Genomic DNA, 62,661 nt, shown 5'->3' with positions numbered 1-62,661 from the left:
GTCAGCATGCCGAATGTGTTGTTGCTTACCCTCACCACCTGGGGGCGGCCCGTCAGGAAGTCCAGGATCCAGTTTCAGAGGGAGGTGTTCAGTCCCAGGGTCGTTCGTTTAGTGATGAGCTTGGAGTTACTATGGTGTTGAATGCTGCTCTGTAGTACAGCATTCTCACTTAGGTGTTCCTCTTGTCCAGGTGGGAAAGGGCAGTGTGGAATGCAATAGAGATTGCTACATATGTGGATCTGTTGCGGCGGTATGTGATTTGGAGTGGGTCTAGGGTGACTGGGATGATGGTGTTGATGTGAACCATTTCAAGGCTTACAGATGTGAGTGCTACGGGGAGATAGTCATTTAGACAGGTTACCTTGGCGTTCTTGGGCACAGGGACTATAGTGGTCTGCTTGAAACATGTACAGTACCAGGCAAAAGTGTGGACATGCCTACTCATTCAAGGGTTTTTCTTTATTTTTACTATTTTCTACATGGTAGAATAATAGTGAAGACATCAACACTATTAAATAACAAATATGGAATCATGTAGTAGCCAAAAAGTGTTAAACAAATCAAAATATATTTTATATTTGAGATTCTTCAAAGTAGCCACCTTTGCCATGATGACAGCGTTGCACACTCTTGGCATTCTCTCAACCAGCTTCATGAGGTAGTAATTTTAAAGTTTCTTCAAGTGCAGTCGCAAAAACCATCAAGCGCTATGATGAAACTGGCTGTCATTAGGACCACCACAGGAAAGGAAGACCCTGAGATACCTCTGCTGCAGAGGATAAGTTCATTAGAGTTAACTGCACCTCAGATTGCAGCCCAAATAAATGATTCACAGAGTTCAAGTAACAGGCACATTTCAACATCAACTGTTCAGAGGAGACTGCATGAATCAGGCCTTCATGGTCGAATTGTTGCAAAGAAACCACTACTAAAGGACACCAATAATAAGAAGAGACTTGCTTGGGCCAAGAAACAGGAGCATTGGACATTAGACTGGTGGAAATCTGCCCTTTGGTCTGATGAGTCCAAATTTGAAATTTTTGGTTTCAACCTCCATGTCTTTGTGAGACGCAGAGTAGGTGAACGTATGATCTCTGCATGTGTGGTTCCCACCGTGAAGCATGGAGGAGGAGGTGTGGTGGAGTGGGGGTGCTTTGCTGGTGACACTGTCAGTGATTTATTTAGAATTCAAGGCACACTTAAGGCTACCACAGTATTCGATACACCATCCCATCTGGTTTGCGCTTAATGGGATTATCATTTGTTTTTCAACAGGACAATGACCCAAAACACACCTCCAGGCTGTGTAAGGACTATTTGACCAAGAAGGAGAGTGCTGGAGTGCTGCATCAGATGACCTGGCCTCCACAATCACCTGACCTCAACCCAATTGAGATGGTTTGGGATGAGTTGGACCACAGAGTGAAGGAAAAGCATCAAACAAGTGCTTAGCATATCTGGGAACTCCTTCAAGACTGTTGGAAAAGCATTCCTCATGAAGCTGGTTGAGAGAATGCCAAGAGTGTGCAAAGCTGTCATCAAGGCAAAAGGTGGGTACTTTGAAGAATCTAAAATCTAAAATATATTTTAATTTGTTTAACACTGTTGTGGTTACTATATAATTCCATATGTGTTATTTGATAGTTTTGATGTCTTCACTATTATTCCGCAATGTAGAAAATAGTAAAAATAAAGAAAAACCCTTGAATGAGTAGGCATGTCCAACATTTGACTGAAACTGTAGGTATTACAGACTGGGTAAGGGAGAGGTTGAAAATGTCAGTGAAGACACTTTCCAGCTGGTCATCGCAAGCTCTGAGTACGCATCCTGCTAATCTGTCTGGCCCTGCGGCCTTGTGAATGTTAACCTGTTTAAAGGTCTTACTCACATTGGCTGCGGAGAGCGAGATCACGCAGTCATCCGGAACAGCTGGTGCTCTCATGCTTGATTCAGTGTTGCTTGCCTCAAAGGAGCACAGAAGGCATTTAGCTCGTCTGGTAGGCTCACGTCACAGGGCAGCTCGCTGCTAGGTTTCCCTTTGTAATCCGTGATAGTTTGCAAGCCTTGTCACATCCAAAGAGCGTCAAAGATGGTGTAGTAGGATTTGATCCTGTCAGGATTAGTGTCCCGTTCCCTGAAAGTGGAAACTCTAGCTTTTAGCTCATTATGGATGTTGCCTGTAATCCATGGCTTCTGGTTGGGGCATGTACATTGATCCCTATTATCTATCCTGTTTCCCAGTCACTTTACCCCTACCTACATGTAAAGTACCTACCTCGTACCTCTGCAGATCAACTCAGTACTGGTACTCCCTACAGTGTATTTAGCCAGTTGGTTTCTACTCCCTGTATATAGCCATGTTAGTTTCTACTCCCTGTATATAGCCATGTTAGTTTCTACTCCCTGTATATAGCCATGTTATTTTCTACTTAATGTATATAGCCATGTTAGTTTCTACTCCCTGTATATAGCCATGTTAGTTTCTACTCCCTGTATATAGCCATGTTATTTTCTACTTAATGTATATAGCCATGTTAGTTTCTACTCCCTGTATATAGCCATGTTATTTTCTACTTAATGTATATAGCCATGTTAGTTTCTACTCCCTGTATATAGCCATGTTAGTTTCTACTCCCTGTATATAGCCATGTTAGTTTCTACTCCCTGTATATAGCCATGTTAGTTTCTACTCCCTATATATAGCCATGTCATTTTCTACTCCCTGTATATAGCCATGTTATTTTCTACTTAATGTATATAGCCATGTTAGTTTCTACTCCCTGTATATAGCCATGTTATTTTCTACTTAATGTATATAGCCATGTTAGTTTCTACTCCCTGTATATAGCCATGTTAGTTTCTACTCCCTGTATATAGCCTTGTTATTTTCTACTCCCTGTATATAGCCATGTTAGTTTCTACTCCCTGTATATAGCCATGTCATTTTCTACTCCCTGTATATAGCCATGTTATTTTCTACTTCCTGTATATAGCCATGTTAGTTTCTACTCCCTATATATAGCCATGTCATTTTCTACTTCCTGTATATAGCCATGTTATTTTCTACTCCCTATATATAGCCATGTTAGTTTCTACTCACTGTATTTAGCCATGTTATTTTCTACTCCCTATATATAGCCATGTTATTTTCTACTCCCTATATATAGCCATGTTATTTTCTACTCCCTATATATAGCCATGTTAGTTTCTACTCACTGTATTTAGCCATGTTAATTTTACTCGTTATTGTTATTCTATATTCACAGTGTATTTATTTATTCCTTGTGTCACTATTTATATGGAACTCTGCATTGTTGGAAAATGACCCGTAAGTAAGCATTTCACTGTTAGTCGACACCTATTTTTTTACGAAGCATGTGACAAATACAATTTGATTTGATTTGTAAGTGGTTATAGTGGTAGTATATATAGCAACTGTAGTGATAGTGGTGGTATATATGGTATACTGTAGTGATAGTGATATTATACATATGTTATACTGTAGTGGTAGTGGTAGTATATATAGTATACTGTAGTGATAGTGATAGTATATATAGTATGCTGTAGTGGTAGTGGTAGTATATATAGTATGCTGTAGTGATAGTGATAGTATATATAGTATGCTGTAGTGGTAGTGGTAGTATATATAGTATGCTGTAGTGATAGTGATAGTATATATAGTATGCTGTAGTGGTAGTGGTAGTATATATAGTATACTGTAGTGATAGTGATAGTATATATAGTATACTGTAGTGGTAGTGGTAGTATATATGGTATACTGTAGTGATAGTGATAGTATATATAGTAACTGTAGTGATAGTGATATTATACATATGTTATACTGTAGTGATAGTGGTAGTGGTAGTATATATAGTATACTGTAGTGATAGTGATAGTATATATAGTAACTGTAGTGATAGTGATATTATACATATGTTATTCTGTAGTGATAGTGATAGTATATATAGTATACTGTAGTGATAGTGATATTATACATATGTTATACTGTAGTGGTAGTGGTAGTATATATAGTGTACTGTAGTGAAAGTGGTAGTATATATAGTATACTGTAGTGATAGTGATATTATACATATGTTATACTGTAGTGGTAGTGGTAGTATATATAGTGTACTGTAGTGAAAGTGGTAGTATATATAGTATACTGTAGTGATAGTGGTAGTATATGTATAATATACTCTAGTGGTAGTGGTAGTATATATAGTGTACTGTAGTGAAAGTGGTAGTATATATAGTATACTGTAGTGATAGTGGTAGTATATGTATAATATACTCTAGTGGTAGTGGTAGTATATATAGTGTACTGTAGTGATAGTGGTAGTATATATAGTATACTGTAGTGATAGTGGTAGTATATGTATAATATACTCTAGTGGTAGTGGTAGTATATATAGTGTACTGTAGTGATAGTGGTAGTATATATAGTATACACAACTGTGGGAAGCATTGGAGTCAACATGGGCCCGCCTCCCTGTGGAACACACCCTGTAGAGTCCATGTCCCGACAAATTGAGGCTGTTCTGAGTGCAAAAGGGGGTGCAACTCAATATTAGGAAGGTGTTCTTTATGTTTTGTACACTCAGTGTATAGGGAGTGTACTGTAGTGGTAGTGGTATTTATACTACCACTATCACTACAGTATACTATATATACTACCACTATCACTACAGTATATTATATATACTACCACTTTCACTACAGCTTCTTACTGTCAACTCACATTGGCTGTGTCACCACCTCATCCATCAGACTCTGAGTGGCACAGAGAGACTGGCACTTACCTCAGGACCACAGCAGCTGGGGCACGCCATGCCAACACAAGCACATGAAAACATGCACACACACACACATGCATGCACAAACACACACGGCACACATACACAGGCACTCTCACACACATGACCGTACACACACACGTACTAACACACACACACACTAATCACTAATCATTGATTCCAGTCTTAACGTGTTCCTATTGATGGGATCCGGTAAGAGAATGATTACTTTTCCAAGTGCCGGTGTGCGCACTTCCGTAATCACTGTGGAAACTACCTATTGTTGCTCGGCTGCTGAGACAGGAAGCACTTTTCACAACAACTCCTTGACACACATATTCAAAGCATTGCCTGAACAACTCACGCAAACACTCAAAAGCTACCAAAGACTCCAGCCACCCAAGATATGGACTGTTCTCCATGCTCTTGACTCCTAAAATGCTTCTATCCCCTGGCCATAAGACTGGCTACCAACTATTGCTATCCATCTCCCACAGACTATCCACAGTGACTCTGTGCCCATCCACAGGTCTCCACCCACTCAGACACAACCAACACTGCTGCTAAAATGATTATTGATTAGATGTATTATTCCATTACATGTCCATTGATTATTGATTGCCATTTTTATTTTTTTAACCTTTATTTAACTAGGCAAGTCAGTTAAGAACAAATTCTTATTTTCAATGACGGCCTAGGAACAGTGGGTTAACTGCCTTGTTCAGGGGCAGAACGACAGATTTGTACCTTGTCAGCTCGGGGATTCAAACTTGCAACCTTTCGGTTACTAGCCCAACGCTCTAACCACTAGGCTTCCTGCCGCCCCGATTGATTGCCATTACCATTAGTATGTATCTATTTATCCTGTTACTGGTCACTATTACTCCTGTTTACATGTATATATTATCATAAATATTTACATTCCCTTCAGGAACTATTCACACCCTTTGACAGTTACAAAGTGGGATTAAAATGTATTGAATTGTCATTTTTTGTCATCGATCTACACAAAATACTCTGTAATATCAAAGTGGAAGAAAAATAAAAAATAAAATAAAAGATTTAAAGGAAAATGAAAAACTATTATGTCAGGGGAGGCTACTAAGGGGAGGACGGCTCATAATAATAATGGCTAGTATTCAAATCCCTGAGTCAATACATGGTAAAATCTCCTTTGGCAGTGATTACAGCTGTGAGTCTTTCTGGGTCTCTAAGAGCTTTCCACACCTGGATTGTTCAACGTTTGCCCATTATCCTTTTCAAAATTCTTCAAGAGCTGTCAAATTGGTTGTTGATCATTGCTAGGCAACCATTTTCAAGTCTTGCCATAGATTTTCAAGACGATTTAAGTCAAAACTGTAACTAGGCCACTCAGGTACATTCAATGTTGTCTTGGTAAGCAACTCCATTGTATATTTGGCATTGTGTTTTAGGTTATTCTCCAGCTGAAAGGTGAATTTGTCTCCCAGTGTCTGTTGGAAAGCAGACTGAACCAAGCTTTCCTCTAGGATGTTGCTTGTGCTTAGCTCTATTCCATTTATTTTTATCCCCAAAAAATCCATAGTCCTTGCTGATGACAAGCATACCCATAACATGATGTAGCCACCACCATGCTTGAACATATGAAGAGTGGTACTCAGTGATGTGTTATGCTGGATTTGCCCCAAACAACACTTTGTATTCAGGACATTTTTTTTAGCAGTATTACTTTAGTGCCTTATTGCAAACAGGATGCATGTTTTAGATTTTTTTGTCCTGTACAGGCTTCCTTCTTTTAATTTGGTCAATTATGTTAGTATTGTGGAGTAACTACAATGTTGTTGATCCATCCTCAGTTTTCCGCTATCACAGCCATTCAACGCTGTAAATGTTTTAAAGTCACCTTTGGCATGGTGAAATCCTTGAGTAGTTTCCTTCCTCTCCGGCAAATGAATTAGGAAGGGCGCCTCTATTTTTGTAGTGACTGGGTGTATTGATACACCATCCAAAGTGTAATTAATAACTGCACCAGGCTCAAAGGGATATTCAATGTCTGCTTTTTTTATTTTTACCCATCTACCAATATGTGCTCTTCTTTGCCAGGCATTGGAAAGCCTCCCTGGTCTTTGTGGTTGAATCCACTAATCGACTGAGGAACCTTAGATAATTGTATGTGTGGGGTACAGAGATGGCATAGTCATTTAAAAATCATGTTAAACACTATTATTGCATGCAGAGTGAGTCCATGCACGTTATTATGTGACTTGTTAAGCACATTTTTCTCCTGAACACATGTAGGCTTGCCATAACAAAGGGGTTGAATACTTATTGACTCATGACATTTCAGCTTCTCATTTTTTATTCATTTATAAACGCTTCTAGAAACATAATTCCACTTTGACATTATGTGGTATTGTGTGTAGATCAGTGATGAAAAAACTCAATTTTATCCATTTCAAATTCAGGCTGTAACACAACAAAATGTGTCAAGGGTGTGAATACTTTCTGAAAGCACTGAATATATTCCTCCTGCCAGTCACTTTTCAGCCCTGTTCACATGTGTATCCTGCTACCAGTCACTTTTCAGCCCTGTTCACATGTATATCCTGCTACCAGTCACTTTTCAGCCCTGTTTACATGTATATCCTGCTACCAGTCACTTTTCAGCCCTGTTCACATGTATATCCTGCTACCAGTCACTTTTCAGCCCTGTTCACATGTATATCCTGCTACCAGTCACTTTTCAGCCCTGTTCACATGTATATCCTGCTACCTGTCATTGTTTAGCCCTGTTTACATGTATATCCTGCTACCAGTCACTTTTCAGCCCTGTTCACATGTATATCCTGCTACCAGTCACTTTTCAGCCCTGTTCACATGTATATCCTGCTACCAGTCACTTTTCAGCCCTGTTCACATGTATATCCTGCTACCAGTCACTTTTCAGCCCTGTTTACATGTATATCCCTCTACCAGTCACTTTTCAGCCCTGTTCACATGTATATCCTGCTACCAGTCACTTTTCAGCCCTGTTTACATGTATATCCCTCTACCAGTCACTTTTCAGCCCTGTTCACATGTATATCCTGCTACCAGTCACTTTTCAGCCCTGTTCACATGTATATCCTGCTACCAGTCACTTTTCAGCCCTGTTTACATGTATATCCTGCTACCAGTCACTTTTCAGCCCTGTTTACATGTATATCCTGCTACCAGTCACTTTTCAGCTCTGTTCACATGTATATCCTGCTACCAGTCACTTTTCAGCCCTGTTCACATGTATATCCTGCTACCAGTCACTTTTCAGCCCTGTTCACATGTATATCCTGCTACCAGTCACTTTTCAGCCCTGTTCACATGTATATCCTGCTACCAGTCACTTTTCAGCCCTGTTACATTTACATTTACATTTAAGTCATTTAGCAGACGCTCTTATCCAGAGCGACTTACAAATGTATATCCTGCTACCAGTCACTTTTCAGCCCTGTTTACATGTATATCCTGCTACCAGTCACTTTTCAGCCCTGTTTACATGTATATCCTGCTACCAGTCACTTTTCAGCCCTGTTCACATGTATATCCTGTACCAGTCACTTTTCAGCCCTGTTCACATGTATATCCTGTACCTGTCATTGTTTAGCCCTGTTTACATGTATATCCTGATACCTGTCACTTTTTAGCCCTGTTAAAGGGCTAACTCTTTCAAAGATAATTCGTAAAAATCCAAATAACTTCACAGATCTTCATTGTAAAGAGTTTAAACACTGTTTCCCATGATTGTTCATTGAACCATAAACAATTAATGAACATGCACCTGTGGAACGGTCGTTAAGACACTAACAGCTTACAGACAGTAGGGATTTAAGGTCACAGTTATGAAAACTTAAGACACTGATGAGGCCTTTCTACTGACTCTGAAAAACACCAAAAGAAAGATGCCCAGGGTCCCTGCTCATCTGTGTGAACGTGCCGTAGGCATGCTGCAAGGAAACATGAGGACTGCAGATTTGGCCAGGGCAATAAATTGCAATGTCCGTACTGTGAGACGCCTAAGACAGAGCTACAGGGAAACAGGACGGACAGCAGATCGTCCTCGCAGTGGCAGACCACGTGTAACAACACCTGCACAGGATCGGTACATCCGAACATCACACCTGTGGGACAGGTACAAGATGGTAACATCAACTGCCCGAGTTACACCAGGAACGCACAATCCCTCCATCAGTGCTCAGACTGTCCGCAATAGGCTGAGAGAGGCTAGACTGAGGGCTTGTAGGCCTGTTGTAAGACAGGTCCTCACCAGACATCACCGGCAACAACGTCGCCTATGGGCACAAACCCAACATTGCTGGACCAGACAGGACTGGCAAAAAGTGCTCTTCACTGACGAGGTTTAGTCTCACCAGGGGTGATGGTCGGATTCGCGTTTATCGTCGAAGGAATGAGCATTACACCGAGGCCTGTACTCTGGAGCAGGATTGATTTGGAGGTGGAGGGTCTGTCATGGTCTGGGGCGGTGTGTCACAGCATCATCGGACTGAGCTTGTTGTCTTTGCAGGCAATCTCAACGCTGTGTGTAACAGGGAAGACATCCTCCTCCCTCATGTGGTACCCTTCCTGCAGGCTCATCCTGACATGACCCTCCAGCATGACAATGCCACCAGCCATACTGCTCATTCTGTGCGTGAATTCCTGCAAGACAGGAATGTCAGTGTTCTGCCATGGCCAGCGAAGAGCCCGGATCTCAATCCCATTGAGCACGTCTGGGACCTGTTGGATCGGAGGGTGAGGGCTAGGGCCATTCCCCCCAGAAATGTCCAGGAATTTTCAGGTGCCTTGGTGGAAGAGTGGGGGTAACATCTCACAGCAATAACTGGTAAATCTTTTGCAGTCCATGAGGAGGAAATGCACTGCAGTACTTATTGCAGCTGGTGGCCACACCAGATACTGACTGTTACTTTTGATTTTGACCCCCCCTTTGTTCAGGGACACATTGTTCAATTTCTGTTAGTCAGATGTCTGTGGAACTTGTTCAGTTTATGTCTCAGTTGTTGAATCTTGTTATGTTCATACAAATATTTCCACATGTTAAGTTTGCTGAAAATAAACGCAGTTGACAGTGAGAGGACGTTTCTTTTTTGGCTTTTTTTATCCTTCTACCAGTCACATATCAGCCCTGTTTACATGTATATCCTTCTACCAGTCACTTTTTATATATAAACCCACCTAAACCACTCCAGTACCCCACACATTGAATAAGGTACTGGCACTGACCTGCATATACTTGCCTTCTCGTGTTTCTTAAACTATCAATGTAGTTTTTGTGTGGTTTTTACTTAAATGTTTTAATATTTTTTTCTATTATCTATATTATTATTATAATCAAATTGTATCCTGTGGTGAATAAACTTTTAAACTTGAAACTTACAATTACATTTTAACACATAGAAGACACTCTTATCCAGAGCAACTTACAGAAGCAATTAGGGTGAAATGCCTTGCTGAAGGGCACATCGACAGATTGTTCACCTAGTCGTCTCAGGGATTCGGTTATTGGCCCAACACTCTTAACTGCTAGTCTACCGAATTTGAAACACACACACACTCAACCACACAAGAACTGCCTGAACCCGATTAATCAACCACATTTGCTTGTTTAGTAACATAGTAATTTCAACAGGACTGTGACTGTGGCTAAGACTGACCAAGATGACATAGGACTGGGAGGTTTGGAATGTGCACCACAAAGCGATGTGGCTGAATTCTCCTGTAATTAGAGCCTACCGAGTGGTCTAAGATGCTGCATCGCAGTGCTAGCGGCGTCACTACAGACTCTGGGTTCGATACCAGGCTGTGTCGCAGCCGGCTGCGACCGGTCGACCCATGGGCGGCGCACAATTGGCCCAGCATCGTCCGGGTTAGGGGAGGATTTGGCCGGCCAGGATGTCGTTGTCCCATCGCGCTCTTTTGACTCCTGTGGCGGGCCGGGTGCATACACGCTGACATGGTCGCCAGGTGTACGGTGTTATCTCCGACACATTGGTGCGGCTGGCTTCCGGGTTAAGCGAGCAGTTTGTCAAGAAGCAGTGCGGCTTGGCGGGTCGTGTTTCGGAAGACGCATGGCTCTCGACCTTCGCCTCTCCCGAGTCCGTACGGGAATTGCAGTGATGGGACAAGACTGTAACTGCCAATTGGGGAGAAAAAAGGCTAAATTTTTTAAATAAATATATAGATTCTCCTGTAATTTGTCTGAGAAACCGTCTCAGAACCCTCATAAACAAGGGTAGTTGTGGGAACATTAGCGTTTACATTAACATTAGCATTAACATTCAGCTAGACCTGTTTATGTGGCACCATACTAACGCTCCTGATTCAACTGGAGGTGGACGAACATGATTAGTTCAGGACTAGACAACCCATGTGTTACGTCATGACGTTCACTCATCAGTGTTCTGAGACATAGAGAAGCCGTAGTTCTGTCTCTCTCTGGGAGCGTGTGTCTCTCCTGCCTGCCTGTCTGTCAGTCCCTGGAATAGCAGCTAGCTATGTGACCATGACTACACTCAACTATTTCTGTGAGGAGAGGCTTATGGGAGGCTCCACTACTGCATACAACAACACACACACACACACACACACACGCACACACACACATGCTGAGAAATCACCGTACTACTCAGCAATAGCTTGACTAAAATCTGTCAAAGCCATTTACAGCATAATAACGACAGCAGACTTTACAGTACAAATCAATGACAGCGTCGTATATACAGCACTACGTCCATCTTAGAAGGGGTTGTTCTAGTTTTCAATGCTGCATTAACTCCAAATGGCCCCAGCAATCTCCCTATTGCTCAACATATGGTTTAATCAGAACACTCTTGGCCTGATTCCATGAGACACGCCTTGCGTATTGCAGCTGTATTTCTGGCTGATTTCAAAAGAAAAAAAGAATCAGAAGAAAAACCATAATCTGAATCTTTAGCTAGACCTTCAGATATACCTTTAACTAGACCTTTAACTAGACCTTTAACTAGACCTTCAGCTAGACCTTCAGATATACCTTTAACTATACCTTTAACTAGACCTTCAGCTAGACATTTAACTATACCTTTAACTAGACCTTGAACGAGACCTTAAGCTAAACCTTCAGATATACCTTTAGCTAGACCTTTAACTAGACCTTCAGATATACCTTTAACTAGACCTTTAACTAGACAATCTGCTAGATCTTCAGATATACCTTTAACTAGACCTTTAACTATACCTTTAACTAGACCTTCAGATATACCTTTAACTAGACCTTTAACTATACCTTTAACTAGACCTTCAGATATACCTTTAACTAGACCTTCAGCTAGACCTTCAGCTAGACCTTCAGCTAGACCTTTAACTAGACCTTTAACTAGACCTTTAGCTAGACCTTCAGATATACCTTTAACTAGACCTTTAACTAGACCTTCAGCTAGACCTTTAACTAGACCTTTAACTAGACCTTTAGCTAGACCTTTAGCTAGACCTTTAACTAGACCTTTAACTAGACCTTCAGCTAGACATTTAACTAGACCTTTAACTAGACATTCTGCTAGACCTTCAGATATACCGTTAACTAGACCTTTAACTAGACCTTTATCTAGACATTTAACTAGACCTTTAACTAGACCTTCAGCTAGACCTTTAACTATACCTTTAACTAGAACTTTAACTAGACCTTTAACTAGACCTTTAACTAGACCTTCTGCTAGACCTTTAACTAGACCTTCTGCTAGACCTTTAACTAGACCCTTAACTAGACATTTAACTAGACCTTTAACTAGACCTTCTGCTAGACCTTTAACTATTCCTTTAACTAGACCTTTAACTAGACCTTCTGCTAGACCTTTAACTATTCCTTTAACTAGACCTTTAACTAGACCTTCTGCTAGACCTTTAACTATTCCTTTAACTAGACCTTTAACTAGACCTTCTGCTAGACCTTTAACTAGACCTTTAACTAGACCTTTAGCTAGACCTTTAACTAGACCTTCAGCTGTGTGAAGTGTACTTAACTTCACCGGGACTGGACTGTTCTTATATAACTGTTCATGAGTCAGCAATGTATGATCCAGCAACAATTGACTGTCAGGGGACCGATACAGCCTTACATTAAACCTTTTAACACTTGATCATCTCACCTACCCTCTCACCCTCACTGCACTCCACAGGGGGTCATCTCTCCTACCCTCTCACCCTCACTGCACTCCACAGGGGGTCATCTCTCCTCCCCTCTCACCCTCACTGCACTCCACAGGGGGTCATCTCTCCTACCCTCTCACCCTCACTGCACTCCACAGGGGGTCATCTCTCCTACCCTCCCACCCTCACTGCACTCCACAGGGGGGCATCTCTCCTACCCTCTCACCCTCACTGCATTCCAGAGGGGTTTCTAAACCAACAAAGATACCACATCAAACAGCCAGGCCCATGGCCGGGGGAAGCAGGTCACCCACACACATACACACACACCACCAGCATCAGCATCCGGACAGAAGGTGATTTCACTGTGTGAGTAACAGTTGGTTGAGTCTCAAGTCTGTCTCTGTTTATCAGTCCCGCTCAGTCTCAGCCTGTCTCTGTCTATGAGTCCTTCTGAGTCTCATCCTGTCTCTCTCAATGAGTCCTTCTGAGTCCCATCCTGTCTCTCTCAATGAGTCCTTCTGAGTCTCAGCCTGTCTCTCTCAATGAGTCATGCTGAGTCTCAGCCTGTCTCTGTCTATGAGTCCTTCTGAGTCTCATCCTGTCTCTCTCAATGAGTCCTTCTGAGTCTCAGCCTGTCTCTCTCAATGAGTCCTGCTGAGTCTCAGCCTGTCTCTCTCAATGAGCCATGCTGAGTCTCAGCCTGTCTCTGTCTATGAGTCCTGCTGAGTCTCAGCCTGTCTCTGTCTATGTGTGCCACATAAACCAGATCAATACAGTTTTTAACAATCACTTTGGCACTAATTTCAGAACCTTGTGGTCATTTTTCAAAACTGACTCAAAATGGTCATCACTTGTAACCCAGGCTGTCCAATGTTCAAAACATTGCATTGTGCATTCATATCTTTAAAGAAACCTTGCACTTGCAGAATCATTATTTAGCCCAAGATGGCTTAGCAGTTCAGACGTCATTTCTGTTTCGTATTGTCGTGTCCTGTATATATATATATTTACACCTTTCTTCGCATATCTTTTATATATTTTATTATCCAAGAACTCAACTACAAAAGCTTTCCTGCAAAAGCTTTCCTGCAACCCGCTTCACCAATTACAAAAAAGTATTATTTACCTCAAATCTGAAAATCCACCGTGGAAGCTAGCCAGGGGCTAATTCAGAAGCTAGCCAGAAAGCTAACCAGAAGCTATCCGATAGCTAGCCAGAAGCTAATCTGTAGCTGCCCAGAAATTAGCCGGTCTGCTGGCTAGCGTTGGTGTCTCAGCTGCCCACGTTTTGTGGTCATCAGCTATTCCTTTAGCTCGATAATCTACCGGCACTTTTGTGCAACGCGACTCGGACCGGAGCATTCCGGGACTTTTTTTTCTCTCAGTTTCCCCGGATTTCAGCCGCAGGCTCTGGACATTTGCAGCTAGCTAGCTGCAAACCGTGTGACTATTGGCTTACGTCGATCCCGGAGCAAACTCAAATCATTCCGGAGCTAGCCAGCTGAGGAGTTCCATCAGCCATTCCTGGGCTACAGTCACCTATCCGGACCCGTTTTTTTGTTTTGTTTTGTTGTTGCTGCAGATACGGAGCCCCGCCGGGCCTTCACGACTGACTGCCGACGTTATCTGCCCGAGGGAGTTATCCAACTGGCACCTCCGTCCCGACGTTACCTGAACGCTCATCTGGGGCCCGCTAACCGTTAGCTGTCTTACCGGCTGCTATCTGAATAAGTATATCGGACAATTATTATTATTATTTTTTTTTTTCTTTTTTTTTTCTTGGGTCACTATATCTATTTTGCCAATTTGGATTGATCCCCTCTACCACACGGAACCCCACTAACCTACCGACGGAAACGCACGAGGTATCTACAAATAGACTTCCATACTATGCTATCTCGCTACCGATAGCCATCTACCCGGCCAGCTGTCTGGATCGCCGTGACCCCAACCAACCTCTACTCACTGGACCCTTATTGATCACTCGATTAAGCATGCCTCTCCTTAATGTAAATATGCCTTGTCCATTGCTGTTCTGGTTAGTGTTTATTGGCTTATTTCACTGTAGAGCCTCTAGCCCTGCTCACTATACCATATCCAACCTCACAGTTCCACCACCCACATATGCGATGACATCACCTGGTTTCAATGATGTTTCTAGAGACAATATCTCTCTCATCATCACTCAATACCTAGGTTTACCTCCACTGTATTCACATCCTACCATACCTTTGTCTGTACATTATTCCTTTAAGCTATTTTATCGCCCCCAGAATCTTCCTTTTACTCTCTGCTCTAGAAGTTCTAGACGACCAATTCTCATAGCTTTTAGCCGTACCCTTATCCTACTCCTCCTCTGTTCCTCTGGTGATGTAGAGGTGAATCCAGGCCCTGCAGTACCTAGCTCCACTCCTATTCCCCAGGCGCTCTCTTTTGATGACTTCTGTAACCGTAATAGCCTTGGCTTCATGCATGTTAACATTAGAAGCCTCCTCCCTAAGTTTGTTTTGTTCACTGCTTTAGCACACTCTGCCAACCCGGATGTTTTAGCCGTGTCTGAATCCTGGCTTAGAAAGACCACCAAAAATTCTGACATTTTCATCCCCAACTACAAGATTTTCAGACAAGATAGAACGGCCAAAGGGGGCGGTGTTGCAATCTATTGCAAAGATTGCCTGCAGAGTTCTGTTTTACTATCCAGGTCTGTTCCCAAACAATTTGAACTTCTACTTTTAAAAATCCACCTCTCTAAAAACAAGTCTCTCACCGTTGCCGCCTGCTATAGACCACCCTCTGCCCCCAGCTGTGCTCTGGACACTATATGTGAACTGATTGCCCCCCATCTATCTTCAGAGCTCGTGCTGCTAGGCGACCTAAATTTTAACATGCTTAACACCCCAGCCACCCTACAATCTAAGCTTGATGCCCTCAATCTCACACAAATTATCAATGAACCTACCAGGTACCACCCCAATTCCGTAAACACGGGCACCCTCATAGATATCATCCTAACAAACTTGCCCTCCAAATACACCTCTGCTGTTTTCAACCAAGATCTCAGCGATCACTGCCTCATTGCCTGCATCCGTAATGGGTCAGCGGTCAAACGACCTCCACTCATCACTGTCAAACGCTCCCTGAAACACTTCAGCGAGCAGGCCTTTCTAATCGACCTGGCCGAGGTATCCTGGAAGGATATTGATCTCATCCCGTCAGTAGAGGATGCCTGGACATTTTTTTTAAATGCCTTCCTCACCATCTTGAATAAGCATGCCCCATTCAAGAAATTTAGAACCAGGAACAGATATAGCCCTTGGTTCTCTCCTGACCTGACTGCCCTTAACCAACAGAAAAACATCCTATGGCGTTCTGCATTAGCATCGAACAGCCCCCGTGATATGCAACTTTTCAGGGAAGCTAGAAACCAGTATACACAGGCAGTTAGAAAAGCCAAGGCTAGCTTTTTCAAGCAGAAATTTGCTTCCTGCAACACAAATTCAAAAAAGTTCTGGGACACTGTAAAGTCCATGGAGAATAAGAACACCTCCTCCCAGCTTCCAACTGCTCTGAAGATAGGAAACACTGTCACCACCGACAAATCCACTATAATTGAGAATTTCAATAAGCATTTTTCTACGGCTGGCCATGCTTTCCACCTGGCTACCCCTACCCCGGACAACAGCACTGCCCTCCCCTCTGCTACTCGCCCAAGCCTTCCCCATTTCTCTTTCTCCCAAATACAGTCAGCTGATGTTCTAAAAGAGCTGCAAAATCTGGACCCTTACAAATCAGCCGGGCTAGATAATCTGGACCCTTTCTTTCTAAAACTATCTGCTGAAATTGTTGCCACCCCTATTACTAGCCTTTTCAACCTCTCTTTCGTGTCGTCTGAGATTCCCAAAGATTGGAAAGCAGCTGCGGTTATCCCCCTCTTCAAAGGGGGGGACACTCTTGACCCTAACAGCTATAGACCTATGTCTATCCTACCCTGCCTTTCTAAGGTCTTCGAAAGCCAAGTCAACAAACAGATTACCGACCATTTCGAATCCCACCATACCTTCTCCGCTATGCAATATGGTTTCAGAGCTGGTCATGGGTGCACCTCAGCCACGCTCAAGGTCATAAACGATATCTTAACCGCCATCGATAGGAAACAATACTGTGCAGCCGTATTCATTGACCTGGCCAAGGCTTTTGACTCTGTCAATCACCACATCCTCATCGGCAGACTCGACAGCCTTGGTTTCTCTAATGATTGCCTCGCCTGGTTCACCAACTACTTCTCTGATCGAGTTCAGTGTGTCAAATCGGAGGGTCTGTTGTCCGGGCCTCTGGCAGTCTCCATGGGGGTGCCACAGGGTTCAATTCTTGGACCGACTCTCTTCTCTGTATACATCAATGATGTCGCTCTTGCTGCTGGTGATTCTCTGATCCACCTCTACGCAGACGACACTATTCTGTATACTTCTGGCCCTTCTTTTGACACCGTGTTAACAACCCTCCAGGCGAGCTTCAATGCCATACAACTCTCCTTCCGTGGCCTCCAATTGCTCTTAAATACAAGTAAAACTAAATGCATGCTCTTCAACCGATCGCTGCCTGCACCTGCCCGCCTGTCCAACATCGCTACTCTGGACGGCTCTGACTTAGAATATGTGGACAACTACAAATACCTAGGTGTCTGGTTAGACTGTAAACTCTCCTTCCAGACTCACATCAAACATCTCCAATCCAAAGTTAAATCTAGAATTGGCTTCCTATTCCGCAACAAAGCATCCTTCACTCATGCTGCCAAACATACCCTTGTAAAACTGACCATCCTACCAATCCTCGACTTCGGTGATGTCATTTACAAAATAGCCTCCAAAACCCTACTCAATAAATTGGATGCAGTCTATCACAGTGCCATCCGTTTTGTCACCAAAGCCCCATATACTACCCACCACTGCGACCTGTACACTCTCGTTGGCTGGCCCTCGCTTCATACTCGTCGCCAAACCCACTGGTTCCAGGTCATCTACAAGACCCTGCTAGGTAAAGTCCCCCCTTATCTCAGCTCGCTGGTCACCATAGCAACACCTACCTGTAGCACGCGCTCCAGCAGGTTTATCTCTCTGGTCACCCCCAAAACCAATTCTTCCTTTGGCCGCCTCTCCTTCCAGTTCTCTGCTGCCAATGACTGGAACGAACTACAAAAATCTCTGAAACTGGAAACACTTATCTCCCTCACTAGCTTTAAGCACCAGCTGTCAGAGCAGCTCATAGATTACTGCACCTGTACATAGCCCATCTATAATTTAGCCCAAACAACTACCTCTTTACCTACTGTATTTATTAATTTATTTTGCTCCTTTGCACCCCATTATTTCTGTCTCTACTTTGCGCTTTCTTCCACTGCAAACCAACCATTCCAGTGTTTTTATTTTTTATTTTACTTGCTGTGTTGTATTTACTTCGCCACCATGGCCTTTTTATATTTTTATTTATTTATACATATATTTGTTTGCCTTCACCTCCCTTATCTCACCTCACTTGCTCACATTGTATATAGACTTATTTTTTTTCACTGTATCATTGACTATATGTTTGTTTTACTCCATGTGTAACTATGTGTTGTTGTATGTGTCGAACTGCTTTGCTTTATCTTGGCCAGGTCGCAATTGTAAATGAGAACGTGTTCTCAATTTGCCTACCTGGTTAAATAAAGGTTAAATAAAATAAAAAATAAAATAAATAAAATCATTGGTTCAAATAACTCATTTATCATGAAATACCATAGGACCATTCATTTAGATCACCCACACACAATATACCGATAGTTTCACTGTGTAGTTGTTCGTACAATCATTAAATATTGTAGTACAAAATATGTGATACATGTTTCATTATGCTACTACACGTAAATGCATCACTGTAAAAGGACTAGTAGAGAGAATACTACAGACACAGTGGAGTCATTGAACAAAATATGAAAAGTATTGATGAAATACAATAAAATCACAACATAGGTTTCTTTGAATCAAAGCAAAAATAATAGCTACAAAAAAAAAAAACAGTTAAAGGTCAACTGCAGTGTTCCTCACCTGGCTTACTGTAAAACATCAACTGCAGTGTTCCTCACCTGGCTCACTGTAAAAAGCAAAACAAAAGATTGATTACTGTACTTCTATATTTCCATCAACCCTGTCTTGTGGATTTGGCCACAGGTTCTCATCCACATCACAATGGATGTTTACATTAGCCAAACATCTTGGGAAGAATCTTCGGGCATGACGAATCCAGGCCTGACACTGGTCTGCCGTGATGTCATTGCATGCGTCATCCATGGCCTGGAGAAGGGTGGCTTGTTCATGAGGGCGCCTATCATATACCTTCCACCTCCATGTCGAGAAACATTCCTCAATCGGGTTAAGGAAAGGAGAGTATGGGGGTAAGTACAGGGTGGTAAATTGTGGATGGGCCTGAAACCATGCTTGCACCATTTGAGCATGGTGGAACCTGACATTATCCCACACAATGACATAGGTCATGCCATCAGCTCTACAGACCTGATTTAGCTCATCAAGGACAGTTACATTCGAACAACGAATCATGTGGCTGCCTGCAACTCAATATATAGAGTATATAGAGTAGAGAGCTTTAGATGTTGTTCGACCAAACATTATAACGGGAAAGATGCGTAATCTAAGCAACTTTGACCGTGGTATGATTGTTGATGCCACAAATGGGTTTCAGGCCCATCCACAATTTACCACCCTGTGCTTAACCCATACTCTCCTTTCCTTAACACGATTGAGTAATTTTTCTCCACGTGGAGGTGGAAGGTATATGATAGGCGCTCTCAGAAACAGCTGCTTTCCTGGGATTTTTAAGCACTACAGTCTCTAGAGTTTACAGAGAATGGTGCGATAAACAAAACACATTCAGTGAGCGGCAGTTCTGTGGGCAAAACCACCTTGTTAATGAGAGAGGTCAGAAGAGAATGTCCAGACTCATTCAAGCTAACAGAAAGGCCACAAACGCTCAAATAACAGCTGTTTAAAACAGTGGTGTGCAGAAGGGCATCTCTTAACGTTCAACACCGTGAATAATTCAGGCTGTTGTGGAGGCAAAAGGGGGTCCTACCCAGTACTAGATAGGTGTACCTAGTAAAGTGGCCGGTGAGTGTACAGTAATGTCAAATCTGAAAACATGGTCTGGAAAAGTGGTGCATGGGACCATAGAAACTGTGTCTGATAAAGAATGATGATGAAATATTACATCCATAGATAATGAAGTCCAATTGGTTCATGTTCCACGGTAATTGGTGTCAATGGATCTCGTTATCCTGAAACTTTCATGATCTAAACATGGAATATTGTTCGTCAGTTTCCGTAAAACTATGCATTAAGAGTAACGCAACAGATACTTATCATTTTGAGCAGTTGTATCAATTGATAGTTAGATCATTGTAATGATATGAATAGACAGTCATCTCAGATGTAATGTGTGAATTGCATTTTGAAATGGTAATACTTTGATGTTAAGTTGTGTCATTTTGAACAGGTGATTTTAGTTCAATGAACAAATGATCTTAGCTTTATATGTATTGTATCCAAGCAATTGGAAAAAGTTTTAGAGTTTTGAAAAATTTGCATTTTGATCATTGGTTGTGCATTTTGTGTCTAGAGTTTTGAAAAATGACATCAATTTTCCGAAATGAGTGCCAAAGTGATTGTAAAAAACTGTAAGCCAGACGATGTTATGTTACACAGCACCACAGCATTGTTGTTTAGCCACAGGGTATTTACTGTACGGGGCGGCTGTGAGCTCTACATCACCTCTGTGTGGTGTTGGTATTCAGGGGTGCTCAGTGGTGGAAGGATTTAGTGTTATAGTATAGTTGCATGTGTGTGTGTGTGTGTGCGTGCGTGCGTGTGTGCGTGCGTGCGCGTATTCAGGAGTGGTAGTAGAGTTACTCATATGTTACATTAGTAGGCAGCGTCTCTGAGCATGCCATCTGTTGGCTGTGTGACTAATACTGTGGTGGTGTAGTGGAATGATGCGGTGTACTCTCAGATCAGGTGTCCCAACTTCATCTGCTCCACCAAAGGCTTCCTGTTCCTGGCTAGTGTGCAGCAGGTTCATGTCCCCCACCACCCACTGTAACCAGCCACTTAGTAATGTCAGATTTATCAGTCAGGGATCCTGATGGGGTTCTGTCATCACAACTACGTAGTCTTATATCTTCACATTACTGTAGGTCGAAGGAGAACAGCTGTGGATATACTAGATTACTGTAGATCGAAGCAGAACAGCTGTGGATATACTAGATTACTGTAAATCGAAGGAGAACAGCTGTGGATATACTAGATTACTGCAGATTGAAGGAGAACAGCTGTGGATATACTAGATTACTGTAGATCGAAGGAGAACAGCTGTGGATATACTAGATTACTGTAGGTCAAAGGAGAACAGTTGTGGATATACTAGATTACTGTAGATCGAAGCAGAACAGCTGTGGATATACCAGATTACTGTAGATCGAAGGAGAACAGCTGTGGATACATTAGTTTACTGTAGATCGAAGGAGAACAGCTGTAGATATACTAGATTACTCTAGGTCAAAGGAGAACAGCTGTGGATATACTAGATTACTGTATATCGAAGCAGAACAGCTGTGGATATACAAGATTACTGTAGATCGAAGGAGAACAGCTGTGGATATACTAGAGTACTGTAGATCGAAGCAGAACAGCTGTGGATATACTAGATTACTGTAGATCTAAGGAGAACAGCTGTGGATATACTAGTTTACTGTAGATCGAAGCAGAACAGCTGTGGATATACTAGAGTACTGTAGATCGAAGGAGAACAGCTGTGGATATATTAGAGTACTGTAGATCGAAGCAGAACAGCTGTGGATATACTAAATTACTGTAGATCGAAGGAGAACAGCTGTGGATATACTAGCTTACTGTAGATCGAAGCAGAACAGCTGTGGATATACTAGATTACTGTAGATCGAAGCAGAACAGCTGTGGATATACTAGCTTACTGTAGATCGAAGCAGAACAGCTGTGGATATACTAGATTACTGTAGATCGAAGCAGAACAGCTGTGGATATACTAGATTACTGTAGATCGAAGGAGAACAGCTGTGGATATACTAGCTTACTGTAGATTGAATTAGAACAGCTGTGGATATACTAGCTAACTGTAAGTCGAAGGAGAACAGCTGTGGATATACTAGATTACTGTAGACCGAAGGAGAACAGCTGTGGATATACTAGATTACTGTAGATCGAAGCAGAACAGCTGTGGATATACTAGATTACTGTAGATCGAAGGAGAACAGCTGTGGACATACTATATTACTGTAGATCGAAGCAGAACAGCTGTGGATATACTAGATTACTGTAGATCGAATTAGAACAGCTGTGGATATACTAGCTAACTGTAGGTCGAAGGAGAACAGCTGTGGATATACTAGATTACTGTAAATCGAAGGAGAACAGCTGTGGATATACTAGATTACTGTAAATCGAAGGAGAACAGCTGTGGATATACTAGATTACTGCAGATCGAAGGAGAACAGCTGTGGATATACTAGTTTACTGTAGATCGAAGCAGAACAGCTGTGGATATACTAGATTACTGTAGGTCAAAGGAGAACAGCTGTGGATATACTAGATTACTGTAGATCGAAGCAGAACAGCTCTGGATATACTAGATTACTGTAGATCGAAGGAGAACAGCTGTGGATACATTAGATTACTGTAGATCGAAGCAGAACAGCTGTGGATATACTAGATTACTGTAGATCGAAGGAGAACAGCTGTGGATATACTAGCTTACTGTAGATCGAAGCAGAACAGCTGTGGATATACTAGATTACTGTAGATCGAAGCAGAACAGCTGTGGATATACTAGATTACTGTAGATCGAAGGAGAACAGCTGTGGATATACTAGCTTACTGTAGATCGAAGCAGAACAGCTGTGGATATACTAGCTTACTGTAGATCGAAGCAGAACAGCTGTGGATATACTAGCTTACTGTAGATCGAAGCAGAACAGCTGTGGATATACTAGCTAACTGTAGATCGAAGCAGAACAGCTGTGGATACACTAGAGTACTCTAGATCGAAGCAGAACAGCTGTGGATATAGTAGCTTACTGTAGATCGAAGCAGAACAGCTGTGGATATACTAGCTTACTGTAGATCGAAGCAGAACAGCTGTGGATACACTAGAGTACTGTAGATCGAAGCAGAACAGCTGTGGATACACAATCCTTGTAGCTGGCAGACAAGGTCTGCTTGTGATTTTGCCAGCCCTTCGGTCATTGGCATGAACACATGTCAAGATGATTTATGGAAAAAGAAAATGTTCTTACGAAGTTAAGAGTAAACTTAAGTTACTTAGGAAATGACATAAGAGGGAACTCTTCAGAACACTTGCAAGGGCTGGCTGCACATCCTGAAGGTGACCTTTGGCCAGGATACAGGTGCTCTGGTTGAAAGGAGTAGCTGAAGCACGGGCGGGAAGGAGGGAGGAGAGGAGGGGTAAAAGGGAGGGTGTGAGAACGGAACATAAATATTATCCTTTCTATAATTACAGCCAGTGACTGAAAGACCAAAAGCACACAGTAGTGTTGTCGTCCCAGACCGGTCTCTCTTAAGTATCACTACAATATGAGGCCATAGTGACACACTCAATACAGGAAGTTAACCAGATAGCTATAATAATGGTGACCTTAACTATCAAGGTGAAGCCTAGACCATTAGTATAGAAATGTTATTAACTTATAATAACAGATAGGAGCAACTTGAGGTAAAAATTATATATATTTTAACCACCTCAGATCTTGAATCTTGATTAAGATGCCTTTCTTCCAATCCAAAACAGACCCTAAACAGACATTAGATCAGTGTCTAGAGGTAACTTTGTAGCATCATGATTCTGAGTTTAAAACACTCATCAGTGTATAGATAGCAACAGGATACAGGATATGAGCTATTACAGCTTTTACACATGCAGCCCAATTATTGGCAAAAAATCTGATCTGATTGGTCAAAGGACCAATTAGTGGAAAAAATATCAGAATTGTTCTGCCTGTGTAAATGCAGCCTTCGTAACATAGATAATACATAACACAATGACTTCAGGGATTCCGGAAAAAAAAGCTTTATTTTCTGAGAAGAAAAACATTTTTTTTTGACTAGAAATCACTTCAAAACTGCAGGTTGTGTCCAGGATGTTTTTCTCAAGGAGGGTTATTCGTTTTTAAAAAGGCTGAACACTTGAATGAATTCACATTTCATCATGATCTTAGTATGGATCTCAGTGTATATTACAGTACAGTAAATAACCATATTACAGTAACTATAGTATATCCATCACCACACCCACCATGCTAAAACAAGACAACACAACTGGCATGGTAACAGAAATAAATAACAGAAATTGGAGATAACATTTTGGGAGATTTATGTCCTACTCATTTCTCAAAGACAATAAAACTACACCACTTGTGTAAGTTTCTATCTTCCAACACTCGCTACAATGACTGGACTCGACAAGGCACCAGAGTTTACTTTGGATCTATTCCACATCCTGATTGTAATACAGAAATATTTAAACTGGATTCTAGATTATAAACATTCTAGAATATTTCCTATATTCTATATTTTGGGATTCTAGAGTAGAGTAATTTCTATTCAATTCACTTCTATGTCTGGATGTTTTGTATGTCTTCTTCAGAGTCAAACACAGAAGACCAATGCAACCACGTCATAATGGTACAAACAGAGAGACCGGTCAGTGGTACATTGGTATAGTACACCACACTGTTGTTTATTGAATCAATCAATCAACCAACTAATCACAGTGGTGTGTGTTCTGAGCAGCCTGTACACAGAGTGCTGATATCAAAGTCAGTAATCAGGTATATCTATGAGACCAAGAGGACGCTTACGTTGAAATGTCTATTTCTCCAAATATACTGTACATTTTTTATTCATTTTATCTTCATTTTCATCAATAAATATTATTTAACATTTAAATATAAAAACACAAAGATGACCTTATAGATAACCTTTACAAACTGGAAGTGCATCTTTGGGTGGAAGAAGGAGTTAAATATCTGCATAAATATAGCAACATCACATCAATAAATAAATTAAAAGACAAATATATGGTATAAATAAAAGTTTTACAGTACACTAGAAAACGACAAAGAATGAGCATGTGAAGGAAAATACAAAATGCTGATTGGTAAAAACACTCCTGTTGAAGAAAGACCAGGGTTCTCTCTGTTTCTGGCAGATGAAGAGAAGATGGTGTCCTTTTAGGCTGAGACTCCTGGTAGTCTGTTTAACATAGCCAAGAAGCAGAACTGAATCGAGGGACGTTTCCACAAAGCATCTCTGATAGGAGTGTGCTGATATAGGGCCTGTCAATATAATGTTATTCACAATGACCTAAAGGCAAAACTGATCCAAGATCAGCTCTCCTTCCTCGAGACACTTTGTGGATACGGGCCCAGAAATGTTCCTTCTCTTCATCTCAGCTTCCATATTGTCATCACCACTCCAGTCTTTTCTCCCAGCCAATCAAAGTTCCAGTTTTAGCCAGGCTCTCTCCTGATAGGTTGCAGGGCTTACCGCAGAATCGAGCTACCCAATCACATCTGTTCATCAGTGAGATGGGGTGGGGCTATGTGTCCAGGTCACGGCCATCCAGTTCCCCTCTCTGCCATACCAAGTCTCTCTGGGTTATCACTTGGCTTATTTCCACTTCTTCTTTTCTATTTTGAGGTAGAATTTCCCTATCCTGTCCTGACATAAAATAAGGAGACACAATAAGCAATCAAGTTTCTTTCAACACTCAGACCGTGTGAAAACAAAACCCAGACTAATCTTTCACAATCATACTGTAATGTTATGATGACATTGTACTTCCCGTCCAACTCCTACCAATTTAGGAGGGGAACTAACGTTTCAGTTCAGGACTTGAAAAGAGAGGAGTTTGGGGTTCCCTGGTAACTCACCCTTCTCTCCAGCTCTTCAGTGGTTGGGCGATGATCCCAGTTTCACCTTCTCCTCATGCTCTACGTCGTACGCTCCTCTCTTGTGAAACCTGGAGAAAAACAACAGGGTTAAGACCTGTGGATCCTGGAACAACAGCACCTGTGGTTACAATAATTATTGTTGTCAGGTGAGAACAATAGCGCTAAACTATAACCATGCTGATCTACCCTGTCATGTTTGTTATAGCCTCATTTCCCATTCCTCTACATTCAATTAGGTTGTGTACTATTCATTTCCTGTTGGCCCATTTCCACAATACAGTGCCAATACTGACTTTATCAATCTCCAGCTGCTGCATAATGCACTGTGTAACGTGACATACAGCTGTGCTGGTGGTAAACAAAAGTGGGTAAAGTGGTGTGTGTGTGTATGTGTGTGTGTGTGTGTATGTGTATGTGTATGGAATACCTAGGATAGGATAAAGTAATCCTTCTAACCCCCCCCCCCCCCCCCCCCTTAAAAGAGTTAGATGCACTATTGTAAAGTGGTTGTTCCACTGGATATCATAAGGTGAATGCACCAACTTGTAAGTCGCTCTGGATAAGAGCGTCTGCTAAATGACTTAAATGTGTATGTGTATGTGTATGTGTATGTGTGTGTGTGTGTATGTGTGTGTGTGTGTATTAAGGCTGTAGTACTGACCTGAGCACCAGCAGCAGGCCTATGATGGTGAGACAGACAGAGGACAACACCACTGCCACCACAGCCAGAGCTGTGGTCCTGCTGTATCCTCCCACGTCCCTCCCCTCTGAAGCCAGCGTGAACAGGTGACACCGCTCCCCAGAGTAACTGGGACGACATCTGCACAAGGAGAAAGAGAGAGAGAGGGGTGAGATGGTATTCATGCAACATACAGTACAACAGGCATTTTGTTCCTCTGGAGAGATAGAGATAGACAGACAGAAAGAGAGCGACAGAGACAGAGACAGAGAGACAGAGACAGAGACAGAGACAGAGACAGAGACAGAGACAGAGACAGAGACAGAGACAGAGACAGAGACAGAGAGAGAGAGAGAGAGAGAGAGAGAGAGAGAGAGAGAGAGAGAGAGAGAGAGAGAGAGAGAGAGAGAGAGAGAGAGAGAGAGAGGTGTTTCTTACATGCATGACGGAGCTTTGATGTCCCTCAGGTAATGACAGCTGCCATGGATACAGAAGTCCTTATACTTCTTCAGACAAGGGTTCCTCTTCTTTCCCTTTCCCTTCTTCCTCCCCTTTCCTCTCCTCCTCTTCCCCTCACTCCTCTCAGCTTCCAAGATGGCCGATGGGTCTTGAGGTTTAGTCGACAATGCAACTAAAAAAAGAAAAGAACACAGACAACTGAATCCACGCGTCTAGCCATCACACCTCATAGAACACAGACAACTGAATCCACGCATCTAGCCATCACACCTCATAGAACACAGACAACTGAATCCACGCGTCTAGCCATCACACCTCATAGAACACAGACAACTGAATCCACGCGTCTAGCCATCACACCTCATAGAACACAGACAACTGAATCCACGCATCTAGCCATCACACCTCATAGAACACAGACAACTGAATCCACGCGTCTAGCCATCACACCTCATAGAACACAGACAACTGAATCCACGCATCTAGCCATCACACCTCATAGAACACAGACAACTGAATCCACGCATCTAGCCATCACACCTCATAGAACACAGACAACTGAATCCACGCATCTAGCCATCACACCTCATAGAACACAGACAACTGAATCCACGGATGTAGCCATCACACCTCATAGAACACAGACAACTGAATCCACGCATCTAGCCATCACACCTCATAGAACACAGACAACTGAATCCACGCGTCTAGCCATCACACCTCATAGAACACAGACAACTGAATCCACGCATCTAGCCATCACACCTCATAGAACACAGACAACTGAATCCACGCGTCTAGCCATCACACCTCATAGAACACAGACAACTGAATCCACGGATGTAGCCATCACACCTCATAGAACACAGACAACTGAATCCACGCGTCTAGCCATCACACCTCATAGAACACAGACAACTGAATCCACGGATGTAGCCATCACACCTCATAGAACACAGACAACTGAATCCACGCATCTAGCCATCACACCTCATAGAACACAGACAACTGAATCCACGTGTCTAGCCATCACACCTCATAGAACACAGACAACTGAATCCACGGATGTAGCCATCACACCTCATAGAACACAGACAACTGAATCCACGCGTCTAGCCATCACACCTCATAGAACACAGACAACTGAATCCACGGATGTAGCCATCACACCTCATAGAACACAGACAACTGAATCCACGCATCTAGCCATCACACCTCATAGAACACAGACAACTGAATCCACGCGTCTAGCCATCACACCTCATAGAACACAGACAACTGAATCCACGGATGTAGCCATCACACCTCATAGAACACAGACAACTGAATCCACGCATCTAGCCATCACACCTCATAGAACACAGACAACTGAATCCACGCGTCTAGCCATCACACCTCATAGAACACAGACAACTGAATCCACGCATCTAGCCATCACACCTCATAGAACACAGACAACTGAATCCACGCGTCTAGCCATCACACCTCATAGAACACAGACAACTGAATCCACGGATGTAGCCATCACACCTCATAGAACACAGACAACTGAATCCACGCATCTAGCCATCACACCTCATAGAACACAGACAACTGAATCCACGCGTCTAGCCATCACACCTCATAGAACACAGACAACTGAATCCACGCGTCTAGCCAACACACCTCATAGAACACAGACAACTGAATCCACGCGTCTAGCCAACACACCTCATAGAACACATGTTTTACTGTCACATACACCGAATAGGTGAAATGTGTTGTTTTACAGGGTCAGCCATAGTAGTATGGCGCCCCTGGAGCAAATTAGGGTTAAATGCCTTGCTCAAGGGCACGCCGGCAGATTTTTCACCTTGTCGGCTCAGATATTCGAAACAGCGACCTTTTGGTTACTGGCCCAACGCTCTAACCACTAGGCTACCTGGTCCATCCAGTCAATTTAACTAGAGGTTACATAGCAACAGGTGTTAAAATGGAACTGACTGACAACCTGCCAGATAAACTCATGAATAATAGTGTAATAAATCATAAAGGGTATTCTAATACATGTGTCAGTCAGGATTCCAGAACCTATAAACAACAGGATGATGTTTTACAACAGAGCAATAAACAAACATAAATCACAGCGAGTTACTAAATACCTCGAGGTAATTCCACCTCATATTCCCCTGAGGCATCTTCTTCATCTTCATGGTAGTAATCATAGTACTCCTCATCCTCCAACACTGGACCCTCCACTCCGTGATTACTCTTCTCCATCCCTCCCTCCATCCTGCTGTCGCTCAGGACATCCAACAGGTTGATAAATGCTGTGTGCTGCGGTGGCCTCTCACTCTCATACCTGTCCACCACAGCTCCGCTCACCAACCTCGAGACCACTGGGAAACACAAGGAAACACAAGGTTAACATTTTATCATTATTGATGCTACACCATTCAGCAGTCTGTGGTTTAGAGATGTAGACTAGATTCTGACTGACACTGTGAGGAGTTAACCAAGTGAACAACACTGGTTGAAAATACATCATTTCAAAGGCAAAACTGGTTGAAATGAGGTATTTTCAAGCAGTTTTGCTCACTGAGAACACAAGCTTTACTTTCCAACACAGTAATTAATTCAGGTGCCAAGAAAATGGAGGAATTTGAAACATGTCAAGTTGAAACATGTCCCTAGACTAAGAGCCCTGCATGAGGCCCCACGGCCCCTCCAGGTGAGCCTATACAACTGGATCGTTGCATTTCAGCTCCAAGAACTGTGAGGCCCCCATAAACATCATGCATGTACAGTATTCTGTACAGGAGAGACTATAATCCTGCTTGGCTATGGTACACAAAATGTTGCATAGACAGACAGTTAGCTAATGTTCAAGAATATGAGTTAAAAATAAGTATATCCAGTTACATAAAGCATGTTTTAAAATAGAAATATGACCACACTTCGTTCTTGAATAGCATAGGCCTACACCTTATGAAAATCATTAACTCTTCTTTTAAAAGTTTATGAGACATGCTCAGAAGGTCATGCTTGAAAAGTTCACACTCTTGTACAGTCAACAAGTGTAACACTTAGGAGGAATCAAGTCTAGGAGAAACGATTACCACCAATATTTAATCCAATGTTAAAGTATAAACGCTACAGAAAAGTAACTATATAATCTGACTTGAGATATAAAAGTGTAACTTGATACTTACCAAATGCATGGACGAGCAGGAGCGCAACTCGTAGAATCCTCATGTCTTCGAACTTCAAATCACCACCAACTGTAATTCTGCAAAAATCACTGTATATCGTTTTCCTATATCTTGTCCACGTACTCGATATTGCTACCCTTAAAAAGTTCCTAGTAGGCCTATGTCTTTTCTCAGTGGGACTTTCTTATTCAAGATGCCGGGCGCGTCTCGGGTAGCGGCTTACGGTGGCGCACACAAACACAGCCTTTGCAGAGTCGGGACGAGTAGAAGGAGCGCCAGACTAAAGGCGTCACGATTTATATAGACTGGCTCGACCACGCCTCTACAGTAGGCTACTGTAATCTATACTGAACAACAAAATATAAACGCAACATGTAAAGTGTTGGTCCCATGATTTATGAGCTGAAATATAATATACCAGAAATGTTCCATATGCACACAAATATTATTTCTCTCAAATTTTGTTCACAAATTTGTTTACATCCTTGTTAGTGAGCATTTCTCCTTTGCCAAAAGAATCCATCCACTGGACAGGTGTGGCATATCATGAACCAGATTAAACAGCATGATCATTACACAAGTGCACCTTGTGCTGGGGACAATAAAAGGCCACTCTAAAATGTGCAGTTTTGTCACACAACACAACTCCACAGATGTCTCAAGTTTTGATGGAGCATGCAATTGGCATGCTGACTGCATGAATGTCCACCAGAGCTGTTTCCAGATAATTGAATTTGGCAGTACGTCCAACCGGCTTCACAACCGCAGACCACATGTAACCACGCCAGCCCAGCACCCCCATATCTGACTTCAAACCTGCGGGATCGTCCGAGACCAGCCACCCAGACAGCTGATGAAACTGTGGGTTTGCACATCCGAATAATTTCTGCACAAACTGTTAGGAATTGTCTCAGGGAAGCTTATCTGCGTGCTCGATGTCCTCACCAGGGTCTTGACCTGACTGCAGTTCGGCATCGTAACTAACTTCAGTGGGAAACTGCTCACCTTCAATGGCCACTGGCATGCCGGAAAAGTGCGCTCTTCATGGGTGAATCCCGATTTCAACTGTACCGGGCAGATGGCGGCGTGTGGACGAGCGGTTTGCTGATGTCAACGTTGTGGACAGAGGGCCCCATGGTGAGGGTGGAGTTATGATATGGGCAGGCATATGGTACTGACAACAAACAAAATTGCATTTTATCTATGGCAATTTGAATGCATAGAAATACCGTGACAAGACCCTGAGGCCCATTGTTGTGCCGTTCATCCGCCACCAGACATGTCACCCATTGAGCATGTTTGGGATGCTCTGGATTGATGTGTATGACGGTGTGTTCGAGTTCCAGCCAATATTCGCGCAGCCATTGAAGCGTAATGGAATAACATTCCACAGGCCACAATCAACAGCCTGATCAACAATATGTGAAGGAGATGTGTTGCGCTGCATGAGGCATACGGAGGTCAATATTGCATTAATATTTTTGCTCAATGTAATTATCACAACATGTTTATACGCTATACACCTTATTATAATGGTTTATACAGTTGAAGTCGGAAGTTTACATACACCTTAGCTAAATACATTTAAACTAAGTTTTTCACAATTCCTGACATTTAATCCTCGTAAAAATTCCCTGTCTTAGGTCAGTTAGTATCACCACTTTATTTTAAGAATGTGAAATGTCAGAACAATAGTGGAGAGAATTATTTTTATTTATTTCAGCTTTTATTTATTTCATCACACTCCCAGTGGGTCAGAAGTTTACATACACTCAATTAGTATTTGGTAGCATTGCCTTTAAATTGTTTAACTTGGGTCAAACGTTTCGGGTAGTCTTCCACAAGCTTCCCACAATAAGTTGGGTGAATTTTGTCCCATTCCTCCTGACAGAGCTGTTGTAACTGGGTCAGGTTTATAGGTCTCCTTGCTCGCACATGCTTTTTCAGTTCTGCCCACAAATTTTCTATAGGATTGAGGTCAGGGCTTTGTGATGGCCACTCCAATACCTTGACTTTGATGTCCTTAAGCCATTTTGCCACAACTTTGGAAGTATGCTTGGGGTCATTGTCCATTTGGAAGACCCATATTGCAGTTTTGGAGCAGTGGCTTCTTCCTTGCTGAGCGGCCTTTCAGGTTATGTCAATATAGGACTCGTTTTACTGTGGACAGATACTTTTGTACCTGTTTCCTCCAGCATCTTCACAAGGTCCTCTGCTGTTGTTCTGGGATTGTTTTGCACTTTTCGCACCAAAGTACGTTCATCTCTAGGAGACAGAATGCGTCTCCTTCCTGTATGGTATGACGGCTGCGTGGTCCCATGGTGTTTATACTTGCTTACTATTGTTTATACAGATGAACGTGGTCCCTTCGGGCGTTTGGAAATTGCTCCCAAGGATGAACCAGACTTGTGGAGGTCTACGATTGTTTTTCTGAGGTCTTGGCTGATTTCTTTTGATTTTCCCATGATGTCAAGCAAAGAGGCACTGAGTTTGAAGGTAGGCCTTGAAATACATCCACAGGTACACCTCCAATTGACTCAAATGATGTCAATTAGCCTGTCATTTTCTGGAATTTTCCAAGCTGTTTAAAGGCACAGTCAACTTAGTGTATGTAAACTTCTGACCCACTGGAATTGTGATTCAGTGAATTATAAGTGAAATAATCTGTCTGTAAAAAATTGTTGGACCAATTACTTGTGTCATGCACAAAGTAGATGTCCTAACCGACTTGCCAAAACTATAGTTTGTTCACGATAAATTTGTGGAGTGGTTGAAAAACAAGTTTTAATGACTCCAACCTAAGTGTATGTAAACTTCCAACTGCAACTGTACTTATAGAGTGGTTTAAGCCATATACATGGGTTATAAAGTTACAACAAACTAATGTAGGCTAAATAAAAATGTGTCTATGTTTGTTGACTGTTTAGGCATTTTAGTTGAAAAAAATAACATAAAAGTGCTTTGTGTCACATCATATCGCTGATCACATTGTGCCTCGTTCTGTATCATTTGAATGAATGTGAATACAGGACTTATGAAAAGTTAGCGTTAGACCTGTGACTACATTAATAGAAAAATATTGCAAATTATGACATTCAGGGTCAGTTTAATAATAGGGCACAGTTTAATATGCCTGGTCATGGACTAAAAACCATGGAGATTCAATGGAGATTCCCTATTGAAAGATCCACTTAGTACAGGACTAGACTTAATCTATAACCTGGAAACCAGCTAAACATGTTTTAAACTGGTTTAAATCTATAATAATATGTTGTCAACCAAAAGCTACTGATCTGAATGCAGTTCTAGGTCTGTAACCTCAGTTTCATCATATACCTTCATACGCAATTTAACACACCTGAAGGACACGGGACAATATCAATAGGGACATCTAGTGGCTTGAAATGGATACACATCTATAACCTCATAAACATTGGCTGTTGTCCCCAATAGTTAGGTTCGCTTAAAACTTTCGTAACATATTATTTTGACTATTTATATAGAAAGAAAACAAGTTAAACGATGTGAAACGAATACAAGAACACTTACTGAATCACTGAAAATCATAACTCGATTACTTTGGACTTCTCGCAGGCATCATAGACGATTGCTCTGGCCTGCAGTCACATGTTCTATTATTTTTTTTAAAAATGGCCGACGAGGTAAGGGAAACAAACACAGTTGTTGAAGAAAGCGATGTTAAAGAGGAACCCAAAGTTTTGGAAGTTCTTCCAGACAGCCACCCTGTTGGCATTAGCAGCGATGAAGAGGCGCCAATAGACAAACCGGCGACCGAGAGCAATTGGTCAACACCGATCCTGTCGCTGGCACGGAAGGCGACCGAGACGATCAGCAGTGGGGTCACCTACGGTGCAGCTTTGAGAAACGCAACATCGTCGGGATCTGCCGCTAGCTCTCCTACCAGTCCGACTAAACTAAAGTCTACCGAGAATGACAACAACACTAACCAATACCTACCAGGCACGTAAGGTTATTGTATTTCACGCCAATATGGAAGCATAAAAACTTACTAGGGAGTTACGTGCTGAACTACTTCCCTCTTCTGCGTCTCTGCTGTCAACACAGCACATGACTCCTGCCTAGCGAGGAAATTAGAATGGCAACATAAATCTAGACTAACACTCTATATTTATCCGTGGTCATGTTTTAGTGGGTTTTTTAAAATTACTTTTGCACAGAAACTCAGTTTATGATCTCTTCCCACCTATTTTTATCTCCACATTTCAATTTAAGGTCTTTATTGTCATGGGAAACATATGTTTACACTGCCAAAGCAAGTGAAATAGACAATAAGTTAAAGTGAAATAAACAATACAAAATTAACAGTAATACACTCAAAAGTTCCAAAAGAATAAAGACATTTCAAATGTCATTATGTTCATATATAGTGTTGTAATGATGTGCAAATAGTTAAAGTACAAAATATAAAATAAATATGGGTTGTATTTACAATGGTGTTTGTTCTTCTGGTTGCCCTTTTTCTTGTGGCGACAGGTCGCAAATCTTGCTGCTGTGATGGCACACTGTGGTATTTCACCCAGTTGATATGGGAGTTAATCAAAATTGTATTGGTTTTCAAATTCTTTGTTGGTCTGTGTAATTTGAGGGAAATATGTGTCTCTAATATGGTCATACATTTGGCTGGAGGTTAGGAAGTGCAGCTCAGTTTCCAACTCATTTTGTGGGCAGTGTGCACATAGCCTGTCTTCTCTTGAGAGCCAGGTCTGCCTACGGCGGCCTTTCTCAATAGCAAGGCTATGCTCAGTGAGTCTGTACATAGTCAAAGCTTTCCATAATGTTGGGTCAGTCACAGTGGTCATGTATTCTGCCACTGTGTACTCTCTGTTAAGGTCCAAATAGCATTCTAGTTTGCTCTTTTAAAAAATATATAAATTCTTTCCAATGTGTTAAGTAATTATCTTTTTGTTTTCTCATGATTTGGTTGGGTCTAATTGTGTTGCTGTCCTGGGGGTCTGTTTGTGAACAGAGCCCCAGGACCAGCTTGCTTAGGGGACTCTTCGCCAGGTTCATCTCTCTGTAGGTGATGGCTTTGTTATGGAAGGTTTGGGAATCGCTTCCTTTTAGGTGGTTGTAGAATTTAACAGCTCTTTTCTGGATTTTGATAATTAGCCTAATTCTGCTCTGCATGCATTATTTGGTGTTTTACGTTGTACGCGGAGGATATTTTTGCCAAATTCTGCATGCAGTCTCAATTTGGTGTTTGTCCCATTTTGTGAATTCTTTGTTGGTGAGCGGATCCCAGACCTCACAAGCATAAAGGGCAATGGGTTCTATAACTGATTCAAGTACTTTTAGCCAGATCCTAACTGGTATGTTGAATTTTATGTTCCTTTTGATGGCATAGAAGGCCCTACTTGCCTTGTCTCTCAGATCGTTCACAGCTTTGCGGAAGTTACCTGTGGCGCTGATGTTTAGGCTGAGGTAAGTATAGTTTTTTTTCTGTGCTCTATGGCAACGGTGTCTAGATGGAATTTGTATTTGTGGTCCTGGCGACTGGACCTTTTTTGGAACACCATTATTTTTGTCTTACTGAGATTTACTGTCAGGGCCCAGGTCTGACAGAATCTGTGCAGAAGATCTAGGTGCTGCTGTAGGCCCTCCTTGGTAGGGGACAGGGGCACCAGATCATCAGCAAACAGTAGACATTTGATTTCAGATTCTAGTAGGGTGAGGCCGGGTGCTGCAGATTGTTGTAGTGCCCTCACCAATTCGTTGATATAGATGTTGAAGAGGGTGGGGCTTAAGCTGCAACCTTGTCTCACCCCACGGCCCTGCGGGAAGAAATGTATTTTTTGCCAATTTTTACCGCACACTTGTTGTTTGTTTACATGGATTTTATTACATCATATGTTTTTCCCCCAACACCACTTTCCATCAATTTGTATAGCAGACCCTCTTGCCAAATTGAGTCAAGCTTTTTTGAAATCAACAAAGCATGAGAAGACTTTGCCTTTGTTTTGGTTTGTTTGTCAATTAGGGTGTACAGGGCGAATACATGGTCTGTCATATAGTAATTTGGTAAAAAGACAATTTGACGTTTGCTCAGCACATTGTTTTCACTGAGGAAATGTACGAGTCTGCTGGTAATGATAATGCAGAGGATTTTCCCAAGGTTGCTTTTGACACATATCCCACGTTAGTTATTGGGGTCAAATTTGTGGCTTGAGGTGATCACTCCTTGGTTCCAAATATTGGGGAATATGCCAGAGCTGAGGGTGATATTAAAGAGTTTAAGTATAGCCAATTGGAATTTGTGGTCTGTATATTTAATTTAGGATACCATCAACCCCACAGGCCTTTTGGGGTTGGAAGGTTTGTATTTTGTCCTGTAGTTCATTCAATGTAATTGGCTAATCCAGTGGGTTCTGGTAGCCTTTAATAGTTGATTCTAGGATTTGTATTTGATCATGTATATTTTTTTCTGTTTGTTCTTTGGCTCTATAACAAACAGATTGGAGAAGTGGTTTACCCACACATCTCCGTTTTGGAACGATAACTCTTCGTGTTGTTTGTTTAGAGTTTTCAAATTTTCTCAGAAGGGGTTAGATTCTATTGATTCTTCAATTACATTGAGCAATTTTTCTCTCTCTCTCTCTCTCTCGTTCTCGTTCTCGTTCTCTCTCTGTCTGTAGCAGTGAAGGACCATATGGCTGTGGAGCGCTCCAACCTGTTCAGTATGATGAAGCTGAGTATTAAGGGCCTGATCCAGTCTTCTCTAAGTCTGGGCAGAACCATGGACTCAGACTACCCGCCTCTGCAGCAGTTCTTTGTGGTTCTGGAGCAGTGCCTCAAACACGGACTGAAAGGTGAGATTTGCTCTAGAACAGGGGTGACCGGACAACCCTCAGTCTGGAGCGCGACTAGGTGTGTTGCAGACTTGATTAGCTCAGTCAGTTTTGTTACTTCAGTGCTGGAGTGAAAGCCTGCACAACCAATTGCTCTCCAGTAGCAGAGTTGGAGACTGTAGCATTCTTGCGGCACTAGTTTCCACCCTTTGAACACTACCTAAACATTCTCCTTTCTTCTATCTCCCTCTCTCGCTCTGCAGTGAAGAAGTCATTCATCAATCAGAATAAGTCTATCTGGGGTCCTCTGGAGCTGGTTCAGAAGCTGTGTCCTGATTCTGCTGATATTACCACCAGTGCCAGAGACCTGCCAGGGCTAAAGACTGGGTTGGGTCGGGCTCGGGCCTGGTTGCATCTGGCCCTGATGCAGAAGAAGTTGTCTGACTACCTGAAAGCCCTGCTGGACCGTAAGGACATCCTGGGGTGAGTACAGCGCAAGGCTCTGTTGCTAGAACTGAATCAGTGTGATAAACATGTAATTCCGGTAAGCATTTTGAGTCCTATTCATGTTTACAGTAGTTATTGTCTCTATCTTAGGAAATCTCTCTGCCTCCTTCCTCCTACAGTGAGTTCTACGATCCAGGAGCGTTGATGATGGAGGAGGAGGGGACAGTGATAGGAGGGATGCTGGTGGGGCTAAACATCATTGATGCTAACCTCTGTATCAAAGGAGAGGACCTGGACTCCCAGGTGGGGGTCATAGACTTCTCCTTGTACCTGAAGGACCCTATGACCACTGAGACCACTAAGGAGTAAGTACGGTGTCTTTCCTCCCTCACACCAACACACTCCTCTCTTTGTTTTTCCTATTTTCCTTTCCTCTCGTTCCTCTTCTCTTTCTCAGTGATACAAAGATAAACCATCAACAAAACCACACTCCTCTCTCTCTCTGTTGTTCTCTCCTCTCTGTCAGTGATGCTAAGTTGACGGCCATATTGGACCAGAAGCACTACATCGAGGAGCTGAACAGACACCTGAGCTGCACCGTCACTGACCTGCAGGCCAAGATGGACTCCATAGAGAAGACCAACAGCAAGCTCATTGAGGAGGTCAGGAGCCTCTGAATGTGTTGTAGTGATTATGAAGTTAGAGATATCTATTTGGGATGCATCTCAATCCACTGTAGACCATAAGACATCCCTAAAATCGGTCTTCTCACAAAAACGTCACAAACACGTCTGTAGCTTCCAATTTGCCTATAAAACTATTACCCCTCTATGGAAAGATGAAACTCTCACGAACACGACGGTGTTTTCCGTTTTGCCCTACGACCCCCACAAGCGTCTTGGGACTCGTCTGAAGTCGGTACAGCCGATCTGCCAACTTCTGTCTGTAGCGTCCAAACCGTTTGGGCTACAGACTAATATGACCCCTCTGTGGAAAGGTGAGTCTCTCACAAACACGTACGTTTTGCTCTAGGATGCCCACAACCCCCACAAGACTAGTCTGAAGTTAGCCAGATACCAGTTTAACAAAAATAATGAAAGTGTGTGTGTGTACAGTATATGGAGATAGTTTAGTGCCTAAAATAAGGGGTTAAATACATGTCCCAAAAAAATCTGTTTATCCATGTATGATGCTATTATTCGATGTGTTTCTATGGGCTAAAAGCAGTGAGGCCAAATTCAATGTTTTTATCCCAAAAACAATTAATGGCACAGGTGTCAAACTCATTCCACAGAGGGCAGAGTGTCTGTGAATTTTCGCTCCTCCCTTGTCCTTGATTGATGAATTAAGGTCACTAATTAGTAGGGATGGGTACCGAAACCCGGTATTCAACGGGCCCCGGGGCTAAATTATGAAAGACCGTAGTATCGATAAGCTCCGATGTTATCGGTTCTGCTTTCGGTACTGGAGAAATTAAGAAAATACCTAATTTCCTAATTATTATTGCTACATAAACATTATCTTGCACATTTTTATCTCACCAACCGTTTCTAATTTGCAATAAAATGAAGACATTTATCTATGATGCATTTTTTTCTATTCCCAATCCAGAAGTGAGATCTCTCTGACGCTACAGCACACACACACACACACACACACACATATATACAAGAAAGACCCTGTTCTTAATTAGTGACGATGGCAGAGAGAACAAAACGTTCAACAGTGTGGTTACACTTCACCAGAGGCGATGCTGACAATGCTCGTTGCCACAAGTGCAACAAGACTTTTTCTTGTAAGGGCGGAAACACGAGCAATCTGTCCAAACATCTATGGAAAGTGCATCATGTACAGGCAGAGAAATGCATCTCTCGTTGTCCGATCTACGTTAGTTATGTTGTCTCTCTTGTTGCGATGTGTGTGTTGTCCTATATTGTATTTATTTTTTTAATCCCCCGTCCCCTTTTGTCTTCTGGTAGGCCGTCATTGTAAATAAGAATTTGTTCTTAACTGACTTTCCTAGTTAAATAAAATATATGCTAGCAGCCTAGATCCCACACAGAGTTAACTAAATTATGCGAACTTCGGTTCATGATCAAAAGGAACCATTAGCCAGCTGATTGTTTAGCTGTGGGTGTGTTCAGAAATTCAATCACTCATTTAAAGATCTTGCAACTTTTTTGTTAAAGTTGCAGCTACAATGAACCAACCCACTCCTCCCTCTAATACCACTGGTCCAAGCCAAAGACAAGCCCAAAGCCCCTTCACGCTGGCAGCTAGTGGGAGGATGACTGAGGAGAGGGTGAATGAGTGACACCTAGCCGTGACCAAGTTCATAGTGAAAGGCCTACACCCCTTTGCAACAGTGGAGTCCAAGGGCTTTAGGTAACAGTCTGTCAGTATATATTGAGTTGTATTCATGTTTAGGATATAGTAGTATAAAAGAGTTGTATGTTAGTCCCATCACTCCACAATACAATACACAACAACACAATAATTCAATAATGATAATTCAACACAAACTCTTTTTTAATGTGGGAGATGAGCAAGGCACTCAACCCCAAATAGTGATCACTGAGCTGAAGGACGTGCCAAAGCTGCCCATCACATCAGACAGGTGGACCAGCCTCTGTCAGGACCACTATCTCACTGTTACAGTACACTACACAAGCCAGGGCAGTGTAAAACAGATGGTCCTCCACACCAGGGCAGTGTAAAACAGATGGTCCTCCACACCAGGGCAGTGTAAAACAGAAGGTCCTCCACACCAGGGCAGTGTAAAACAGATGGTCCTCCACACCAGGGCAGTGTAAAACAGATGGTCCTCCACACCAGGGCAGTGTAAAACAGATGGTCCTCCACACCAGGGCAGTGTAAAACAGAAGGTCCTCCACACCAGGGCAGTGTAAAACAGAAGGTCCTCCACACCAGGGCAGTGTAAAACAGAAGGTCCTCCACACCAGGACAGTGTAAAACAGAAGGTCCTCCACACCAGGGCAGTGTAAAACAGAAGGTCCTCCACACCAGGGCAGTGTAAAACAGAAGGTCCTCCACACCAGGGCAGTGTAAAACAGAAGGTCCTCCACACCAGGGCAGTGTAAAACAGAAGGTCCTCCACACCAGGGCAGTGTAAAACAGAAGGTCCTCCACACCAGGGCAGTGTAAAACAGAAGGTCCTCCACACCAGGGCAGTGTAAAACAGAAGGTCCTCCACACCAGGGCAGTGTAAAACAGAAGGTCCTCCACACCAGGGCAGTGTAAAACAGAAGGTCCTCCACACCAGGGCAGTGTAAAACAGAAGGTCCTCCACACCAGGGCAGTGTAAAACAGAAGGTCCTCCACACCAGGGCAGTGTAAAACAGAAGGTCCTCCACACCAGGGCAGTGTACAACAGAAGGTCCTTCACACCAGGGCAGTGTACAACAGAAGGTCCTCCACACCAGGGCAGTGTAAAACAGAAGGTCCTTCACACCAGGGCAGTGTAAAACAGAAGGTCCTCCACACCAGGGCAGTGTAAAACAGAAGGTCCTCCACACCAGGGCAGTGTAAAACAGAAGGTCCTCCACACCAGGGCAGTGTAAAACAGAAGGTCCTCCACACCAGGACAGTGTAAAACAGAAGGTCCTCCACACCAGGGCAGTGTAAAACAGAAGGTCCTCCACACCAGGACAGTGTAAAACAGAAGGTCCTCCACACCAGGGCAGTGTAAAACAGAAGGTCCTCCACACCAGGGCAGTGTAAAACAGAAGGTCCTCCACACCAGGGCAGTGTAAAACAGAAGGTCCTCCACACCAGGGCAGTGTAAAACAGAAGGTCCTCCACACCAGGGCAGTGTAAAACAGAAGGTCCTCCACACCAGGGCAGTGTAAAACAGAAGGTCCTCCACACCAGGGCAGTGTACAACAGAAGGTCCTCCACACCAGGGCAGTGTACAACAGAAGGTCCTCCACACCAGGACAGTGTAAAACAGAAGGTCCTCCACACCAGGGCAGTGTACAACAGAAGGTCCTCCACACCAGAGCAGTGTACAACAGAAGGTCCTTCACACCAGGGCAGTGTAAAACAGAAGGTCCTCCACACCAGGGCAGTGTACAACAGAAGGTCCTCCACACCAGGGCAGTGTAAAACAGAAGGTCCTCCACACCAGGGCAGTGTACAACAGAAGGTCCTCCACACCAGGGCAGTGTACAACAGAAGGTCCTTCACACCAGGGCAGTGTACAACAGAAGGTCCTCCACACCAGGACAGTGTAAAACAGAAGGTCCTCCACACCAGGGCAGTGTACAACAGAAGGTCCTCCACACCAGGGCAGTGTACAACAGAAGGTCCTCCACACCAGGGCAGTGTACAACAGAAGGTCCTCCACACCAGGGCAGTGTACAACAGAAGGTCCTCCACACCAGGGCAGTGTAAAACAGAAGGTCCTCCACACCAGGGCAGTGTAAAACAGAAGGTCCTTCACACCAGGGCAGTGTACAACAGAAGGTCCTCCACACCAGGGCAGTGTAAAACAGAAGGTCCTCCACACCAGGGCAGTGTACAACAGAAGGTCCTCCACACCAGGACAGTGTAAAACAGAAGGTCCTCCACACCAGGGCAGTGTAAAACAGAAGGTCCTTCACACCAGGGCAGTGTAAAACAGAAGGTCCTCCACACCAGGGCAGTGTAAAACAGAAGGTCCTCCACACCAGAGCAGTGTACAACAGAAGGTCCTCCACACCAGAGCAGTGTACAACAGAAGGTCCTCCACACCAGGACAGTGTAAAACAGAAGGTCCTCCACACCAGGACAGTGTAAAACAGAAGGTCCTCCACACCAGGGCAGTGTAAAACAGAAGGTCCTCCACACCAGGGCAGTGTAAAACAGAAGGTCCTCCACACCAGGGCAGTGTAAAACAGAAGGTCCTCCACACCAGGGCAGTGTAAAACAGAAGGTCCTCCACACCAGGACAGTGTAAAACAGATGGTCCTCCACACCAGGGCAGTGTAAAACAGAAGGTCCTCCACACCAGGGCAGTGTAAAACAGAAGGTCCGCCACACCAGGGCAGTGTAAAACAGAAGGTCCTCCACACCAGAGCAGTGTAGAACAGAAGGTCCTCCACACCAGGGCAGTGTAAAACAGAAGGTCCTTCACACCAGGGCAGTGTACAACAGAAGGTCCTCCACACCAGGGCAGTGTACAACAGAAGGTCCTCCACACCAGGGCAGTGTAAAACAGAAGGTCCTTCACACCAGGGCAGTGTACAACAGAAGGTCCTCCACACCAGGGCAGTGTACAACAGAAGGTCCTCCACACCAGGGCAGTGTACAACAGAAGGTCCTTCACACCAGGGCAGTGTAAAACAGAAGGTCCTCCACACCAGGGCAGTGTAAAACAGAAGGTCCTCCACACCAGGGCAGTGTAAAACAGAAGGTCCTCCACACCAGGGCAGTGTACAACAGAAGGTCCTCCACACCAGGGCAGTGTAAAACAGAAGGTCCTCCACACCAGGGCAGTGTAAAACAGAAGGTCCTCCACACCAGGGCAGTGTACAACAGAAGGTCCTCCACACCAGGGCAGTGTAAAACAGAAGGTCCTTCACACCAGGGCAGTGTAAAACAGAAGGTCCTCCACACCAGGGCAGTGTACAACAGAAGGTCCTCCACACCAGAGCAGTGTACAACAGAAGGTCCTCCACACCAGAGCAGTGTACAACAGAAGGTCCTCCACACCAGGGCAGTGTAAAACAGATGGTCCTCCACACCAGGGCAGTGTAAAACAGAAGGTCCTCCACACCAGGGCAGTGTACAACAGAAGGTCCTTCACACCAGAGCAGTGTAAAACAGAAGGTCCTCCACACCAGGGCAGTGTACAACAGAAGGTCCTCCACACCAGAGCAGTGTACAACAGAAGGTCCTCCACACCAGGGCAGTGTAAAACAGAAGGTCCTCCACACCAGGGCAGTGTACAACAGAAGGTCCTCCACACCAGGGCAGTGTACAACAGAAGGTCCTCCACACCAGAGCAGTGTAAAACAGAAGGTCCTCCACACCAGGGCAGTGTACAACAGAAGGTCCTCCACACCAGGGCAGTGTACAACAGAAGGTCCTCCACACCAGAGCAGTGTACAACAGAAGGTCCTCCACACCAGGGCAGTGTACAACAGAAGGTCCTCCACACCAGGGCAGTGTAAAACAGAAGGTCCTCCACACCAGGGCAGTGTACAAATCACAAACTGGTGAAGTCGTGGCAGAGGAGATCTCAGACATTCTGGAAGAGTTTGAGATGGAGCCAAGCAAGATTGTAGCTGTGACTGTTGATAATGCTGACAATATGGATGTTGCCATCAAGAGGCTACACATCTTAAAAATAGGATGCTTAGCACACACATTGAATCTGGCAGCACAGAAAATCTACTGAATGACTTCCATTGATAAATGTCCAGCCGAATCAGAGCAGTGGTTGTGTGGTTCAAGAGATCCTCGATGTCCAGCCCCAATCAGAGCTGGTCGTGTGGTTCAAGAGATCCTCGATGTCCAAAACAGTCTTGAAGGAAAAACAGCAGCTCCTTGGTAAGCAGCCAGTTCAATCTATTAAAGTATTATTTTTTAAATTCCCACATTTAACAATTTAATTCAATATTCAAGTTTGAGGGAATTAAATGTTGTTTGTTGTTTCAGGCATTCTGCAACACTCACTCATCCCTGATGTCAAGACCAGATGAAACTCGTTCTATCTAATGATAGAGAGATTCATGGAGCAGTATTCAGCAATCCAAGCAGCAGCCTTGAACCCACGATCGTGAAAAGCAATGACCAAGGACAACCTGGACTGTCTGAAGGACGAGGACTTCCATAAGGCTGAGGAGTTTGTCCAGCTTATGAGAATCCTCTATACATCCACACTGTGTGTCATGTGACAAGAATACCCCCTGTGGACAGATCAAACCCATCCTCCAAACACTGGAAGAGCACTTCACTGTGAGGCATGAAGATACGTTTGTGGCAACCATCAAAGAGAAGGTGTGGGAGAACCTCTCTGAGTGCTATCAGGTTGAGGACATTCAAGCTTTCCTGCATCGGGGAGGCAGGTAGCCTAGTGGTTAGAGCGTTGGACTAGTAACCGAAAGGTTGTAAGATTGCAGGGAACACAATAAGCCAGGAGAGGTCCTGACTTCTGCAAGAGAAGGCAAATATGTTGATCTTTCTCCAGAAGAACTGCTAAGAACTGTTAGTCCTTTTGCAGCCTACCTGCAGGCGCCACCCGTGTTGCTCTATACCACTGTCTTTTCTTTTGCAGGAAAATATTATTTATTTCATTTGTTTTACATTTCCATCAACACAACATTTGTCTATAATAGTAATTTGTTCAAAACATTGCTGTTTCTTTTGCTGTAAATAATTATTTATTTTACATTTCAGATAATAAAGCAATGTTGATTCTGTTTTTAATTTGTTTTGGGGTTTTTTCCATAAAAAATAACAAAAAGAACCGATAAGAATACCGTTAAAGTACCGGATCGATAACCAGTATCGATAAGAGTAGTAATACCGTTAAATTCTTAACGATACCCATACCCACTAATTAGTAAGGAACTCCCCACACCTGGTTGTCTCAGGCTTAATTTGAAAAAAACAAAACTGCAGTCACAAGGCCCTCCATGGAATGAGTTTGACACCCCTGCCTTAAAACCCCTACCCTAAAATTCTAACTCAAATGGCTAAATATATGATCATTGGTATGACCATCTTAAAACAATTCCATATGTTAGCTTAGAACCCCCCCCCGACTTAGACTGTGTTATAATAACCATAGTTCTCATGGGTGTCTTATAACCCTGTGTAGAGCTAATGTATGTGTTATAACTAGCGATGTAACGATTCACTGATGCACATCAGTCCCCAGTTCAAATGTTTAAGATATGAGTACATCAGTCCGTGGGACACCAAACTGATCCAAATGTAACATGCATCAGTCAGAAAATCTATTCAAACGTTACGAATCGCCAGTTCACTAAAATGTTTTGCTCAAATTACTTTCTACCTTCAGAAAATTCCGTTACGGATTTTTCTGAAATTTCGTTACGATCTGGTAATGTAATTTCGAGTTTTAATCACCCAATAATTCATTAAAACAAAGGATATCAGTAAAAACATTAACTAATTGATAGATCTACCTTCACTTGTTACTTCTCTGAACTGTCATTATATTCCCTTATGAGGGTGAGAAATGAGAAAATATCAGGATATGTGGGTTTTTGGTAATGGAATTTCAAGGCACAAGACAATATTTCTCAAACTTACAGAAGGCAGAAAAATGATCTTTAACTAAATAGAAGTGTTGATATTAGTTGTCAGGGGTCTTGACTTCTACATTACTGTGTGTTGATGTATGTATGATACTTTAAGTCTTTTTCTGGTAGATGTTTTCTAAGACCCTTTCCATCTGTTTGACAACAAATCAAAACCTTTGCTTAATTAATCCACATTTTTAGGATGGAACATAAAAAAATACAAAAAACATATATATACAGTGGGGAGAATAAGTATTTGATAAACTGCCGGTTTTGCAGGTTTTCCTACTTACAAAGCATGTAGAGGACTGTAATTTTTATCATAGGTACACCTCAACTGTGAGAGACGGAATCTAAAACAAAAATTCAGAAAATCACATTGTATGATTTTTAAGTAATTAATTTGCATTTCTTTGAGACTGTGTTCCCAGCTCTTTTCAGGTCATTGACCAGATCCTGCCGTGTAATTGGAGTATTTACAGAAATGCTCATAATAAACATTGATGAATGATACAAGTGTTTTACATGGAACTTTAGATAAACTTCTCCTTAACAGCTTCTACCCCCCCAGCCATAAGGCTGCTGAACACAATTAATCAAATGGCTACCTGAACTATTTACATTGACAGCTTCTACCCCCCCGACCAGTCAATATCTGGTGTGACCACAATTTGCCTCATGGAGCGCGACACATCTCCTTCACATAGAGTTGTGGCCTTTGGAAAGTTGTCACACTTCTCTTCAATGGCTGTAAGAAGTTGCTGGATATTGGCCGGAACTGGAACACGCTGTTGTACACATCAATCCAGAGCATCCCAAACATGCTCAATGGGTGACATGTCTGGTGAGTATGCAGGCCATGGAAGAACTGGGAAATGTTTAGCTTCCAGGAATTGTGTCCAGATTATTGCGACATGGGGCCGTGCATTATCATGCTGAAACATGAGGTGATGGTGGCGGATGAATGGGACGACGATGGGCCTCAGGATCTTGTCACGGTACCTCTGTGCATTCAAATTGCCATTGATAAAATGCAATTAATTGTGTTTGTTGTCCGTAGTTTATGCCTGCCCATACCATAACCCCACCGCCACCATGGGACACTCTGTTCACAACATTGACATCAGCAAACTGCTTGCCCGCACAACGCCATACACGCTGTCTGCCATCTGCCCGGAACAGTTGAAACTGCGATTCATCCGTGAAAAGCACACTTCTCTTCTCCAGCGTGCCAGTGGCCATGGAAGGTGAGCATTTGCACACTGAAGTTGGTTACGACGCCGAACTGCAGTCAGGTCAAGACCCTGGTGAGGACGACGAGCACGCAGATGAGCTTCCTTGAGACGGTTTCTGACAGTTTGTGTAGAAATTCTTCTGTTGTACAAACCCACAGTTTCATCAGCTGAGCCGGGTGGCTGGACTCGATCACGCAGGTGAAGCCAGATGTGGAGTTCATGGGCTGGCGTGGTTATACGTGGTCTGCAGTTGTGAGGCCGGTTGGATGTACTGTCAAATTCTCTAAAATGACATTGGAGGCCGCTTATGGTAGAGAAATTAACGTTGAATTCTCTGCCAACAGCTCTGGTGGACATTCCTGCAGTCAACATGCCAATTCCACTCTCCCTCAAAACTTGAGACGTCTGTGGCATTGTGTTGTGTGACAAAACTGCACATTCTAGAGTGGCCTTTTATTATCCCCAGCATAAGGTGCACCTATGTAATGATCATACTGTTTAATCAGCTTTTTGATATGTAACACCTGTCCGGTGGATGGATTATCTTGGCAAAGGAGAAATGATCACTAACAGGGATGTAAACACATTTGTGCACAAAATTTGAGAAATAATCTTTGTGCATATGGAATATTTCTGGGGTGTTTTATTTCAACTCATGAAACATGGGACCAACACTTTACATGTTGCATCTGTTTTTGGTCAGTATCCATCACTTACTTACTTACACCCACACAACTCAGCTCAGGCAGATCCAGCTCAGAGGCCTAGCTCATGAGCTCCTTCAGCAGCAGATTACAATTTTTATGGAAAATGTATGTGTTTTGGCAACAAATGTTAGTGCATCGGATCGCATTGATTCGTTGCTCTAATCAAATCGAATCGCACCGACTCATTTCCAACTAAAACGTATCTGAGCCCATGTATCTAGATACATGGAAAGATTCACATACCTAGTTAAAACCCTACATAGTCCTTATGAATATGTTATAACCCTATGTAGTTATGGATGTGTTAATAACCCTTTGTTTTTATGGATGTTATAACCCTATTGTCTTGGGCTGTCTAATTTTTTAATTATTATTATCAAGTTAATTGCTAAACTTTACAAGAATATTGATGTCATTTTGTGTAAAGTAAGTTAGCAAAATTAGGTAAATTGTGAAAAGCACACTTTAACCTCAATGTCAACTTGTTTTTACATGGCATTGTAGATTTTAGCTGTATAGATGATCTATTTAGATGTTTTCAGTGTATTTTAACACTTTCAGACAATGCGATTACTCTCAAGGGGGAAAAACTAACCCTACATAGTGCTTATGGATGTGTTATAACCCTACATAGTGTTTATGGATGTGTTATAACCCTACATAGTGCTTATGGATGTGTTATAACCCTACATAGTGCTTATGGATGTGTTATAACCCTACAGCTGACGGCAGCGACAGACAGGATTAACTCTTTACGGGAGGAGCAGGAAACCCTGAGGCATGAGAATGAGACCATCGTCCAGAGCAGCCAGAAGAAAGAGGAGGTCAGGATACTCTCACTCCCTATGCATCTGCAACCGTTTTCAGTCTGTCCGACTGTCATCTAAGTCAGACAATATGAAGAGATGGCATTTCACGTCCTGTGTGATTTCCTAGGCGACCCTGGAGGACAGTGCAGTAGAGCTGGAGACATACAGACAGACACGGCAGGGCCTGGATGAGATGTACAGTGTGGTGTGGAAACAGTACCAGGAGGAGAAGCGCATCAGACAGGTGTGTGTGTATGTGAGAAACAGCGAGATGAACAACTATCTCTACATTTCTTTGAGATCCTAGCTAACTAACATGTGTTATACTGCCTCTACAATAGGTGTGTGTGTGTCCCTGTACCTTTTATTCCTGTGTGTAGGAGTTGGAGAGGGAGCTGAAGCTGCAGGTAGGACTAAAGCAGGAGATGGAGATGGCCATGAGGCTGCTGGAGAAAGACACACATGAGAAACAGGACACACTGCAAGCTCTCCGACAACAACTAGACCAGGTCAAAACCCTCAACCTGCAGATGTTCCATAAGACACAGGTAACACACACGGACAGAAATACACAGACACACACAAGCTCAAGCAAACATGAAACACACACATACTCAGCAACACCTCTTGACAGAGAGTGTGTGTGTGTGTGTGTGTGTGTGTAGGACTGTGAGCGCGAGGCCCAGATGAAGGAGGAGGAGGAGGGACAACTGGAGGAGAAGATTAACCAAATGGAGACCACCATTAAGGAGATGGAGCAGAGGTTTGTGTGGAGGTGTTTAACCAGAAGTCCCTACAAGAATAGTAAACAAACTAAATTTGACCAACTGGGGACATTTTGTTAGTCCCCACAATGTCAAATGATATTTCTAGGGGTTTTAGTGTAAAGGTTAGAATTAGGTTTGGGATAATGAACTAGGGTTAGTTTTAGGGTGAAAGTTAGGGTAAGGATTAGAGAAAATAGGATTTTGAATGGGACTGAATTGTGTCCCCCTACAAGCTTAGTTGTACAAGACTGTGTGTGTGTGTGTGTGTGTGTGTGTGTGTGTGTGTGTGTGTGTGTGTGTGGTGCAGAATGGTTTCTGTGTTTTAACATGATTGAAAACTAATTGTAGCCCATGTATTTTTAGACTGCAGAACTCTGCGCGTGATCGTAGACAGAGTGACCAGACAGAGAGAAACATGAGGACCGAGCTGGAGGGCAAAGTAGACTCCCTGCAGAAACAACTGTCTGAGCTGGACACACTGAGGTACGTATGGACACACACAGACACACAGACACACACACAGACACGTTGTGACCCACTCCCCCCTGTCTCTCTAGGCTGGGTCTGGAGAGTGATCTGCGCAGTGAGAAGGAGCAGAGACAGGCCATTCAGAGAGCTCTACAGAGAGAACAGGACAACAGCACTGAGCTACGCACCCAACTACAGCAGATACAGGGGCTACACACGGTCAGTGTCTCTCTCACACACTCAGAGAGAGAAAAGAGAAGTCTACCTCCCGTTTTTCTTCTGAGATTGTTTATGTGTGTCTCTAGGAGTTGCAGGATGTTCGTCAGGAGAAGCAGCAGCTCCAGCAGACCTGTCAGGATCAGGAGACGGCCTTACAGGACATGGGCCTACACCTCAGCCAGTGAGTACCGTACTAGACGACCTTACAGGAGATGGGCCTACACCTCAGCCCGTGAGTACCGTACTAGACGGCCTTACAGGAGATGGGCCTACACCTCAGCCAGTGAGTACCGTACTAGACGGCCTTACAGGAGATGGGCCTACACCTCAGCCAGTGAGTACCGTACTAGACGACCTTACAGGACATGGGCCTACACCTCAGCCTGTGAGTACTATACTAGACGGCCTTACAGGACATGGGCCTACACCTCAGCCTGTGAGTACCGTACTAGACGGCCTTACAGGACATGGGCCTACACCTCAGCCAGTGAGTACCGTACTAGACGACCTTACAGGACATGGGCCTACACCTCAGCCAGTGAGTACCGTACTAGACGGCCTTACAGGAGATGGCCCTACACCTCAGCCAGTGAGTACCGTACTAGACGACCTTACAGGAGATGGGCCTACACCTCAGCCTGTGAGTACTATACTAGACGGCCTTACAGGAGAGGGGCCTACACCTCAGCCTGTGAGTACCGTACTAGACGACCTTACAGGACATGGGCCTACACCTCAGCCAGTGAGTACCGTACTAGACGGCCTTACAGGAGATGGGCCTACACCTCAGCCAGTGAGTACCGTACTAGACGACCTTACAGGAGATGGGCCTACACCTCAGCCAGTGAGTACCGTACTAGACGGCCTTACAGGAGATGGGCCTACACCTCAGCCTGTGAGTACTATACTAGACGGCCTTACAGGAGATGGGCCTACACCTCAGCCAGTGAGTACCGTACTAGACGACCTTACAGGACATGGGCCTACACCTCAGCCTGTGAGTACTATACTAGACGGCCTTACAGGACATGGGCCTACACCTCAGCCTGTGAGTACCGTACTAGACAGCCTTACAGGACATGGGCCTACACCTCAGCCAGTGAGTACCGTACTAGACGACCTTACAGGACATGGGCCTACACCTCAGCCAGTGAGTACCGTACTAGACGGCCTTACAGGAGATGGGCCTACACCTCAGCCAGTGAGTACCGTACTAGACGACCTTACAGGAGATGGGCCTACACCTCAGCCTGTGAGTACTATACTAGACGGCCTTACAGGAGAGGGGCCTACACCTCAGCCTGTGAGTACCGTACTAGACGACCTTACAGGACATGGGCCTACACCTCAGCCAGTGAGTACCGTACTAGACGGCCTTACAGGAGATGGGCCTACACCTCAGCCAGTGAGTACCGTACTAGACGACCTTACAGGAGATGGGCCTACACCTCAGCCAGTGAGTACCGTACTAGACGACCTTACAGGAGATGGGCCTACACCTCAGCCAGTGAGTACCGTACTAGACGGCCTTACAGGAGATGGGCCTACACCTCAGCCTGTGAGTACTATACTAGACAGCCTTACAGGAGATGGGCCTACACCTCAGCCAGTGAGTACCGTACTAGACGGCCTTACAGGAGATGGGCCTACACCTCAGCCTGTGAGTACTATACTAGACAGCCTTACAGGAGAGGGGCCTACACCTCAGCCTGTGAGTACTGTACTAGGCGGCGTTACAGGAGATGGGCCTACACCTCAGCCAGTGAGTACCGTACTTCCTTACAGGAAATGGGCCTACACCTCAGCCAGTGAGTACTGTACTAGACGGCCTTAAAGGAGATGGGCCTACACCTCAGCCAGTGAGTACTGAACTAGGCTGCCTTACAGGAGATGGGCCTACACCTCAGCCAGTGAGTACTGAACTAGGCTGCCTTACAGGAGATGGGCCTACACCTCAGCCAGTGAGTACTGTACTAGACAGCCTTACAGGAGATGGGCCTACACCTCAGCCAGTGAGTACTGAACTAGACGGCCTTACAGGAGATGGGCCTACACCTCAGCCAGTGAGTACTGAACTAGGCTGCCTTACAGGAGATGGGCCTACACCTCAGCCAGTGAGTACTGTACTAGACGGCCTTACAGGAGATGGGCCTACACCTCAGCCAGTGAGTACTGAACTAGACGGCCTTACAGGAGATGGGCCTACACCTCAGCCAGTGAGTACTGAACTAGGCCCACTCCTAATCCTCTTAACATCCCTCTTCATTTACTTCCTGTGTTCCATCTGTTTTATCTTTGTGTGACTCTCTCGTAGGTCTAAACTGAAGATGGAGGATTTCAAAGAGGTCAACAAAGCCCTGAAGGTAAGGGGTTCCCTGTCCTACATTAACACTTCCCCTAGCCCACCGTTATACCAAGTCTCTATGGAGTTTACTAGTGAAGAACAGATGAGACATAGAAACGCCGCTGCTCATAGGATCCTTCAGGTACAAGGAGAAGTCTATGACTCCCACCTACACGACAGACACACGCTCACTCATTTCTGTAATCATTTGTGATTGAGCATTGTTGTCTGTCCGTGTCCATCAGGGCCAAGCCTGGCTGAAAGACGATGAGGCTACACAGTGTAAACACTGTCAGAAGGAGTTCTCTATCGCTCGCAGAAAGGTAAAGCTCTGTCCATCCATCAGTTGTGAACTATGGTCTGTGGCAGATGTAAAGAAGGATTTATACTGAACAAAAATATAAACGCAACATGACAACAATTTTACGGAGTTACAGTTCATATAAGGAAATCAGTCAATCTATGGATTTCACATGACTGGGCAGGGGTGTAGCCTGGAGGGAAAAGGCCCACCCACTTGGCAGCCAGGCCCAGCCATTCAGAATTAGTTTTCCCCCACAAAAGGACTTTATTTCAGACAGAAATCCTCAGTTTCATCAGCTGTCCAGGTGGCTGGTCTCAGACGAACCCGCTGGTGAAGAAGCCGGATGTGGAGGTCCTGGGCTGGCATGGTTACACGTGGTCTGCGGTTGTGAGGCCGGTTGGACGTACTGCCAAATTCTCTAAAATGACATTGGTGGCTGCTTAAGGTAGAGAAATGAACATTGAATTTTCTGCCAACAGCTCTGGTGGACATTCCTGCAGTCAAGCATGCCAATTGCACGTGCCCTTAAAACTTTAGACATCTGTGGCATTGTGTTGTGTGACAACTGCACATTTTTGTGGCCTTTTGTTGTCCCCAGTACAAGGTGCACCTGTGTAATGATCATGCTGTTTAATCTTTGCCACTCCTGTCAGGTGGATAGATTATCTTTGCAAAAGAGAAATGCTCACTAACAGGGATGTAAACACATTTGTGCACAAAATTTAAGCGAAAGCTTTTTGTGCGTTTGGAACATTTCTGGGATGTTGTATTTCAGCTCATGAAACCAACACTTTACATGTTGCGTTTTTTAATATTTTTGTTCAGTATATAAATGCATTTATTTGAAACGATCTCATTTGCCACAAGTGTTACAAATAGTTCTACTTGGACATGTTTTCTCTCCCTCTGCAGCACCACTGTAGGAACTGTGGAGATATCTACTGTAACAGTTGTTCTAATAATGAGTTGGCCCTGCCCTCCTACCCTCGACCTGTACGGGTCTGTGACATCTGCCACTCCCTACTGCTGCAGAGGAGCACCTCTTCCACCTCCTCTTGACACACAAGCAGATCCTCATACACACACTCCTTCTCACGCAAGCAAACAGACACTCACACACACTCAATCTTTCTTCTCTCAAGTCATTGCAGTGATCTAGGCTACTGTGCTCAAAGCCCGCAGTACTCTTGGTCATTGAGAACACATTTTAATCCAATTTGAGCAGGAACAGATTTGGTGTGATCTATAAAGTTCTGTTTTGCCACTTACCTGAAATTCAGGATCTTTGGGCACGGTTGACTTTTGAACTGTAGAGGTTTCTACCCTCTTCTTGTGCTAATACTGCCTTCTCTCTTTTAAACTCATCTGGGGGGATTTCACTCAATAATATCACTAAATAGTGAGTCAGCGGGGCTAATTGTTCATTGTTACGAACTAACTCCATTACCGTATATACCCTCTAAGATGCCAAATGTAAAATGATAGTTGAAGGGAGCCACAGTGTATTGGAACATCATTGTTTGTTGTAATATATGAATGACCGACTATGCAACAATATCTCAATTGTGGGAAAATGTTAGACGAACTGACCTTCAATAATAGCATTGAAATAGTTCAAGAAAAGCAACGTTGATTGACTTTATTATAGTAATTTAGAGCAGGAGTTTTTCATTTAGCTTTGAAAAGGTCTTAGAGCTGATTTATATAGATAGAATCATGTGAAAGTTTCACTTCGTGAGGCAAAGGAACAGATGACTACAGAATGTTCTTAACACATCATGTATATAATGAGTTTTGTGCATACTAACAGCCATTTTCTGACCAGTCATTGGGGCGTGTTTTGAGCAATGTTTTCTATCAAGATATTTAATAAAAACTTATCTGAATGAGTTTCTTCTTGACTGTATGGGAAACTACTCACCTCAAAGACATGTATACATCTTAAAATTGTATTCACTCTTGTGCACCTTACAAGAAATACAAAGAATTCTGCATAGGCAGTAGAAAGAAACCTTTATAACAGAAAAACTTAAGGTTTGTTTGCCAACTAAGTAAAGCATCCATCCCTCGTGGAGAATTCCCCCAAACCCTCCCATAACAATCACTTCAATATAAAACTAACTTAAATGTGCTCTTTGTTCACCATGTAAAATGTCAACTTCACACACCATTATTTTAACATTGTTTCAGACTTCAACAGAAAGGCTAGATATTTTTGCAGCTACTGGAGAAAAGTCCAGGAACATCTAGAATACTATTTACAGAAGTGTTGGTTCATACACTCATATGACAGTCAGGCAGGGTCAATGCTTTTCACTTATGAAAATGTAGAATTGGAATTTCGTTTACTTTCTGAATTGACTGGAATTTAAATTGAATTTACCCCAACCCTGCAGTCAGTTACTTAATGCTCGGGTTAAATAAAAAGACTGGGTCAATCAGAGTTGGTTGTTTTGAATCTTCGTTAAAACACACTTCCTGGTAACGATGACGAAACAACCACGGTCATAGTCTGTGTTACTGCAGTATCACAGTTTGTGTTGCTGCAGTATCATACAGTCTGTGTTGCTGCAGTATCATACAGTCTGTGTTGCTGCAGTCATGTCATTAACAACAGTAGGAGAGGATGGAAACAAAACGGCTCTAATTTCTACCAACCTAACTTCAAAAGGAGCCTCAATCATGAATACAATCAGTCTAAAACAAAAAACATTTCCCAACCCTCACTATAAATTGGCTCAGAACTACAAAACCCATCCAAAAGACCAGGTGAGAACTACAATTCCAGTCCTTCCATCCGAACACATGCTGGATTAAAGACCTACATCCCCCATCCTGACCCCAGACCATTGGAACTCCTGCCTCCTCCACTGCCGCCATAGTAACTGCTGCTCATACCGCCCTGGTTACCTGACAGGAGAGAGATACACACTATAGGACCGAGGAGTTCAGAGATCACACAGTCTAAAGCTTGATGGTCCGGGTCATACGCAGATACATACACATCAGTGGTGGAGGTGGGTGTGTTTTACAGAGCTGATACTCACTATAGTCACTGTAACCTCCCATGCTGCCCTGGCTGCTGTAGCCTCCAGAGTATCCAGAGCTCAGCCCTCCACTGCTATAGGAGGACTGGTTCCCCATACCCCCCTGCATCGGACTGCTGTACGAGCCATTACTGCCCCCTGCTGTAGAGTTCAGGAATAGCTCCACATAGCGGTGCTCTGCAAGACAGAGACAGCTGGTTAGTACATGCATTTAATCATAAGGAGGGAAGGCTGGGAAGGAGGAAGAGAGAACGTTTTTAGAGTGCCTTTCATAATGGCGGTGGCTGGCTAAAAAATGTATAAAAAGATCAGACTCACGCATGTTGGCCTTGTCCTTCGACATGGCTGCCACAGCATCCTCATGTGTAGCAAACTCCACGTCAGCCTCTCCTGTCACTCTGCCGTCAGGACCGATCTCTACATGCACTCTCACTGGGTTCAGAGGAGAGAAGAACTACAGAGGGAGGGAGGAAGCGGTGTGTTATACTCACCGTCTCTCACACAGACCATTCTTAGTAGGAGATCCTAGAACTCACATTGTAGATGTCAGTCTCTGTGGCTCTGTAGGGCAGACCCCTCATGTGAACACAGTGACCTGTGGTGCTCTGGAAGGAGGAGCTACTGTCACCATACCGCCCATCAGACACACCTGAGGTTAGACACATACACCTTAGTTATGGAGAGACTGGTCTGGGACATGGAGACATCATACCGTCATGATAGAGGGCTAGGAAGAGCATGACTGGAGACAGCATATCGTCATGATAGAGGGCTAGGAAGAGCATGACTGGAGACAGCATATCGTCATGATAGAGGGCTAGGAAGAGCATGACTGGAGACAGCATATCGTCATGATAGAGGGCTAGGAAGAGCATGACTGGAGACAGCATATCGTCATGATAGAGGGCTAGGAAGAGCATGACTGGAGACAGCATATCGTCATGATAGAGGGCTAGGAAGAGCATGACTGGAGACAGCATATCGTCATGATAGAGGGCTAGGAAGAGCATGACTGGAGACAGCATATCGTCATGATAGAGGGCTAGGAAGAGCATGACTGGAGACATCATACCATCATGATAGAGGGAAGAGCATGACATAGGGCTAGGAAGAGCATGACTGGGAGACCATCATGTTATGATCCATAAACATTTATGACTGATAATGGCTCCCAATTAATCCAGTCGGATGAAACAAACACACACACCCTCTCCCCAACACACACCTCCACCATAGCCTCCGCGTCTAGTCCTGTCGTAGGAGCCCCCTCCTCGGCCCCCCATCATGTTGTACCCACGGCCCCCAGACGGTCTGTCATAGGGCCCCGGTCTCTGCATCCCCATAGGTTTCCTCTGGGGTTCGTAGTGGGTCCTCACCTCGGCACGGCTGCTCTTGAAGATCTCAATGTACCTGAGACACATACAGTACACATCACCATGAAGACCCCACCACACAGGAGGTGTAGACTACAGCTAGCTACTGTACAGCTCCTAAGGCTGAATCAATGTGTCTGTTCAAATGGAAAGGGTACCAATATAGTTGGGTGTTCAATATGCAGGTGATGAGTTGACATTTTGGTGTATTTGCTTGTCATTGAGGGTACTGATAAAGTTGGGCAATTCAGGACAAGTGCTGCCATGTGCAGTACTGCTCCATAGGTAGGTGAGTCTTGAACTATGTGAGACTTGATCTGGTGGGTAACAGTATACTGTCTAGTATAAGAGCCTTGACAGTACAACAGGCACTTTTCTTATGGTCACCTGCAGATACCCGATACAGTTAACACTGATGTTACAGTACAATCTGTGTCCCTGCTATGGTCATTGTCCTGTTGTTATCCATGGAGACCCACTCTCTGAGCATTACCTGTGAGTGACAGTGTGCAGGGTCCATGTCCTCATGTTGATTGGCCCTCAGTGAGTTAGAACACCTGGGAGAATCCTGTCTGTCTATTGGCTACCTGTAGTGATGTTTAGTGCCCAGGAACCAATCAGCTTCACTCTTAAGAATCAGGGTAAAATGGATATGCCCAAATTCAACTGCAATTTTTACTCTGCACTCTCAACCAAACTTGGTGACAAACCTGAGAGCTTACAAGACACCTCGGCACTAAACTCAGAATATGATCTATCTCCCAATGGTTTAAGAACAAGAGAATGTGCTTCCCAAAGACTGCTGTGAGTGAATGAGTGTTAGTGTGTTCTGATCTAATATTGTAACTATGTGTCTTTACAATCAATATCTGAGTATGTGTTGTCTTAAATTAACTGTTCTGTTGAGTGTCAGTCAGTTATACCTGTGGTTAATGTTTGTAAGTTGTACACCATAAGAACAGCAACTTTATCCAGCCAACCAACCAACCAACCATCCCCACCTGTGCCCTATTCTTTCCTTGTGTTTCTTTAGAGCCTTTTCAGCTATATCCTGTGAAGCAAACTGCACGAAGGCCTCCCCCGTACTCCTCCCCTGGAAGTCCAGCGGCAATGTTATCCCATTTGGCACGATTTCCAACCCTTCAACCCAAGGACAGATAACCCCAGTGGGGGACACAGTAAATCACATGCCCAGTTACAGAAAGGTAGCTTTCTCTGTTGTTGCTTTATTTATTAACGAAAACTATGCATTACGACATGTACTGTACATACCAGGTGAGTATTTTTAACCAATGAGACTCAGCAACCATTCAGGCTACTTACTTTTACTGCATTTGGGGGAACATAAAGGAGGATGAGAGGAAAGAGTGTCGAGAGAGAGAAAAGGAGAGAAAATTAGAGAGAGAAAATGAGAAGGAGAAAATTAGAGCGAGAGAGAGAAGGATACAGAAGAGGAAGCGACTGTAGGTGTGAAGGAATGAAAATGAGTGGCTCTGGCAGTACTTGTGTTACCTTTAGTACCCACCCATTCTATAATTGTCCCAATGGGATGAATTACATCTTTGTTATGATATAGTGGGTTCATGGGAAAACACCAAAGGACAACTGTCAAAGAAAAGTGACAGACGGGACTAGCATGTCAGGCCAAATTATTGTACAGAATAATTCATTTTAAAAGTGTTCATTGGGACCAAAGCAGTGATAGAGAAACTTAGGTGATGGGGGAAATCCTGGAAAAACTATAGCTTATATAATGTAAGTCGCTCTCGATAAGATCGTATGCTAAATGACTGAAAAATTTCACTTATCCTGGATCATTGATGAGGGCTGAGGACAGTTTACCTCCTCCTACAGGATGTTATGGGGGTGTTCATGTGAACCAGTGGGAGCTAGCTACTGGTACCTGAGAGGAACTGGACAATCTCTTCCTTGCTGCAGCCGAAGGGGAGGCCTCGAAGCCTGACTAGGCCGTCTCCAGTCGTTTCTGGGCTGTTTGGACCAGAATGTTTCATCACCCAGTCCATTTCCACGTTGTTGGATTTGAACACTGTGGACAAACAAGTCAAGTCAACACAAAGACCAAAGTCACTACTGCTAGTGTTACATAGTGTAAAAGGTTGAGAAATGTAGCCTAAAGTGAAGTCCCAAGGCACATATTATGCTTCAGCTGCGAACACTGAAACTTCAGGAAGACTTGGGCATTGATACACAGACACAGACACACACACACACACACCTTCCACATATCTGTGGCCCATGGTTTCTCTGTCCTTCTTCACAGCGATCTTCAGGTCATCCTCATTCTCCAGCTCAACGAAGGCCTCTCCGCTGGGTCGGCCCTCACGTGTGGAGGTAAAATGGATGCTGGTGCCATTGTTGGCGATTTTACATTCTATATGCCAAGAAGAGGGTAGAGGGACTCACAGTTATCTCAGAAGTGAGAGGTGTAGGCTATAAAGGTGTTGAGCAAGCTATTCAGGTTTTATCGTAAAGGTGTTATTACCTGAGAAGAATCTCCGTACTTCCTCCACAGAGCAGGACCATGGTAGGCCTCTCACACGCACCACGTAACCCTCTCCATCAGACATGGTTGCTATTCTCTTAACACTGAGGAAAGTAAAGAAGCATAAGGGTATGTTTGCAATGCTTAGATAACGTTAGCTAATTACCTTTACTCAGCTAGCTAGTTACCTAGCCCGCCGTCTACATTGTATTTTACTTTTAGGTAAGTGAATGAAGTTATGTAGCATTTGCAGCAATTTAAAATGTCTAACGTCACAAGACATGATTAGCTATCTAACATTAGGCTAGCGCATTATGAATGTAGCTACTAACTATGAATTGTTGAATTGTTGCTACTAGCTAGCTAACGTTAGTTATATACATTTAGCTGGCTAGCTAAATCCATTATCACGAAACATTCTATTTCATTTACATATAAAAAACTAACTAGATTAAGTCAATGTGTCTAACGTTATTAGATAATAATAATTTCATTATCACCGACAGTCAGACACAAATGTCAGGCCTGGCGTTAGTTAGATAAGTTAGCGCTAACGTTCGCTACCTGGCTTGCTAGCTTGATCACATTGGCTGACCTAAACAGCAAGCAAGGACTCGCAAATTAAAGGTATTATCACAAATCACATTCGTTGAAAAATAAACATAGATACCTGTTAATTTGAATTCAGTGACAATATTATCACTACCACGATTGCTAGTATAGCTAGCTAGCTGTGTTTCGGGGTGTCAGGTCGGTCTGTTTCTGCTAGCTAGCTCCTAGCTTGCTAACTTGGTCCACGCCCAAAAAGTATGACGTAGCCTATCTGGGCCCCCTTTTTCCTGAGGAAACTGTAAATTGGAAACTGAACTGTACCAATGCTGAAGACTAAATGAGACCTATCTAGCTTCTTGGGAAACTTGCAAGCTATTTCTTGCTGTCAGATGTAACATTTACATAGCTTTCCATTGCTCTTGAGAAAATGCACTCCCATTACTCTAAGGTACATTCCTAATATAAAACTTAAAAATGTACATTTTAAAATTAAAGGCCCAGTGCAGTCAAAATTCAGTTTCCTGTATTTTGTATCATATTGTACAACGGCTGATGAAACTAACACTGTAAAAATTAGCAAAAAATATATCATTGTTATTTCCTGATAGTTGCTGGTTGAAAATACAGTCTACGTTTGCATAGGCTGAAATGTCGATTTTTCCATGGTGACATCACCATGCAGTAAATTGGTTACTAGACCAGGAAGCACCTTTAGGGGTTCCGCCAGTGTTGCAATCTGAGGAACACCTAAAGGTGCCTCCAGAAACCTTTTCTTATTAGAGTGTGGCGCAATGGGATTAAGTGCATTTCAAATCAAATCAAATGTATTTATATAGCCCTTCTTACATCAGCTGATATTTCAAAGTGCTGTACAGAAACCCAGCCTAAAACCCCAAACAGCAAGCAATGCAGGTGTAGAATCACAGTGGCTAGGAAAAACTCCCAGGAAAGGCCAAACCCTAGAAAGAAACCTAGAGAGGAACCAGGCTATGAGGGGTGGCCAGTCCTCTTCTGGCTGTGCCGGGTGGAGATTATAACAGAACATGGCCAAGATGTTCAAATGTTCATAAATTACCAGCATGGTCAAATAATAATAATCACAGTAGCTGTCGAGGGTGCAACAAGTCAGCACCTCAGGAGTAAATGTCAGTTGGCTTTTCATAGCCGATCATTAAGAGTATCTCTACCGCTCCTGCTGTCTCTAGAGAGTTGAAAACAGCAGGTCTGGGACAGGTAGCACATCCGGTGAACAGGTCAGGGTTCCATAGCCGCAGGCAGAACAGTTGAAACTGGAGCAGCAGCACGGCCAGTTGGACTGGGGACAGCAAGGAGTCATCATGCCAGGTAGTCCTGAGGCATGGTCCTCGGGCTCAGGTCCTCTGAGAGAGAGAGAAAGAAAGAAAGAAAGAATTAGAGAGAGCATACTTAAATTCACACAGGACACCGGATAAGACAGGAGAAGTACTCCAGATATAACAGACTGACCCTAGCCCCCCGACACATAAACTACTGCAGCATAAATACTGGAGGCTGAGACAGGAGGGGTCAGGAGAGGGTCAAACAGGCAGGATATAACCCCACCCACTTTGCCAAAGCACAGCCCCCACACCACTAGAGGGATAACTTCAACCACCAACTTACCATCCTGAGACAAGGCCGAGTATAGCCCACAAAGATCTCCGCCACGGCACAACGCAAGGAGGGGCGCCAACCCAGACAGGAAGATCACGTCAGTAACTCAACCCACTCAAGTGACGCACCCCTCCAAGGGACGGCATGGAAGAGCACCAGTAAGCCAGTGACTCAGCCCCTGTAATAGGGTTAGAGGCAGAGAATCCCAGTGGAGAGAGGGGAACCGGCCAGGCAGAGACAGCAAGGGCGGTCCGTTGCTCCAGAGCCTTTCCGTTCACCTTCACACTCCTGGGCCAGACTACACAGACTACACACATATGACCTACTGAAGAGATGAGTCTTCAGTAAAGACTTAAAGGTTGAAAACGAGTCTGCATCTCTCACATGGGTAGGCAGACCATTCCATAAAAATGGAGCTCTATAGGAGAAAGCCCTGCCTCCAGCTGTTTGCTTAGAAATTCTAGGGACAATTAGGAGGCCTGCGTCTTGTGACCGTAGCGTACGTGTAGGTATGTAACGGGAGGACCAAATCGTAAAGATAGGTAGGAGCAAGCCCATGTAATGCTTTGTAGGTTAGCAGTAAAACCTTGAAATCAGCCCTTGCCCTAACAGGAAGCCAGTGTAGGGAGGCTAGCACTGGAGTAATATGATCAAATTTTGGGGTTCTAGTCAGGATTCTAGCAGACATATTTAGCACTAACTGAAGTTTATTTAGTGCTTTATCCGGGTAGCCGGAAAGTAGAGCATTGCAGTAGTCTAACCTAGAAGTAACAAAAGCATGGATACATTTTTCTGCATCATTTTTGGACAGAAAGTTTCTGAT

At 43.6% G+C, this 62,661-nt stretch overlaps 3 protein-coding genes across 5 annotated transcripts; 1 reads left to right on the top strand and 2 right to left on the bottom strand.

Annotated features, from left to right (window-relative positions):
- Positions 1-24,101: 24,101 nt before the first annotated feature.
- Positions 24,102-30,609, bottom strand: LOC139574684 (proheparin-binding EGF-like growth factor). 2 transcript variants are annotated; one of them, XM_071399481.1, is made up of 6 exons: positions 30,332-30,609; positions 29,282-29,518; positions 27,120-27,312; positions 26,664-26,822; positions 25,982-26,070; positions 24,102-25,769 (listed from the first exon to the last, which is right to left on the bottom strand). In XM_071399481.1, the coding sequence occupies exons 1-5, from the start codon at positions 30,372-30,374 to the stop codon at positions 25,998-26,000; spliced, it is 705 nt and encodes a 234-aa protein (XP_071255582.1). In that variant the 5' UTR covers positions 30,375-30,609; the 3' UTR covers positions 24,102-25,769; positions 25,982-25,997. The 2 variants fall into 2 exon arrangements, with proteins under 2 accessions (XP_071255582.1, XP_071255583.1); XM_071399482.1 differs by having other exon boundaries at positions 25,634-25,764; positions 30,332-30,605.
- A 3,349-nt stretch (positions 30,610-33,958) lies between these two features.
- LOC139574681 (RUN and FYVE domain-containing protein 1-like) lies at positions 33,959-54,621 on the top strand. Of its 2 annotated transcripts, none has more exons than XM_071399479.1 (15): positions 33,959-34,312; positions 37,009-37,179; positions 37,422-37,641; positions 37,785-37,970; positions 38,132-38,267; positions 48,543-48,644; positions 48,757-48,873; positions 49,010-49,177; positions 49,295-49,392; positions 49,760-49,879; positions 49,954-50,083; positions 50,170-50,264; positions 52,398-52,446; positions 52,673-52,750; positions 53,644-54,621. In XM_071399479.1, the coding sequence occupies exons 1-15, from the start codon at positions 33,982-33,984 to the stop codon at positions 53,788-53,790; spliced, it is 2,148 nt and encodes a 715-aa protein (XP_071255580.1). In that variant the 5' UTR covers positions 33,959-33,981; the 3' UTR covers positions 53,791-54,621. The 2 variants fall into 2 exon arrangements, with proteins under 2 accessions (XP_071255580.1, XP_071255579.1); XM_071399478.1 differs by having other exon boundaries at positions 33,960-34,312; positions 37,006-37,179.
- On the bottom strand, positions 54,356-60,460 carry LOC139574682 (heterogeneous nuclear ribonucleoprotein H-like). Its single transcript, XM_071399480.1, has 10 exons — positions 60,325-60,460; positions 59,655-59,758; positions 59,388-59,543; positions 59,055-59,198; positions 58,153-58,291; positions 57,004-57,188; positions 56,315-56,427; positions 56,097-56,232; positions 55,779-55,955; positions 54,356-55,641 (listed from the first exon to the last, which is right to left on the bottom strand). Exons 2-10 carry the CDS (start codon positions 59,737-59,739, stop codon positions 55,553-55,555), a joined length of 1,224 nt encoding a protein of 407 aa, XP_071255581.1. The 5' UTR covers positions 59,740-59,758; positions 60,325-60,460; the 3' UTR covers positions 54,356-55,552.
- Positions 60,461-62,661: the final 2,201 nt, after the last annotated feature.

The sequence above is a fragment of the Salvelinus alpinus genome, chromosome 4, assembly GCF_045679555.1.
Source record: "Salvelinus alpinus chromosome 4, SLU_Salpinus.1, whole genome shotgun sequence".
NCBI classification, from domain to species: Eukaryota; Metazoa; Chordata; class Actinopteri; order Salmoniformes; family Salmonidae; genus Salvelinus; species Salvelinus alpinus.
Note: the sequence above shows the minus strand (reverse complement) of the source record. Positions and strands in the feature narration are given on the sequence as shown.

Bases quoted from the DNA above. Each gene is read 5' to 3' on its own strand.
- LOC139574681 (XM_071399478.1), top strand. From the start codon at position 33,982: ATGGCCGACGAGGTAAGGGAAACAAACACAGTTGTTGAAGAAAGCGAT. The intron at 37,180-37,421 runs GTGAGATTTGCT...CTCGCTCTGCAG, and splicing joins CCTCAAACACGGACTGAAAG to TGAAGAAGTCATTCATCAAT. The intron at 48,645-48,756 runs GTCAGGATACTC...GTGATTTCCTAG, and splicing joins GCAGCCAGAAGAAAGAGGAG to GCGACCCTGGAGGACAGTGC.
- LOC139574682 (XM_071399480.1), bottom strand. From the start codon at position 59,739: ATGTCTGATGGAGAGGGTTACGTGGTGCGTGTGAGAGGCCTACCATGG. The intron at 57,189-58,152 runs GTGGGGATGGTT...TATGTGTCTCAG, and splicing joins AAGGAAAGAATAGGGCACAG to GTACATTGAGATCTTCAAGA. The intron at 55,956-56,096 runs GTGAGTCTGATC...TCTGTCTTGCAG, and splicing joins GAAGGACAAGGCCAACATGC to AGCACCGCTATGTGGAGCTA.
- LOC139574684 (XM_071399481.1), bottom strand. From the start codon at position 30,374: ATGAGGATTCTACGAGTTGCGCTCCTGCTCGTCCATGCATTTG. The intron at 27,313-29,281 runs GTATTTAGTAAC...TTCTTTTTTTAG, and splicing joins TGAGGTGGAATTACCTCGAG to TTGCATTGTCGACTAAACCT. The intron at 26,071-26,663 runs GTCAGTACTACA...GTTTTTCTCCAG, and splicing joins GGCCTGCTGCTGGTGCTCAG to GTTTCACAAGAGAGGAGCGT.